Here is a 72,089-nt window from a genome sequence, read left to right as displayed (position 1 = left end):
ATGGAATACGAGAGTAAAGCAACAGACGGGTCACGTAAGCATAAGCAGTCGACACAGCTCATCGACACACGCAACACCAGTACCCTTAGTATAAGTTTGTTTTACATTTAAAATTATCGAAACGAGAGCGCATTCACCGCTCTGATTGGCCTGCTCGAATAAACTAACCAATCAGAGCGCAAAAAACGCCCTCGTTTCGTTTTCGTTCCACGTAAAGCAAAGTTCTTACTAAGGGTACAGATAAGTTACAATAGAGTAACTAGCCTGTTGAAGGAGATTGGGCCTCTGATAGTCTGATTTTTACGTCGGCTTATCTGTTATTCTGAATTACCTATTGGTACCGAAAGCTTTCGTACGTGAAACTGTTAAAAAAACACAATATTTTTTGCCTATGTTTCTATAATTAAGTTCATTTTTTTCCTATCTAATGTACCGTATATAATTTAAAAGGTTCCGTAGAAATCTTCTTTGTGAAAAGTAAACTCTATTACACTGAAGTAAACCATCTTACATCAAACAAAGTGTAGTATGGTATCACAGCATAATTGGCACAAACAAGCTGAAATTATCGCCAAAGTAAGTATGAGTACAAACAACCGACAGTATGTGTGATTTATTTGAGTTAAACAAGAGCAGCCATTGTTATTGAATCGGCGTCAGTTTCCACAATCCTACAATTCCACATGGCTACGTGTCTGTCAGCACCACGCGGAGGAATCATCATTACTCCCCACTTAATTAACGTTGTCAATTTGTGATATTTGCGGAGCACATACTATGCCTGATTGTAAAGGTCGCATGATAGAGAGGGGTGGGAGCGGACGCGAGTGCGGGCGTGGGAGCGATTTGACAGAGTTGTGATAATTGGTGTTTTTAGTTTTATTTTTTGGGGTCGTAGGGAAATCCATAGTATTTAAAAAATGCGCAAGTAACACACAGAGACTAGAAGAACTGATTTATGACAATAGGAGCGTTGTTCTTGCTCCTGAAAATTTATCGAAAAATCGAGGAAACTGCAAAAATGTTGGATATACCCGGTAATTTAACTTTGGCCCTTTATCTGGGCAGTCGTACTTATTGCCAGTCGACAATTAGCCATATAAATAATATGACAGAACGATAAAATAAAATAATAAATAACACACCCGCGTCCGCGTCTCACCATACACAGACCTTAAAAACACAACTTAAATACATTCGCGGATTGTGTACGAGTTCCGCGGCAGTGTTTTGTTTCCCCACTATAACGACACCACTTCATTTGATCCACTGCTTGCATTTAATTTGCATTCTTCACAAACTGCAGTATATTTATTTCATTGAGAATTGATAGTTATACTCTTTTCAATATAAAAATTGTTCCTTTGTTCTCTCGTCCAATGCAGGCTGATTAAATGTCTCAAAGTGTAAATAGTAAATAAAAAATCCTTTACGATCTTGCTTTTTCGGTCGGTAAATAAAAAAGAGATACTTTTATATATGAATAATGGTGTTTTTTAAAATTGTATACAATAAGTAATCAAGTAGTTTTTGTCCTTTTTAAAGCTTAGTCTACCATCTTATCTTATCAGCCACAAAACGTAGGCCCTGCCTTAAATGAATTTCAATTCCAACATCATCATCAACATCAGCCTATAAATAGCCACTGTTGACCAAAGGCCTCTTCTCACAAGGAAAATGTGTGAGCATTAATCACCTTGCTTGCTCAATGAGGGTTGGTCTTGCTCAACTCCAACTGGCTAGATGTTACCTACTTGTAAATCGTCTGACCTAGCCAATTTATCAAAATCTATTAAGTGGTTCAAACGTGAGCGAACGTACCTAACAGACATAAAGAGTAACGTTCACATTTTTTAATAAAAAAAAATCAGCCACTAACATAAGATATCAAAGAAGTTCGGATAAATATCTTGATCCTCGCCTTCACTACAGGGAGGGCCTCGCCGCCCTCTTCCCTCACCTGCCCTCTGACAGCAAGTATCGAGTATCATCTACTTAATTACAACAACTTTGTTCCTAAGCTCCGGCTAAGCACTACTTGAACAGCTACTGCTCGAATTTTACAGTGAAAATAAATTAAATAAGTTTACTTAGTTTGGTCTTTATTTTTACACTTACTTCGGAAACTAGATTTTCTTCTTTTAGGATGAACATAGCACACACTTGGAGACTTACTGATTGGTTAATCAGAATGAACAGTAATTACTGGTAGTTAGTTATATATGTGTTTATTTATTTAATGGAAAACTAACAGCAATCCATGGCAAACAAGTATTGGTAGAATAACGTCAGAAAGCCAATCATAGGTTTTTACGGATAGAAAAAACAATAATTAAAAACTGGTGAAACACAATGCGAATAAAAGCACCTTTTAGATTAAGATACCCTACGCATACATATAAATACAAAACAAAAAGAACTCTATTTATCAATTAATTAAAAACACCTTAGGTAAGCATCCTACGTGCCGTACCGTATCACTCACTCATAAAAAAATCACAGAATTTCACAAACCATACTGAAATTATTGTTTTCATAATATTGTTTGCATATATGCAGTAACATATATCGTATTTCCGAATGGGTTCCCTCAGCATATCTATACATATAATAAAATCGTAGAAAAGTGCTGTCTGTACATTGAAAATAAAAATAAAAAAAATAGCAGGGGTTATTGTTATGTCGATGTCGAACCCAAAAATGTAATTAACTTTTTTTTGTCTGTTTGTCTGTTTGTCTGTGTGTCTATGCGCGCTAATCTCAGAAACGGCTGATCCGAGTTGGATGCGGTTTTCACGAATATATTGTGGTATGCTTCAATTTACATTTAGTGTTTGTTTCATGTCAATCGGTTCATAAATAAAAAAGTTATGTCAAATTAAAGAATCACGTCGAACACTATTCTATGCTTATACCATTAATCTCCGCCACTATTTGACGGATTTGGTTGAAATTTGGTACAGATATAGTTTAGAACCTTAGAAAGGACATAGGATAGTTTTATTTCAAAAATCAAAAAATAAAAATAGAAATAGATCGCGCTCTGGTTTCGTTACATTCATTTGGTTGGGTATCGGCCGAGCGCTTCGGTACTATCGTAGAAAAAGTGTATTATCAGTCGTATGACTATTTGTCTGTAGTGGTCCTGCTGTTTCGTATATTCTAAATTGGTTTCGTTGTATTTGTCAATTAATAAGTTTATTTGTTGGTTATTTGTTGGGTTTTTCTGGTTTTCTGGTTAAATTATTTAACGTAGGTTTAGTTTGATATCGATTATTAGTAGTTACTGTAGTTAGTTTTTTAATAAAATTGTAAGTCTAATTTATTAATTAATTAGATAGATTAGATTTAAGTCGTTTCTTTTAAATTATTTAGTTTAAGCTTGGTTATTATAGCATAGAGGATAGGTTGTAATATAATTTCTTTTTTAAATGTTATAAATTCGTAATTCGTAGCTTTCTTTAGTTTTAAGTTAGTTTTCATCTTAAGTTCGGAAAGATTATAATATTTCTTTAGTTTAAGTCCGTTTTTAAACAATTTTTTCAATGCCCTAAGTGAGTATACATCTATTAAATTCAAACGCAGAGCTCATTATGTTGATTTTTGAAGAGTTCCCTGGAATATCTTCTACGTCTTATTTTTGAAGAGATTCCGCGAGATTGGGAACTATGTGGTTAATAGATAAATAAAATTTTCATACCGAACTGGAAACATTCCGAGTATCAGTAAATAAAAACTTAGTACTTAACTAAACTCCCTAAAAAATCTACATGCTCTACTTTACCAAACGACCTAAAAGCCAATTATTCAATCAGTCACAAATCACTTCAATATAAATAAAACCGTCCACCACCTAAATACAAGAGTCAATTGGAAATATTTATTGCAGTAGCAGCAATTCCAATGAAAGCAACATTTCCAAAGGTCGCAATCCTATGAAGGAACATTTAGAGTTTTCCTAAAGAACTACTGAGTAATAAGAAATAGCTGCGACTGCAATGGTCGTTTCATTGTGCGCAGCTCAAAGGGATGCCTGCAAGCTGTGAATGTTAGGAAGCGTACACACAGATGCGCTGTCGATAATGTATTGGGTGTTTGTGAGATATAGTGTATAACAAATCGTGGTTCTGCAGTTTCTTCTTTTGACATAATATGATAATAAGAGTGTCCAAAATTGGCTCATATCTTATTAAGATTAACTTTTTACTCTGTTTTCCTCCAAGGACTAGTCAAAAAGCATTACGGCATGTTTCATCTATCACATTTTATCAGATCGGTGCTCCGGCTTCGACATATATTATCTTTGTATGTAACTATAACTTTTCTTGAACAGTTGAAAAAAGGTTGAGAAATATTGTATTCTGCACAAGTTCCAACTTACATCAAAAGAAATGTCTTAAAGTAAAATCAAAAAGTAAATAGTGTACAAGGTTCTCAAGGCTCCAGTGCGGCGCGCCGGTCAGAAGGCTTCGTCAATAAGTTTGTATATAAAGTAAATCCCTCGTATTTGTACGATGCAAATATAATAATCTTTTTTGAAAATTCAATAGTCTGGCTCCATGAATATATAGCGAAGGTTATTGGACCCTCGCTACTGCGCGATATTAATTCTCTGCAGGACTTCCTTATTTAAGGAGGCTGTGATTTGATTGACCCGACGTGACCTGATACTGGACTTGTCCTTTCATGTTCCCGGTGTCCCCAATTGGCCAGACCCTGGGCCTTAGATCCTCTGACATTTATTTGTATTGAATATTCAAACATGTCTCGAAATCAATTCTCTATATTAGCAGTGTGTCTTGCAATCTGTGTAACGTGTAAAAGGCTTAATATTGAAAAATTCTAATATGAAATCGATTATAAAACTCACAAGAGATAAGAAATAAAAAAGCAAAGCAACGTCACGCCTATTATCCCCGAAGGGGTAGGCAGAGGTGCTCATTACGACACGTAATGCCACTTTTCACCATTTGTGTTATAAGTCCCATGTAATAAGGGGTGAGCCTATTACCATATCTTGGACACAAATCCAGGCTCCGTGCTACTACTGAGAAATTTTCGAAAAACCGAAAAAAAGCCCAGTAATACTTTGCCCGACCTGGGAATCAAACCCGAGACCCCTTGTCCGGCAGTCGCACTTGCGACCACTCGACCAACGAGGCAGTCGACCAACGAAAAGAAATAAAGTATAAAGTATAATAATAAACTAACTAGTTCACTAGCTCCATTAAACTACTTAATCCCAGATATTGAATCGTGGCCAATATGAATCTATTTTAAGATTTGCATCGACATTAAAGTGAAGATTTAATTTTATAGAAAAATATCGGTTTCCTTCCTCGTTGCTCGTGCTACCTCCCAACTTCCAATAGATCTCATTGTTAATTCAATTCCTCACAGTCGGGGATAGAATATATCTTCAATAATCGAATTTAGACAGACATTTATTAAATTAGAACCGTGTCCCAGAAATGTGATATATTTCAAGCTTATCGCGCTTCGGAAGAATCGATCGGGAAATTAAATATCGGTTACCAGTTACTCTTCTTACTTTTATACATATATATACTTACCTACATTCATACATAATATAAAATCAGTTCATAAAGTTTTTCATTGAAATCTTGTACAGCATAGTTTGTGAAATAGATTTCGCTTTTATTACAGTGGAATTCAAAGTGGATAAAAAATTACACATTTTATTTCGAATCGGATAAAAAACCACGGTTTACCGTAAAAATGGCAAAGTTTTATGTTATACATATATTCCTGTTCAATTAATTTATACCTCATACCTGTTAGTTTTATTACACTGTGTCAGAATTAATAAAGAATATTTTGCATACATTACAATTTATTCAATAAATTTTTGATCATCTCATCAAAATGAAAATGTTGATTTTAATTACAATATTCAACGTCAGGGGAGATGCCTGCAGAATTAAATCATTCAGTGCGGTACACGTTATTCAATTACAGGTTATATGCACTTTTACAGACACGCGTCACGTCACGTCACGTCACGTCACGCGAATGTCACGCCACTCGAGACGAGACTCGAATAACAGAATATAAAATTATTTATGTAAAGAAAAAGCAATCCCCGTGCAAGAATCCTTCAACTCTTAACTCAGCTTTACATTTCTCCCGATATTTGCACGTCAGCGATACGAAATTATTTACCAAAAGGATAAAACATGGAGTACAATGTCAAACAGAATGTATAAGACAAAGAGTACAGGCGCGCACGAAATTAAATGTCTCGTACACACACGCTCAAGGGTGTTATAATGAGTACATTCACACCCAAACGTTATCCGAGTATGATTCTAATGCGCGCCTTTTTTATTGGAATTCTTTTATTAAAATTTATTCTTGGCCCGCATTTGTTTAGGGCTGTGCTGGCGGCTGCGGAACACGTGCTTTGGTTTTTATACTTTATTTATTTAATCACATAAAAGTTGAAAAGGGTTTGTGTTTCAAAGTGTCCGCTGTAAACCTTTTTATAATCGTTTGAAATGAAAATAATTTTCTATCTGTAAATATAATTACGCTTTTGTGTCGTGTTAACAATTAGTGACATTTATTTTTTGTTACCGCCCGCACGGTTACTGTTTTTAGCGTAGATTAATAAAACAATAGGGCTACCCCAAATTACTTTTGCCCACGCATCCTCCGCTTTGTTTCAAACTATTTTGTTATTAATTTTCTTTTAATAATATTATGTCATCATATTCTGGTCATGGTTGGGTAAAATTATTGACTTTATGTTTGCTGCGAAATAATACGATCTATCTAATAAATATTTATGTTCAATTAGAGATTTAATTAAAGTAAATGTTGTAATTAATAATAAAGTGTAATATATGCACAAACATAGACCATTATCTTTCATTCGGCCTTTAAAGGACATAATGTCTCTCACCTCAAACGATTGCAATAATATATTTTGAGCTAAGTGTACTTATCATTCAAGATGAATAATATTAGCTATTACAATCTATTCTATAGTTCTAACATGACAGCTGTCACAGTATATTACAATAAAAGACGTGAGGGACAGCCCTATCGAAATACGCATGTCGTTATAAATTGAAAATAGATATGCAATGATTATTACATCGAGTCGGTGTGCGCAGACCATTTGTTTTAAATGAAACAGAATTTATTTTAATTTTGTATTTTTTCAATTTAAAGTGAAATGGGTCATAGTGGACGGGTAGGTTTATTTTACATGGAATTTAATGGGTATCTGTACCCTTACCTACATTATTTTAATTGGTCGATTTAAAGAATGTATTCCAATGAATACTTGGTGTATTTTGTTTGGAAATAAATTGGATTATAATTGTGTTAAGCCGACTGTAGTTGCTATGTTTGAACAATATTATTGCAGTAATGTGTAAGCTGGTTAGTGCGCCGTGTACTAATCCCAACAACAAGCTAAACCTGCTCGCTCAAATACAAACACGTTTAGCATGCATGCGCTTATGACGAAATTACTTTTATCACACTATTCACTCCTGTGTTGAAATTGAATGTGTTGGAAGCAGGAGAGTTGACAAACATATTTTTACACACAGAATCCGAAATAACAATTTGTATAACATCACCAATGATATTACTATACATATTAAGTGTTTTTTCTACGAGAGTTTTGCACCACAAATCGCCTAAAACAAGGTGAGCAATAAACAAGGGTATCAATGACCGGTCTTCAAACCTGACGGAAACCTGTACCAAAAAAAAACCCAGATACTAAACCTTTTATTTGTGGGAGAAAATCATCCATTGCCTTAGATGAGGCGAGAAAGAATTCCTCTTCCTGCTTTTTGAGCCACTATTCTAACCATGCAGTCATTAATTACATATTATGGAATTTTAGTTCTAACAAGTAAACTATTAATTTTCAAAGGAAATTACACAAAAACTACATCACATTAAACGGGCCGTGTGGGGATTAATTACACGCTCAAACACGTACAAAAAACTGAACATTTTATTTTGAATTCTAAGGATTATCTATCTAGGTAGATATTTCTTTGACGTCGTATTTTTTGCGCACTAATAGCCGTGTCGTGTCCCGGGGGAGGACATCGCTCAATTATTTATCGCTGGCTCAACATCGAGCCTCTAATTAAATGATCTTTATTCAAAAAAAGCTGACAAAGAAAATATAGAAGAATTTAAATTGTTGAATATCCGCCATTTTAAATTTAGAATATTGTATTTTAAATTTAGAATGCGTTTTAAAATTAGAATTTTACCTAATTAAGAAGAACTGAGAATCGTAATTAGTTAAGCCTCGAATAAGGTTTGTATATATTTGAGTTTGAGTTGAGGGATGATGACGGGTATGAAAATTAAAAATCTATTTACTCCGTCAGGTAATAAAACAATATTTGACATGTATTTTTGTTTATGTACTTAATTGTATAAGGTTAGAAGAGGGAGCAAATGCGTAATTTCTATGTATAAAATTTACCTAGAAGTGACATGACGTGACATTCCAAATCGATATATCTTCAAAAGTATTTGTTTCCGTAAGAAAATGAAAAATATGTGTCTAATATTATAATAATCTACAAGACGGACATTGAAATAAAAATTAGGTACTCATCTACCATATTTCGAACAGTTCATTCATATCTCAATTTGCTTACTTCGTTATTTTTTTGTTAGGGAAAAACCATCCTTATTAAGACAATACGGTAATAAAGCTCTTGTATGATATAAATAAAACAAAGTACTGTCCTGTTCATTAGGAAATAAGCTATAATAACAATCGAGGCGGGCAACATTATGCCATTAGGCATAATTAGTGCTCCACACATATACAACATATAATGGTATGTTGGTATAAACAGCTACACAATGGTACTTCGTATTAATATCCATTATTATAGCGAAACATTTTTTGTTAATAAAATATGACGGAGAATTCTTTTGTCTGTCTGTTTTGTTTGGTGAGCCACGAAACTAGAGAGATTAAGGTTAAGAAAGTTATTTTTTGTTATAGGATTAATTTTTATGGTATAAGCCAGTAAATAAGCACATTGATGGTAAACTAATGTCGCCGCCCATGGACAGCTGAAATACCAGAAGCGTTACAAATGCGTTGCCAACCTTTTTGGTGGTTTCGAATTTAAGGGAATCAGGGATTGGGAAGATTGGGGAGGGGGGTAATTGGGCCTCCAGTAACCTCACTCACGCAACGCAAGCATTATTTCACGTCGGTTTTCTGTGAGGCTATCACTCCGGTCGAGCAATTTTTTTTCTAAATATATCATATATCCAAAACCGAAACTCTAACACTAACTACTCTACTCTAAATCCCATGAAACGATTCCTCACCTAGTAATCACAAGCAATACACCGCGGATCTAGTGGCCCCGACCGCATGCCATCAAGCGGAAAGCATAAATCCGCTCCCGTGTAGGAAGCGGCCTACGTAGCCCTGTCGATACGGAATATATTACACCATTACACGCACACATCAAGCTACACAGAACCAGTATAAGCTGACCCATCGATCTACGACAGAATCATACAAAGCGAGGTCATGATAAACTGGTTTTATAAACTTGATGTGTAACTTGTATTTACTAAGTTTTTCACACAAGTCAGTTGAGACCGTCCTATGTGCTGACGCGACACATACTTGTTTAAGAAAATATTGTTTCACGCAATCTTTGCTTATTGTTATTTATCGGCAAACTGTTAGACGAAGCAAAAGTTTTCTTTCTATTGAATTGAAGACATATTGTTTTTGGGAACGTCAAAGATTTGATTCGGTGTTCATTGGATTTTCATGGTGAAAATGTTAGTTTTTCTAAGCGCAGTTCATGACAAATTATTCATCATTTACAATAGTATCTTATACTCTATTCAATGCTATTCCTAGTATGCTATAAATGTTATAAACAAACTACTATAAAACCTATTTACTTATTATTTTACCAACCATTTTATCTGAACAAACAACCGCTACTAACACCATTAAAATAAAACCTACATGCAGTATTCAGTAAGTAGGATACTCTTGTATGGGACATTACGCGACATAAACACAATGAAAACGAATTATTCAAAACGAACCAGCAGTTTCGCAGATTACCGCGTTTAACTAAACAAACACACTCTTCAAGCTTTATGTAATAAAAAATATATTATTAAAATAAAATTCGTCGTCCTTGCACGGCCACATCTGAATAAGACGTTAAGTTAAATGTCATGAAAAGGTTACTTAGAAGAGTAAAAGGAATAAAAATCTAGTAATGTTTGTGGTTCTACAACAAATTGAGCTACACATTTGTAGCAAACCCTAAAATGCCAAAGGTCTTTATCAGAACTACCTCGATAAATAAAATATAAAGTAGTAACACGAAATGTTTCGACATTTGTATTTACCCTTACCTTAGCTCGTTTTGTAGTAACACAGCATTAAAACCGGCACTTTAGCACAAACTCTGACATTTAACTACGTCTCGTTTCCGAAAAATTTCTAGCTAAACTTAGTTCGGAAGCCACACGTGGTGTTACAGTTTTTCATATAAATTCTCTAGAATGTAGAACGAAAACGTAAAATGTCAGAAACGAACACTGAGTAGCTCAGATTACGTTTAGTCGACCGGAAACTTGCAGCAATGCATGCTCTTTCCTCACTACTTTGTTCGTAGGAAGTTCCTGCATAAAGTATTTTCTTAGCATTTTTTAAAAGAAACCTCTTTAAAATGTTTCCTTGTCTCCTCTTTCTGATAACTAAGGTCGTCCTCATGCTTATGTAGTGGTCAATAGCACAACTTGAATTTTATGCAGTCTACTTGTCTGATTTCGAATCCACAATCCTCTTACTTGAGAAGGCTACCTTAACCTACGGGGTACTATAACTATTATAGTCTGAGTTTGATTATCCTTTTGTAAATTGATTTTCCACCCAAACTGCTGTACGATCGTTTTTCATGCTCAAACAAGTCAGTCGACCACATAACCAACATAATGGACATATTTAACAAACAAAAAAAGCTAAATCATATCTGACACTAGCGAGTACCCACTTCCCCGCGAAATGACAAGTTGACACTATAACGTTACACGTGAACCCTTCTAGGGTATACCCACACTCCCGCCTATCACACGTAGGCTATGGAAATGAAGAAAGAAATATGTCAAAGTCAGTTATCCTTAAGCCCGGCCTGCGAAGGTGTGGCCCGGGCCTAATCCTCGCGTTATTTAAGACTTCCAATGTTGGCTGCCAATGTTGGTTATTGGCCATTGGACTGTGTTCATTCGTTCAATGATCATCGAATTACCTTAATGGTCACTGGCGTAAAATACTTTTGTTTTCTAGCAACATCTGCCTATTTTGTTTTTACTGAGGTTAATATAGACAGACATTATAGTATGTCGTTAAATATATCACCGAAACATCAAAATTCGGGTTAAAACTTCTTTTGTCCTATTTCAAAGGGCTGAATCACCATTCAACGTTCTACCAACAATGTTTATTTACTTACCAACAACACCCTTTACACATCACCAACAACCATTACACCCTACAATAAAGACCACACAACCATACTTAGAACAAAAGCAGCAATGGACGCGGCACATTAACAAACATACACCGACGTATCGTTCCGTATGAGTGATACATTTTATATGACCACACTCGCTCACTTATGTGCCATTTACCCGATTGTGCTCGTAAAAGAGGGTACGTTTTTAACAATAAAGAACGTCGCGTATCTGTGGCTCTGTGAGAAATGTTGGACACTGCCATGAATAAAGTTAATGTTAGCTCCTCTTTGGGACATTTCTTTTCATCTATTCTATGGAATGTGTCACCTGGTTCTCACACTTCGATTTGGAAGGAACATTTTCATTTAGTATAACAATGTAGTAGCATATCATTGATAATTACACCTCTTGTGTTTCGGGTGCCCATGGGCGGCAGCGATTGCTTACCATCAGGTGATCAGTCTATTTGGTTACCGGCTATTCTTATAAAAAAATCATTGAAATATTGATGCCATGATTTTAAATTATGTAAATATAAAGTCATAGTTCCATTTCCCACTGAACAAGAAACAAATTGGTTCAAACCCAACAGTATCTTCGTCTATTCTAACCAATCAATAACTTCATGCTTCCACAGCCCCCAACAAAATCCACGCTCCAACTGACACTATCATAGTTTCCGCAACATAATGTCTACGGGGAAAATACCATTTATAACTGTATATCAATAAGCCGTACGAACAAAGCCCAGTAAAGCACGCATCATCTACCAGTAGTACCTAGCGGGAGTAGTGGGCCGGTACTTTAAGTACCGCTCGGTCGACAATACGTCCGCCTCACTAAATGTACCGACACACAATAAATAAACGCTTCGATTCACAACAGATAGATATTGAAAGTCAACCTTTTGTAAAGTGATTCGTATGTTAGAGTGATAAGAATTGTGTAGGTAGGTACCTGCCTACTTAGATATCATTAATCTTTAGTGTAGTTATATTGGCTGGTACTAAAAATATTCTTAGTCAAAGTTCTTAACGATTTCTTCTTAGGTTTTTTTTTGCCATTGAGGGTAAAACATTCTATATCTTCTCTCGCCTTGGACGAGGTGAGAGGGAGTATCAGAGACTTATCGACTAAAAACAACTCTGTTCCTACTCCTGCTTTTTAAGCCGGAGCCCCGGTAAACTCGCTAGGTAGTCCACAGCTCTGGATCAGGCACCAGCCCTAATGGGCCCCATTTGTGGTGGTCTGCTGGCTCATTCAGGCGCGCACGATTTTTTCTTAGGTAAGGATAACTTTTGACTATTTACAAAACTTATTCTGGGATAAAATATTTTAGTTTTATCATCAGACCTTTTACGCACCAGCAACAATTTTGACATTGTTGGCAATGAAAACGAACTGTCCACAATCACACAAGCGATAAGTAGGTACTTAGTCTTAGTCTAAAGCTTTTTCTAGCTCAGATTGTCTAGAGATATAAAAAGTGATCCTCTCATCATCTGCAGAATAGTTAAAATGAGAAAATAAACCTTATCTTTACTTATTTAAGAACTCAATTACAATTGTAAGAACTTCATTAAGCTAGATATGAACAACGCCAGAACAAAAACTATCTCAACATCATTTGAAAAACTACTTAAACTCATTGTAAGTGTCAGAAAAAGTTGGTAATTTTATAGCAAGCAGTTAATACTTGGTTTAAAGTATTTTAAACAAGTTCTCGTGGAGTTAGTACCACTTGGGAAGATGGACGGTACCCATTAGTAGTAATATATCAGTAGAAATAACGATATCTTATGTGGATTTCTTCATTTAGTATTAAGAAGAAAGATAATGAATAGTGAACCAACTTTTTCCAACGTATTATCAAGTCAGTGTAATGCCCTGTTCTGGGCACGCGCCCAAAACCCGCCGACAGCTCAAACTTTAAAGAGAAAAAATGATCTTTAATATTTTGGCAACGTGTCCTGGTTTCGGTAGCAAAAACTGCTAATGGATTTTTCTAATTAAAATTACGTTACCGTTAGTAACCCAGAGTCTGGAATTTAAACGATGCTTAACCTTCGTGTCGTAGACATCACATTAAGTCGTTAGTCCCGACTATCTACCTGACACATTTGTTACAGTAAGTTACCCCCTGACTTACTGTAACAAACGAAATCGCGTTTGGCGTTATGATTGGCTGGCTCCAATGAATCAACCAATCAGAGCGCCGAACACGATCTCTTTTCCATCTCATTAAATGAAATGAAAACTCGTACTAAGCCCTTTGTAACTGTAAAAAGATTGACTTTACAAAAAAGTCAGAAAAAAAACGACTTGATCAATGATCGTGCCAGTGTTTGAACTAGGAATCCTGCTTGCAGCCACTTGCAAACAGATAAAAATATTTAGTGAGACATTTATTTGCTAAACCGACCCATCCTTCTGTGTTTACTGCGAAGATAATGAAACTACTCGGAGCTGCAACACACTAAATAACAACAACACATCTTTGAAGAAAAATCAGCTGAACTCGGGAGTTAGTTGCACATGACCTCAAATAAAATAAATAGTCAGCCATTCTCATAATGGTGAAAGTTTTAAACCGACCAAAACGTATGGCAGTGCGGCGGAGTAATCGCCAAGTTCCTCCACTAACCTCTTTAATTTGTGCGAGCAATTCTACTGAGCGCCGAAGTTTATAGCACACCCTCTTGTAGTGGGGCCATAAAGCCGGCGAGACTTCATCACTTGTTTATATTTAAATATAAAACGTATTTATACTCACGTCGTTAGATGGACGCGGAGGTTTACGTTTACGAGATCGTAATGTGAGGCGGCAAATAAAATGCTTGTAAAATCCGGCCAAAGTACTAAATTATATTAGAGGGAAGGTTTCTTTACAGTAATAAATAAAAAGCTGACGTGTCCAGGCCCTCCCACAAAACATGGGTAGTAACTGCTAAATGGAAATTTTGTGACTTGGTACTTAAACCGCTTTAGAATTTAATTAAATTATCAACGTAACACATTTTGAAATGTTCCTTTTGTATTGTGCCACAACTTTATGTACTCTCAACGTATTATTTTATACCGTAGCATTTTTACCAGAAGACATTTAATTTGGTATTTCTTCTGCACGTTAAACGCCAACTGTTGGCGACTGACGTTAGCAGTGGATTAATCTCCAAGAGTTTTCTATTGACAGTCATAGACTTTATACTTACGACACTGACAATAGGATCGCTAATCCTAGGGCTCGCAAGGAACTAATGCATTCAAGTGCACCTCACGCGGACGCGGGCGCGGGGCGCGGTGCGGGGCGCGGGGTGCCGGCAAAAAGCGTAGAACATAAACTTTGCACTATGCGAAGTAACACAGTCACGGTTCCGTACTTCAATTAATACGACATGTTGTCGCGCGAATTCCTCAACTTACTTTAACTGGTTTAGTTCACTTACATGTGTGTACACTAGCTGCAGGTTCCAAGTTTATAAATCAAATTTCATATTTTTCGCGTGGTTATTTTACGGCAATCATGAAGTAAATAATTATAAATACATACTACTTATTGTAGTGTAGGTAATGGTATTATGTAACACACAATCAGTCAGAGAATAATCACGAACAAAATTTGAACATTGATTTTGCAAATGAACCAGTTTTTTTCAAACTAAACCAAACCATTCCTTTGATTATCAATTACAAAGTTATTTTAAATCCAACGAACAGGCCCAGCTGTCTAATTCCAAACATTCAATAAGATTAAACTAAATATTTAATAGGTTGGAAACTTAAACATTTCAGACTCACTAGTACCCAAACTAAGTTACATTCAATTAGGTTATCCACAATACAATTACTGCTAAATCAGAATAACCGCGAAAGCGTTGCTGTGCAAATACTCAGGAGTTATACAAAGTGGAATAATTGAAGAGTGTGAATGCCTTGAGTATTCATAAAACAGTGAGCACGCTTGAGAATAGACCTCATGCATACATTGCACATTGCACACGTCTTGTGGAAAAAACCTCGCGGTACAAAAGCGTCCATTCAGTGCGGTTTCACGTCTCACTGATTCCTAGCAAGGAGTGCCAAGCAGAACGAATGCAGTGCATTCTTAAGCACCCAATGTTAGTAAGTGGCGGATGGAGGAAGAATTGCGGATTTTTTCCTTACAACTGCACCTCTGTGAGTCCCGGTCTCCCGACGCTACTTGCTTCTACAAATCCGCGTTATGTGCTTGTAACGGCTTTAATTGGACGTATATTTAGCTTAGAGCTACTTGCCACCGTCTGAGGACATAACCATTTAATTTAATGGATTAAACGGATACACTGGACTTGTGTAATGTACAGGTGTTTTGTTTCAGAAGCTAAGAGAAATAGCTGAAAGTTTAGCGCTCATAGCAGATTAATTTACAACAAACATTAACTAGAAATAACTGCACAACTCACACGTTTGCTCGCAGCATGCAGCTTGCAGCTCTCTATCGAAAAGATAAACATATTGAAATTGTTTCAGAAAAGTTGGAAACGCTGATCCGATGCGCGTAACTATGAGAATACAATAACAAGGTTAACTTACACTAAAGGAAGAAACACATTACCGTGGCGTGGTGTGGAATGGTGCGATAGATGCATTTATCATATACATTTACTATGGTTAAAGATACATTTGCATGTCGTGTTACGTAGGTCGGCAAGTTCTTGCAGTCAATTGGTGGCCATGACGCTACGACACGCCACGACTCGGTAGTGTATTTCTGCCTTTACGATGTGAACTTGTGGAGCTCAGTAGCCGCAGTATACTAACTTCATACCATTACTTTTACGTTTTTGGTTTTCTAGCTAGAAGTTAGTTCAACTAAAAATTTCAGTTCACTGGAAGTTTATCGGTTTTCTACAAACTAGAAGAATATCGAACATGATGTCGACATCGTGTCCACAGACCCAACGAGCCAGTGATCCGTATCATTCTGATACAAAATGCACTTTTTGTTTGTTGTCCTTCTTTAACGTCAAAACTGAGTGACAGAGTGACGTGATTCTGTGTACAGATACGGAGGGTCAGTGAGTGACATAGATACATGAGAGGGGTTGCTTTTTCTCGCGATAAACTTGGATTACAAGCCAATGTTAACATAATGCAGAAGAAAATACACCGAACAACATTACACAATGGATCTCATCAATCATAGGTGGCGCTAGTATAATTTATGGCATTATCATTGTGCTGGTAAAAGACACGCGTCAAATTATCACTTTTTCTTTTATACATTATGGAAAAAGTCGCGAAAAAAAACTTAGTTTTATCATTTATTTTCGTACAAAAGCAAAACACGTTCAGACGGTACGTAACATTTCAATATTTTATACAAACGTCTTGTAGAACACAAGTAACATAGCAGTGATAAATAAAACACACAGGAACGTAGGAAATAAGTCTTTATTAAGTGTAACATATGATATATTTTCTCGTATACTAGTCTATGTACAATATTTACAAGGCTTTGTCATCTCTTGCACCGGCCCAGCCGCTTCACGGCCCGCTTGAGACCCGCGTAGTAGTGCATCACTTGTTCCTGCAAATGTACATATTTCTTATTTATACGACTATTATATTAACATAGGAATTGAACATATAGTGAGTATAATAAACATGACTTGGGAAACGTGGTTATGTCAAACAATATAATATAGTTTGTACGTGATTCCATTTTATGTTTCGTGCACAATTTATGCATCGGTCATATGCGCAATGCACCTGTACATTAAATTTAAAATGCTACATAACTACCATTCCTAACTTTATAACAAAAATAACATCAAATGCTCCCACAAAACGCATTTAGCAAAACTATTTGATTAAATCGCGTAGTTATTTTATTTAGAGGCACAACACAAATTGTTTTAGTCCAAACTCGATATATTGGTGTTACAAAAACACGTTGCGGGGATCATGGCGTCGGAATATCCGAATCAAATAAAAAGAATTCAATGATAAATGTATGGACGATATACGCGCTTCCTGTCCAAATATATCCACGTCAGTAAAAAAGTTAAACATTTTATATATTCACCACACACACACGACACATCGTGACTAAAATCTAGAAATTTCTAGAATTTTTCTGTTTGTTCTGACTACACACTAAACTGAGTGAATTGTCTCATAGTAAGAGAATTCTGAGTGTTATTGCTGCAGTGTAGTGTAAAACAAAGTGTTGGTTTGCCACATAACTTTTGAATGTTAAATTCGTTTTGTGGAACACTTAATTTGTTAACATTACGCGACTAAAAGGACCACATAACAACTGAACTTAGTGGCATTAAAAAAATAGATAGAGAAAGTAATTTCATTATAGCAGAATTTCGCTGTCGCAGTTCAGTTTGTCTTTTCTAAATAAGCTATTGATCGCTTATAACAGTCTTATTTGTTAAAATACATTTTTTGCATATTGTTAGAACTACTGTCTACATCATACGCCAATAGTGATAAATAATCACCTTAAGGATGCTTTTCCGCTAGAGATGTGCTATGTAGCTATACTACGAAGATGTAATAGCTAAGCTGTGAAACTATCAAACCGTTTCCACTGATAAAAGGCGATGTAGCTGTACGATGTATCGATAGTAAGAAAGCCATCTATAGCAAACATCCATAGCACGCATCCATAGCACGCATCCTTCCATATAAAAAAAACTTAGCTTAACTGAGTCCGTTTCTACCAGTGCTATGCTATGTGGACCAATGAATATGATCGGTGAAAGTTAAACGTAGCATATCACATATCTGATGGAAAAGCACCCAATAAAACAAATAAAGATAAATAAAAAGCAGTGTTTGCTTACCTGCATAAGGTTGAAGCACATGGCGACGAGCGCCATGCCGAGCATGAGGTACAGCGAGCAGATGATGAAGGAAGGCTCGATACGAGCCGTGTACACTCGCTCGCCGGGGACGAAGTCTCCGAAACCAATGCTGTAGGGGAGACAGTATGTTAGTCCACCTTCAACGAGACCTTTACCATAATCATCGTCATCATCATCAGCCAGAAGATATCCAGTAACAAACAAAGGAACATTGCGAACGACAACTCGTCACCTGCATGTAGACTTGAAAGTATATCTTTTTAAATGTCGTCGCCCATTTACAGAAATCTAAAAACAAAATTCATCAATTTGTTTGTTTGCGAAAAACTCAAAAATTACTGAACTGATACTAATTCAGTTTTCACCACTCAATATAAAACAGTTTACTTCATTTGGGAACCAAGGAAACCCTAATTTACCATTGACTGAAGGTCTTATTATTTTTACATAAGACGCCTTTCACACAAGAAATATAACAAAATAAAAAAGAAAAAACTGAAAATTTCTAGAAGAAATTACTATAATATGTATATTCTTAAAATAAAGCCAGCAATATAATACCTGCTAAGTGAAATAAAGCAGAAGTAGGCTCCATCGAGCTGGTCCCACTTCTCCCACATCCCGAAGATCATGGACCCGAACATTATGTACCTGTGAACATTAGGACCAAATTAATTGCTGACTCATTAGTCTAGCTCTCAACAAGGGCCCTACGACCTACAAATGTCGAACTATTGTCTACAGTCTACATTCTACAGATAATCAATCGAAATCCGTAGTACATAGTCTGGATTGAAGAGTAACACATAATATGTTACCTTTCAATTTGAATCGGTGAACAAAGACGATGAATAAATAAAGAAAATTTGCTTAGAATTTTAATGGAATGTTACGTATGTGAAGGCTTTTGTATGTCGTCGTTCGAAAGCTGCCAATCGCAAGTACCAATGTGACCTTTTTATAAATGGCCACTGCTGACCACGCCTCTTCTCAAATGGAGAAGGTTTAAGCATTAATCACCAGGTATAATTAGATATTATATATCCAGGTTTCCTCACAGTGTTTTCCTTCACTGTATGTCAATGGTGTCTAAATAATCTTAGAAACTACATATAACTCTGGAAAAGTCACATTGTTGCAGTTGGTAGGTTTCGAACCCGCACCCTCAAGCATGAGAAGCGAGCGTCTTAAACCTCTGGCCCACTACGACATTTTAGTAATATCACGTAAATTAAATTTATTAATATAATTGAACGTTAAGTGCTATCAAAAACTAAAAGTTGAACCTTTTACAACTTCAAAAACCGTTAACTTTTATTTAGTTCGATAGCGAGACGAGATTGATAAAGATAAAGTTTTAGATGAAACTTTTAATTGATTATAATTCAATTTTAGAAAACGGGGTTTCGTTTAGATTTAGTTTGTTGTCCACACAATACAAATTGCATGGTAAATATAAGTTTTAATAATACGCTCTTGAATCACACTTGACTGCCTTTTAGATCTGTGGTCACAAGCGAGGTCGAAAGGTTTATTTTCGAAGCCAACTGAAAATGAATTCTCAACTAAAGCTTAAAGGTCGGATTTTGTTTGTAGCGTCACATACTTCGACTTGAGAGGTCATGTACCTTACGATACACCTTTCTATAGACATTCCAGGAAAAATTTACGTGATCTTTATTAAATTTGAATACAATATTCTACTTCACCTTGTCATAAATCATTCATCTCGAGTTAAGGAAAATCATCAATGACAGCTAGGTGTAATATCTTCAAGTAATTAACAATTAATAAACATTGATTTGCAAATATTTCTAATTAATATCAATGGCAATATAATTGTATTTACTTTTAATTCCCAACTCAAACGTCATTTTAAAATTAATAATAAAATCCATTTCGAGTGAAATCTAGCTGATGAAGGTTCAACCTATCAAAACAATATTGAATTAATCCCAGAGATAAATCCTTGAAATATGAATAATTACTAATTGCTATTTAATAACAAACAGAAATACCGTAAAGTCACAACAATTCATTTTAACCATTCTAAAATGAGAAACTAACTAGAAATTAATATTCTTCTTGATCTATTTTTGTAAAATTTAATAGCTTTCAAACATTTCTGAAGAATTCTCTAATAGCTAGCCAGCTAGAATACAACGAAGAAAATATTAAATAAATTTCTCAATGAGAGCAATAAGTACTAAACTTATCAAATAAAGCCGGATTTCCAATATGGCTCCCATTTAATATCACGAAACTGGACGCTTAATAAACACTAACTCTTTTTTCCCGCTCGCTAGTTGGGACAGTGAAATTAATTTATTTTTTATGTTCCCTCGTGCCATTTCCACGGTGAATGGCGAAGAATGTTTCTACTTTATCTCGACGCGGGCACGCTCTGGGGTTTCGGGGAATATAGAGAATATTCGGCACACAGACACATATTCGGTAGCCTACAGACCGCAGGTAACAAATTGTGTCTAGTATGTAAAATATTATAGAAGTGCCTACACAGTTTTTGTCAAAGTATACATTTTATAGTACCTAGTTTATACTGTGAATATTTCAACTGTAGTTGTAATACAGTAGTCTAATCAAGATCTTGTACTTTAAATGTTTAATGCCTTCGCTATAGTAATATTCAACCAAATTATTTATTCATCTCTTAGTGTTTGGAAAGCGATACTAATTGCTATCCTAATTGAACAGTACTGCTACTTACCCGACCATAATGGTGACACAGACGCTGATAGGTACGGTGATGGTCTGGGCATCGAAGGTGACGTAGCTGAAGTCGCTGGAGGGCGGACTCTCCGCGGGCCGCGCGGGCAGCGAGCACCCGCGGCGCGGGTCCACGCGGGGCCCGCGCGGGTCGTACGGCTGCGGCATCGATATACTGCGCATGTAGTCGGGTCTCCTGCAATGAAAGAAGAAAGAAGGAGTAAGACTTTAGGTGATTGTACAAGATTGTATAAAACAAGTACCTACCTATTGTTTCTTAGGAACTTTCAATTTTTTTTTATGGAACACGTCGGTTTTTATCGCCGCCGCCCATGGACACTTGAAACACCAGAGGCGTTACAAGTGCGTTGCCGGCCTTTTCGGGGTTAGGAATTTAAGGGTTGTTAAGGAATCGGGGATTGGGAAGATTCGGAAGAGGGGAATTGGACGACGTGAAACGTCGGTTTTTGGTGAGGCCGTGGTATCACTCCGGTCGAGCCGGCCCATTCGTGCCGAAGTGTGGCTCTACCACACTTGAATAATGACTGACATGAATTAAAGACCTACCGTATCTCATAATAAGTAATGACATGTTCAATAATATAAATAGTTTCAAAATGTCTATAAACTTGTTGTTAATCACATAATTCTATATTTAATTGACCTCTTCTCCCCTCAGCTAACAGATTACAATATAATAATTATAACAGAGTATTTCACGAAGCACTTTCAGTCTTTATTTAATTACACGCCACATTTAATTATACGTTTTATTACTAAACCCGAGTCGTAAAGCTTGTAAAATTAAGTGGCTTACACACAGCTGTAACTTTATTACGGGAGACATCTAATTCATTAAAGACGTCTATCTCATTATGCCTTCAAAGAAATTCTTTAAAATGCTACAGCGGGCGATGGCGGCGGCTGTGACACCGCCTCCTTTGACAATAATTTCGTCTTACGCAAACATTATTATACTACGTGGTTAAACCATTTCCGAATCCGTAATTGTCAAGCATCGTTAGTACCTATTATTTTACCCCGCTTTTATCTTAAAACGTTTTGAAGATTATGTTTAATTCGAACCAAGGAAGATTGTGATTGTCTGTGAAACTCCCACACTTTTTGTTCGCGATAAAAGCATAAAGAGCTGATACGGGAGCCATTAATTAACCTAAATTAATGAACATTGGCAACTGGATAACGTCATTATATACTTTGGAAAAGATTTTTATGCTATTTTCGCTGCAAATTATGAACTTTGTAATTGCTTATCGGGTAAAATTATTCAACAATTTGCAATAAAGTCGTAGTAGATAGTATCATAGTATTGATTGCCGACAAAGTTAATTTGCGCTTAATCAACTATGATAAACAGTATTGCAGTCAGTTGCTGAATAATTATTCGTGTAATCGATGCAAACGTATGTAGGAATTAATTAATATTAACTACAGAGTGCAATAGACAGTCGCCCGGCCATATCTGTAGATTACACGGTATTACATCGGCAGCCGTAGTTCTAGTCGATAGCGAATATTTGGGAGTTTATTGTTAAGCTTTATACTAAAAGGAAAATCCTAGGTACACAATCACTTACGTCTGTCAATCGGATTGTCACATACAATAGCACATTTCTTTACTTAGCGAAGATACTTGGAAATTGAATACAAAATAAGACTTAAGTTTAAGTCTCACTTCAGCCGACGAGACGATGTATTTTATTTTGCGTTTCAAACACTTATTCATAAGAAAGTTGTTTTGTAAAACTTCATTGCGCGGTTTCAGTAAGTAGTGGCCACAAGCGAAGTTGGGTTCTTTAGTCCCGAGAGCATGAAACACTGATTGTGCAGCACAAACTTGCAGGCGGCCAGTTTTATTAGACAAGTTGTGCGGAGTTTGATTCCCACCGCCAGACTTGTGAACAAACACTAGCTATTGAACTGGAAACTTTACTTTTACTAATCTAACTTAGTTTTGAGTGTTGCCAAACTGCAAGAAATAACATAGTTTGCGAGTTCGGCTTACCGTCGGTAATGAGCATGCAAATTGTACAATCTGTGCGCGTTCGCTTCTACATTCCGAATCGGAATCAGCTCGCAGAACCAGATGTGATGATAATTGTAATGCAGGTTTGTAGGTACGTGAGTAGTGATGGACTGGTCTGTTAATCATAAGTCTTTTTTGTATTGTCATGCCTTTTATCCCTCTAGGGGTAGGTAGGCCACTTTTCACCATTTGTGTTATAAGTTCCATGTAATAGAGTGAGGGGTGAGTGTATTGCCTTATACTGGGCGCAATTCCATACTCCGTACTGCTACTGATTTTTTTGCCGGAAAGGCCCTTTTATTCTTTGCCCGACCCGTGAATCGAACTCAAGACGCCTTCCCTGGCAGCGGCACTTGACCAATGAGGCAAGCTAGAGATCGTAGTTCAACAATCCTAGTATTAAATGATAACGAAAGAAGTATGGAATCTAAACAGGTCTTTTCACACGCTAGGCTGTTATTTACAGGAATTTACTTTAAAGCTCTTACCCATTTTTTTGTTTAGATAGTTCAACTAATAATTCAGCTTTAGCATCCATTTAAACTATTTTTCCACACCGAGAAAAAATCGTAGTGTGGGGCAAAGTTTTAAAAAATATAAGAAATCTATGTAACCGACAATGATAACAAAATAAAACACAACAATACAATAAACAGCGTGCTTGTCTCACAAACAGCGCGGTCACAAACTTCCCTACACGACACTTGTAGCAAAGAACACGCAACAACAGTACCAACACCGGTCCAATATAAAAGTCATAGCGTTTATATCTCTACACTACTTCTCACGAGCGATACAACGAGAATTGTATGTCGAATGAAGTTAGATAGTTACTCCATTTGTTCCCTGTTATATGTTAGTACAAGGAAGGAAGGACATTGCTTTTGATTATAACATCCCTAATGTTGCGGGTTTGCCGTCATACCCCTAAGAAAACTACTTAATTACAATATTTGTGGCTTAGTAGTATTTAGAAGATTTTCCTCAACTCAGTAACATTATCAATATAAAAAATACCTATAATAACTATTGTGAGACATACTAAATTAACTAAAAATCATAGTTTTCTCAAGTTAATTAATGGAGAAAAACTAGTTTCAGGTCACAGAGGAACCGTTCCTCATAAGCAGCGTGCGCTGACGTGGCGACGTCGCGCAGCCTACTAGTAGACTTTACATGTGTAAACCGTGATTATATTTAAAAAGTACCGAGTCTATAATTTAAAAGTTACTCCCCAAAAAGTGCCTTACTAATGATGAAATTTTTACCGAAATGCAACCATCTGTTTCCGAGCCTTTTTAACACAAACAAACAAACAAACAGACAATCAAATCTCTCTTTACAACACAAGTACAGTATACAACAGAAGATATTCCAGTTGTAAGATAGTAAACTATGTTGATAGACAGCCAGTAAATTCAGCAGTGCTCTGTATTGGCACGTATAGTATGTCTCTGGGCTCGACTGGCCAGTGACGTCCTCAAATAGCCGGCTATCGTAAACACGGCGCCGTGCACATGCACTCCATTACTGCTGCAGATATAATGCATCTGGAGCTTTGCATTGAAATGCAGGAGAAATCAAAAGTATTGATGTTTTATGGATTGTTGACTGATTTAGGATATGGATGCGATGTAGCGTATAGTGGATACAATTCCTCTATGTATGTATGCATTTGTATGAAATGTGTATGCCTAGTTACGTTTACTAATTATTACGTTTTTTTATGTTTGCACCATTGGCGCAATGATAGGACGTGTGCTTTGTAACAATATTATGTTGTAAATTCCACACATAAAAACAATTATTTCCGTGTCTTTTTACTAATTTTGTTCTTGAATTTTATTATAACTTTCGTGATACATACTAATTATTCTAATTAATTATTATGATATCGGGTTACTCACGTAACTGTTTGCCGAGGAACTCGACAGTTACGTGTGTACTGATAACATAATAATTAATTTTGTTCTTGACTTTGGATATGTATTGTGTGTGTAGTTATTTTCAAAATCTTAGCCTTTATCTTAAAGATTTCTACATGTCTGTTATAACTTACCTAGGATACCCTCGAGGCGGCGGGTACCTCCCCGGAGGGAGCACGTACTCCGGCGTGACGTCAGACTCTGGGTACCGCGACCTCCACGCCTGCGGCCGCTCTATACTCTCCGCTTCACTCAACTCATACTGCAAAATAAAAAGATAAGTTAATTTAACCATTATCTATGGGAACTTAACCACAATCCCCAAGCCGTCAGCCAAGTGTGCTGATTATGGCAATCTCTCCTTACGAAAGATTTCCACAATCAGCGCATCGAGTCCACAGCTCACACAGAGAAGTTGTGGACTTCCTAACGGATTACCGGGACTCCGGTTCTAAGAGCAAGAATAGGAATGAGGTGTTTTTAATCAGTAAGAGTCTGACACTTCGTCTCACCCTAGGCGAGAGAAGACACTGGATGATTTTCCTCCCTCAAAAAAATGTTACAAGAAAATCTCGAGGAACTCCTTAAAAACTTGTTAAGAACACCAATAACACGTCAATTGTAGTGATAGTGACCTATGAAACAATAATTTTATTTTTGTAAATAGGCTACAAAAGAGCATTTTTACACGTCAAAATTATTTTATAAAAATAACAGATGAGGCTTAAAACTGTGTTTCAAACCAATAACAAAAGATGAATCTAAGTCCATTTGACATTAACTTTATAAAATATCCATACTGAATATTCCAAACACTTTGCTAATATAAAAAAAACACACAGCTCATAATGAACAACAGTACTACCGACTACACAAACGGTACTAGGCATTCTTACACGTGTCCAACCACTTAACGGAGACAAGGGTATCTACCGTCATTTCATTATCTATTTATCCTTCTCTAATCTAAATGTCAACGGTGATGATTAGTTAGCTAGTCGCTTCCTAACCGTCATAGCACTTGACAGGCCTATTTTTAGCCCTCCCTGATTGGTCAGTCCATCGCTGCCCGTTGCCATGGTAACCGCTAACAATACTAGACAAGGAGATATGATATAGATTAGCAAAGATTGACTTGAGGTTAACGTACGCGCGGTTTTATGACACAATATTTGCAGTTATTTTTGGTTTGGTGTTTGTTTTTACAGAAAGATTGGGTAAGGAATAGCTATAGATATTTTTGGTTTATAATAATAAAACTCAATTTATAATTAGCATCAAGATACATCATGAAATCCAAAGACTGCACAGTTGGCGCGGAGACTAGGCAACTGGCTGGTCGCGGATTCAATTCCCGCACGAAACAAATTTTTGTATGATCCACAGATTGTTGTTGTGGGTCTGGCTGTCATGCGTGTATGTGAAATTGTATGTTTGTAAACACACGCAGGTCTTGGTACTTGATATGTAAAACAAATATCCTACCAACAAAAACAAAAAAATCAAAAACTGAAGACCCAGTGCTAGTAGGTATGCCAGACCCAAGAATCAAATTAAACCCATATTCAGAAGTCGCCTTTAATAATTTTACTTCTTCAGTACCACAGCAGATATATAATAAATGAGCTAAACACGGATCCCATGTATATGTGTGTGTGTCTGTGATCCTTCACCACATCCACACATAAATATTTACACCAGTATACACATCGTTCAACACTTTCTTCCCAGCTAGTGACAGAACATTTCTATCTGTCACGGTGCAGTCAAACAGGCGAGTCTAACTCATAGTAAATAGACTCGCCCACGCACCGCACTGACCGAGCAACCGTCTCGAAACTGATAAATTGATGTGCTTTTAGTAAATTCTATGTTGTTGTATAAACATTATATTATTATAAAGATCTGTGTTACTGAATATATAATTATCGTCAAGTTTTAAGAAGTGTCGTGTTATTGACAAACGTATATTTTTTTCAAACGTATAGCGATTGATTTGGGCGAACGCTTTCAATTTGAGCGATTCTCTCGATCTCAGTGGCACTCGATCTAAAATATCTCAAGGAATATTCAAGACAGATTCTAGATTGCATTTTCTTCTCTCCCTTATTCTTAAATACTAGATAATAAATATTCTTAAGGTATATATTTCGCGAAATTGAATAAAAAATTCACCACACAAATTAAACAATATTAATGCCTTGCTCTGCTGACATCAATTGACATTCAGATCAGACATCAATAGCAACTAACAAATAGATGAAGATATACCTGCAGCCGTAACCTGGCAGCTCTTCTCCTGGTGAATCCTGGACAGCCCCTGCAGAGGCAGACCAACGCGTAGATGCACTTGAACCATCGCGCCAACAGCTCACCTGGAAGTGTACCTCTCCATAGATATAAAATATTCATCACCTTTTAACCCGTGAGAGAAGCAGAGGTCTACATATTAAACGCGACAAGCACTTTCCATAAGTTATGAGTTCCATGTATTAGGGTCTACAGGCGAAAGCTATTGCCATTCTAGACTTTATAATATTACTGAGAATTTTCCAAAGTTAAGGAAGCCTTTTTGTTTACAAAATTGAACCCTTGCTTAGCACTCGTGATACAAAACAATACAATTATAAACAAAGACATAATGTAAAGCTTTGAAGAGCACTTATGAAGAATCTAAACCTAAGAAAATTTTGGTCCTTTGATCCTAACAATAAGTATACATAAGGACCAAGCTTTTCTTCTAATGTAATTATACATCTACGACATAAAGGCACTCTACTTAAAGGTTTGAAAAGCCTATACTGAACTGACTCTTAAAAGGTTTAGTAGAATTAAAACCATTATCTAAAGAAAGGTGATCTTAAAAACCCGTCTGAATGGGGGTCATCTGAAAGGCCTAGACAATCTAACTCGAAATCCAATTACCTATAGATAACCAACTCCATTGTTTCCAGATTAAAAAATTCTTTAACTTGATTAGGTTATTTATCTAGTGTAATTGTTTTCAACCTGTGTCTATTACTCCGATTTAAATCTAAGTGGTTTTGAAATAAGAAACAAAATTAATTGTCCTAACGAACCGACTCAATCAAATTATGCCGTTCTTTGTTTTTCAATGGAAGACGAAATTGGATTGAAATTAAAATAATAAGTGCTTATTTGCAATGTTGGTGCTACCGTAATGGTTTACGGCATTTTGTACCCTATTTACACTAAAAGGACAAAGGTGAAATTCCCTAAGACTTGTGCTACGCGAGTAGCTTAAGTGACTGAATGGAGTCCCTTAAATACTACTAAACCTATTACTTCAATAGATTTTCATCTTTAATACTGAAGAATAAAATTTAAAATCCATTGAATAAAGATGGATCGAAGTATACTGATGTAGTGACGGCGCGTCGATTCGCAGCTTATTATTGGCTAATAAGGACCATCTTTAATGGTTGAAATCAATCCAAAGTTCGGAAGAGAACAAATCTTAGAGCACGAGTTCGACATTTGAATGGATATATATAATGACAATTAGTACCTATTTTCTTGAAAAATACTTCGCTCTATTGAAATCAGATGAATAAAACTCATGAGTAATGAGCAACGAAAAACGATCAAAAATCAACAAGTGAGAAAATAAGAAAGCCAAGCTTAATCCGCGTAGTTACACAATCGATTACTCTAGAAAACATTTCCTTGATTTCCTTTAAAAGCAAAATCCACAGTAACCATAATATATTACCGAAGCGTTTGAGAGACCCGAGACTTCTAAGAAAAAAGGTCCACTTGGTTGACGTTGAAACAAAATGAACAGTCAGCTGATAGAAATAAAACGTTACAGCGAGCTGTCCGAATGTACACGAGAATTTACAACTACAGCTGTTTGTTAAACATAACGTTTTGTTTGATGTGTTTATAGAAATGACAACTTCCTTCCGAAGTTTGAGTAAACAAGTACTGCTTTGTGATCAAATGAGAAACGAAGCATTTCTATTATTCCTATGATTTCTTTGGAAACGTCGCCACGTGAGACGTGATTGCTCTGTTGTTCTCTACGGTAAGATCACGTGGATTTTATAATAAAATAACCGAATTTTTCCTCCACAAGTTAGCTAGCAACAGAAGTATAAGGTCGACTTTCGGTGTTATGTTTCTTAAATTGATTGTCACGGTTTCTGAAAATGGCCAGTGTCCTATTAGACTCGTCTTCTATTTCATGGGGTGATTCAAAATTAGTAGCTGTTACATTTAATGAATGCGCCTAGACCCACAGTACCTACTTTAACAACAGACTCCCTACTCTATCTCTTCGACGTCACGCCTTTTATCCCCGAAGGAGTAGGCAGAGGTGCACATTATGGTACGTAATACCGCTATACAATGTACACCCACTTTTCACCATTTTTGTTATAATTTCTATGTAATAGGGGATGAGCTCTCTCCGTGCTACTACTGAGAAATTATGAAAAACCGTAAAAAGCCCAGTAATACTTGGCCCGACCCGGGAATCGAACCCGAGACCCCTTGTCCGGCAGTCGCACTTACGACCACTTGACCAACGAGGCGGTATCTCATATCATTAGTCTTTTTTCTATAACCCTTTCAATAACATTCTCCATACCATCTCCAACCATCAATCCACCTAAGATCTTCATACCGCTAACATCTAAATTCATCACTCCACCGCGCCGCCATGTTCACACCTTCGTTTAATAAATTCACTCCCCTCTGGTCCCATTCCCATCACGCTTCACATCCATCCATCTACATACAATCACCTTCATCCATCTTTTGTGGTATTCCAGGAAAGGAGACTGGTCCCATGAAGGTTTCCAATTTAATTATAATATAGTTACTTTAAAGTTACAATTGTAATGTTAAGAATGGGATTGTTGGAAATATGTTACGTAACTACATATATGTATATGTATATGTAGGTAGGTACTCCTCAGTTTCAAGGAAGTTAGGAAACTTATTTGAAGACTGTCTGTTTTGTTTGAAATATTTCGTATAACAAGTTTTGTGATGCTTTGAAATGTGAATCTTGAAAATGTGAGCATGAATTTCACGACAGTTACAAACCAAAGTAACTTTGATTGCACGGTTAACGCGGAGGCTGGGCAACTGGCTGCCGTGCAATGTGTAGCGGAATCACGTTCGAATCCCGCATTATTATTCCCCGGGATTTACTAATTGTTGTACATTTGTAAACTTACCCATGACACAAGAGAAAATGTAAGGCAAAGTTTTTATAAAACAAAAGAAAAAGAAAAAGAAAGGAAAGTATATTGTTAGCGTCCGAATACCTTAGATTTCTACTAATTTCTCACTTTTTTTTATCTAATGAGCTATCTTACTTAGCAAGGATCCGCCCAAGCAATTATGAAACCCTAACGATGACCCTCATTACCTCCCGATTGCTCCACCTCATTGATTGGCTTCAATAATGGCTGCCGAGCGAATTCGTCAGCGTTTTTATACGTTTGCGAAAATGCCGCCATATTTTACATTTATTAATATCTATTAGTCAAATCTGACGCGACGATCACTTCTGATTACACTCGTTAAAGATTGGTAATTTGATTTCGGTACGTTTATGTGATTTGTTTTTTTTTTAATTAATAATATCATTAGTAGCCCTCTGCGTTACGTCGTCGCAACATCATTTTCCATACATTTTTTATTACCTTCTTATGCGTTAAAAATGCGTCTTATGAGTTGATATTCCAGACCATAATCTACTCTTACTGCAAATTTCATTCCGATCCCTTCAGCCATTTTGACGTGATTAAGTAACAAATATACACACAAACATTCAAACATTAATTACACCGTTGCGACGACGCGGCGCAACACAGCGTAACGGGCAAAATGGGGCCTCACTCTTAGGAAATGGTTAACATATGCCTGCGTATTCTATATTATGTACCTGTATGCCTATCCAAAAGCCTAAACTAAACTATAACATGTTTAACCAAGAATAATATAGTAGGTACTACTCAGCCATTACTATTGTGAAGGGTAGAACCATCCATCAAGTGAACGGAACATACTGACATATAGACGAAAGTGGTTGAGTATCAATGCGACTACGGTTACGGTGACAGTAAAGGATAGGAAACATAAACATTGTATGATAATGTGGGGAAATATAGTAACAGATATTATATTGTTGCAAATCTTACCAACATTGGTCAGATAGAGCAGGAACAGCGGCATCCCGAGCAGCGCGTACAGGATCGTCACCACCTTGCCCCAGTCAGTCTTTGGAGACAGGTGCCCGTAACCTGGCGGAATCCACATGTTCGTAGATATAGGACTAACATTAAGTCATCCACTACAAAAAAAAGCAAGTGACATACGACAATAACCTCAAACGGGTTGTTTTAAGTGCATTCCATATTAAAATATTGGCATTTAGAACTTATTTCACAATGTCTGGATAGCCAGCTATGTATCAGATCTTTGAATTGTGCACAATCTGACACATAAGAAGGTGATGAAACAGGCGCTTAGATTAATGTAACTAAAGCTTCACGCTATCCTCAATTTAATTAGGAAAAGTACGGTATGCATTAACACAAAACAGTAAAAACTTAGAAATCTGTTCATGTGGACTAGATTACTAATTACAACAACATAAAATGACTTATTTATAATCTTACCTATAGTAGTAATAACAGTGAGGGAATACAAGAACGCGGACGAGAAGCTCCACTGCCGCGAGGACCTGCCGCCGTCCCACCCCTTGTGGACAGCCATCACTATCTTGGTCTGATAGTTGCGCAGCTCTCTGCCAATCCTGCACAAACAAACACACAATTGAAATAAAGGAAGAAATCATAATTATTATTATCGAAGGAAAGCACATACACGGTCGTAAGTGCGACTGCCGGACAAGGGGTCAGGTTCGATTCCCAGGTCGAGCAAAGTATTACTGGGCTATTTTCAGTTTTTCGAAAATTTCTCAGTAGTAGCACCTTTACATGGGACTTAAAAGACAAATGGTGAAATCTGGGTATACACTCTTCCGGGATAAAAGGCATGACGTTGTTTAGTTTCGAAAGCACCTACGTTTTTGCTGTAAATTATCACTACTCAAAAAAGAAAGCAACTACTGTATTCATAAAACATAGTGGGTGTATTATACCCACCTCTCCTTGACCGCGGTCTCGTTGAAGAGGTTGAGGTCGAGGGTGACGTTCTGCCACAGGTACTGCGTCAGGTTGGTGCGCTCCCGAGACATCTGCTTGTCCACCTTCCACTCACTGCCGCCCTCTATCGCTTGGAACATGAATGCACCTGTAGACAGACACTTTGCATAAGTTTGGCCATTTTATGATATTATTACCTTTTTTTTCAGGGGGAAAATATATCAGAGAGAGGGAGCGAGAGGGAGTGTCAGACTCTTACTGACTAAAAATCGCCCCGTTCCTACTCCTGCGTGTCGAGCCAGAGCCCCGGTAAATCCGCTAGGTAGTCCGCAGCTCCGTGGAAGAACTAAAAGATGGCTTCCTCGTTAAGGGGGATTATCTCGCCATCCGTTTCTCAAGATTAAAGATAGTAAACTTGCTACTATTCATATCTCAGAAGGCGATATCAGAACCTGATCCAAGTTAGCCATTAATTCATTCAAATATTTAATAAAAGTCACTTGATAAGAACGAATGCATTATAATAATAATTCTCCCACGTTCACCCAGAAGATTCATCGCTAAGTTGATTCAAAAATAAGCTCTCCCATACATCTGCTGCAAGCTAACATTCTCTACAGTTTTAAAATTACAATTTTCACCTTTGTTGCTGTGAATCGGTTAAAATGTTATTCCCAGTGAGCTCACTAGCTACTAGCTACGGCTGATCATTTATCATTTTCAAACTATAGAACAAAGAGAATAATATGGAAGTCTGCGGCAACGGCTAGATATTATTGGTTCGATAAATCAAAATCATAATGGCACTGTTTGGAATGTGCTTAATGAATATCGGTTTTAAAAGGCGTTAATCAAGCTTAGACTGTGTCCTAACTAGATTTGACTGAACCTCTTTTATATATGGACCTCACAGACTACTCTCCATAATCTACCTACTAGTAAGTAGAACAGTGATACCACTGTTCGATTCGGGTCACATTACAACAGAGTTAAAATTTTAAAATAAACTAATCAAATAAATTATTACAAGGTTATACACAAGACGACCATCTCCCACATTCCTGAACCCTTGATGCGCCTTTGATGATAATCACAAAGACATGAAAAGACTGGCATACAAAACATAATCATGATTTTAATTGAAAACGTCTTCATTTTTAAGAAGATCGGTTTGTCATGGCTCTTACATCACTTTTATCTCATGCCAAACATTGCCTTATTATCAATTTATCATGGGGCCGAGCCACGAAGACAGATTCCTTTTAATTTACCGAGGACGACGGCCGAACATAAATTACGGAGCATCATAATGTCGTCAAGAAAAACACGAATTTAATTTTTGAAGAGTTTCTTTGAACAGTTAGGGCGTGTGCACACTGTCTGGAGTGAATGGATTGATCGCGCACTGAAGTATCGTTCAATCGCTGCTACGAGTACTGTTTGACATTTCATCCATTTCACGTTAATCTATTAAATCAACATCCTTTGTTGCTTTCTCAGTACATATCGTTTGTTGGAAGAGAATTTTTTCAACTTTACATAAAAATGTTCTTATTTTTTACCTTTAATGAGAATTTTTGGTAGCTAGAGCTAGACCCGCTGGTAACGTGACCTAGATTTCAATAGAAAGTTTAATTTTCTGCCATGAACACATTGTGCATTGTTAAATAAACTTTGGACAGCTACAAACATGCACAAACATGATATCACGCCGCACTGGCACCAACTTGTGACACAAAACGTAAAGTACACCATTGTACGTGATTATCTACCTACAATATAAAAAATCTAAACTAAATAGTTCTGCCTACAAAGAAGTAGAGAACACTTATAAAACGTTTCCAGGATTCCCGACTCAGTTTACAGATTTAGACCTCTTTGTCTGTATACTGGTATAATTAAGAACCTTTTCAGCGAGGGCTATTCGTACTAGGCGCATAGAACCTCCCTTTCAGTGGAGAGCTTTTGAATACGAAGGTAAATAGAAGGTATGATTAAATACCTAGCTGTTATTAAGTCCGTTCAATGGTATCTTACACAAAGGATCCATAAACCACATCGTTGTAAGAACAAACTAATTTAATATTAAGAATTTAATTTTAAGCATACTTCTCCGAACAATCTTAGGCTTTTGAAACTTGCAATCGATACAGAAAAGACTTTTTAAGCCAGATTGTGGAGTCTTTGAAATTTCTTCGCTCATCGCATATCCAATATTCTTTGGTTGTGTGCAGCAGCCTAATGCGATAACGCAGAGCCGCAGCCTCCCGTTGTTCATCAAAATGACAAAGGAAATACCCGACAGAGATGTTGTAAAAGTTAAAAGTGCTCGCTGAAGTGTAAAGTTCAGGCTTTCAAGGCATCTAATGACGTGGCGCGACAACCATAATTCTATTATTGTGGAACAATCGATATCCCTTTGATTTGGGCGTAAAGTGCGATAGGATTTGTGGAGCAGAGTAATTATTGACTGTGTAATCAATCGACTGTCCTGTCTCAATATAGAAGTTTGAAGTTCTAATTCTAAACTGAATGAAGTATAATCGACGCATTTATTTCAATTAAATAACCAAAAGGCACCTTTAAACTTCTTGAACACTGTTATGTGTATTTACCTACATTATATTTGATAAGTTTTATAATCATATTGTTCAGTTATGTATGCGCAGTAGGCTCGTAATTACATTGACGTCTAAGCTCTTTTACAACGTTCAGCTTTTTAAAGGTTTCTCGTGAATAGGGCGATGTTCTCAAAGTATGTCAGTAGGTACCTTCTCGCGACTTCCAAGAAATAACAAGCTTTGGTAATTGCTGAAAAATATTGATTTAGTGTTCAAGCTGAAATGTTTGTTGTGAGTAAACTGAAAGTTTAGGAAAATGTTTATTCTGTTTATTCAGACGTTTAAGAGACGAAGGTAAACACTTCTTATTTGTGAAAAAGCTAAAACTTCAGAAAATTGTCTCAAAAGTTGGTCGAAAAACATTTTCACAATTGCGTAAACAGCGTAGTCAGATGGAACATAAACTTAATTTCGCAGTAACGAATTAAAACTCCGGCCTAACATTCATATAAAAGTAAATTTAGTAATGGAATGCCGCAAGGCACCATAATCGGACCCATAACAAAAAGAGTGTAATAAAAATGTAACCACAATGCTATAACAACATCAGAAGTATGCCTAGCAAACCATAAAAAAGCTTCCCTCGATTCATCATATTTTATGGCATTTGGCAACAATCGTGGTCGTACAATCGTTTGTGGGGAACCAAAAAGGTCGTCACTGAATTATCGATTGCCAAACACTTTCTAACAACTGTTGCGGTTTCGATTCCATTCAATGCCTTTGTCGCGGTTTCCATATTATATTTATAGAGTTCCGATTTAGAGTTGGATGACCTAAATGGCTGCGGATTAATTGAATTAATTTAATGCCTGTTTGCCGTTTTAGTGGCATTAGTATTTATTGCATTCATAATGTACACAGGTTTTAGAAATTAATACAGTATTTAGTCACAATTATGGACCCTGTTGGGCACAGCAAAATATAAAATTCGTAGGAGAAGTGTGTTATAGACATGTGAATAATTTAGGTAGCTAATCTCTAAACTAAACTTTTTTTAGGCAGAATTCCCAACATCCATTTTCTCCATTTTTCATACTAAAAACAAAGTAATGCGACAGAAATACGTCATGTCACCTCACTATCATCAAATTTGACTTAAACTTAAATAAACATGGGAGACATTTCGGTATAATTACGACCTCCTACCCCGATCCGCCCCGGTATGTACCTGAACAACTCAAACTGATTACTGCCTTTGACGTCCCCCGGAGCAGGTCCTTTGACTGCGACATTACGGCATTGATTGCAACGTTAGTGCGACTCGAAATAGAATCGATGAAGTCAGCAATCCTTTAAGATTTAGAAACTAAAGGGACATTACATGCCGACATAGAAGTAATGGTTTTATATACAGTCTGAACAGTTATTTTCTTTATATGCATACGAATATAAAGATAAATTCAATACAGAGAAAGTGATCATTGTTTGACTATTGAGCAATTAAAAATATTTGTTATGGTAAAAATCGGTAAACGAGCAAATGGATCACCTAATGGTCAGCAATCGCCGCCGCTCAGGGAGAAACAAAACAGAGGCGTTACAAGTGCGTTGCCTTTTGGAGAATTTGGGTTGGGTTGGGTTGAATTTTGAGAAAACAGATTGGGATTAGGCAAGCTTAGGCCATTGATAACCTCACTTTCATAATATCACAACAAAACAACGAAAGCGTTATTAATTTCACGTCGGCTTTCCATGAGGCCGTGGTATCTCCGTTCGAGGTGGCCCATTTGTGCCAAAGCATGGCTCTCCCACACTCAAAACACGATAAAAATTAGTGTTAATAGCTACAGTAGAAAGGTACTGAGTTAATCTTTATTTTCTAATCTGCATACCAAATAACTGTTCAAACCTGTACATGGTTCCGCCTTCTTGCATGAAATCAAAAATTCCTTATAACTCGATCATATTAAAACCATTAATTAGCCGCCTTCGCAGAGATGAATCATCAAACGCGACCTCATTCTGTAGTTACAACCTTTAATTAAAACTGGTGTTGACTCTCCGAAGGTCTGGAAATGGCTTTGTAAATTCATGGATTATGTATAATCAAAAACCAAGTAATTGGCTCAAATAATTCGGCTTGGATGACCAACTTTTATGCAAATGTTTGTAAAGGTTGAGTTTAGCGCAAAATTGGTATTTGTAATATCGTGTAGGCGTGTACTGCGGTTTCTTTGCGAAAATTTGCTGCATTTTGAAATGACCCGGATTGAGCATTGAGCTAGCGAAACTTAATTATAAGATGATGGATTATGGATGCCAGGAAAAGTATATCACTACTGTTGTTGGATTCCGCTTGATGCCAATGCAATGTTTCATGTTTGTACAAGAATATCCGATATCGCTTGGTGGGATTACAATATAACAAAGTAGCAGTAACTTATCAATGCCAGTATCTATCTACATCTTGATGCGCGGAACTGAATGGTGTAGACTATCCCTAATTTATTTCTCATTCCTGTTACTATCTGGTTCCCAGACCATTATATTTTCCGGAGCTGCAGACTACCTAGCGGGTTTACCGGGGCTCCGGCTCGAAAAGCAGGAGTAGGAACGGGGTGGTTTTTAGTCAGTAAGAGTCTAACACTCCCTCCCGCCTCGCCCAAGGCGGGAGAAGTCATTGGATGATTTTCCCCCCTCAAAAAAAAAATACCATTATATTTTAACCCTACTCTAATAATAATTTATCATAATCTTACCAGCAATGGTATAAGCGACCACAAGCACGATGACGCCCACATTGCTGAAGAGGAACGCGAGTAGACCGCGCACGTAGTCGCGGATGCGGGACGCGAGCCTGCGCTTGCGCCGGGGCATCATGCACCGCGCATCGTGAGGCCCCGCCCCCTCGCCTCGCACCAGCTCATTGGTCCCGCTTTATGTCATCTGAAGTGGATCTGAAACAATAGCATATTATTTCATCAATAAAACTCTGAAAGTACATGGGCTCAATCTGGAAAAAATTGGTTATTCCAAAGATGGTGATGATGTTTATGTGAATAATAAGTATCAATAAGGTCGCGCTGTTTCCAACTTCCAATACATTCATCATAATCATAATTATAAACCATAAGACGTCCACTGCTGAACATAGGCTACCCCAATGTGCTCCAGATAAGCCGGTTGGAAGCAACCTGCATCCAGCGACGAATCAAATCGGGTAAGTTAGTCTACCTGTCCTCCCTTAAACTTTACTTATGTTTAAACAAGAAAAAGGAACAGTCCAAACTACGAAAGACAGAAACAATAAAATTTTATTTAACAAAACAAACTCCAAACTTAATATACAGCGCTATCAATTGCATCTCGATACGATACTCGTACGTAACGTATCTAAGCCTGCACTCCCCAATGTATCGTCGAAGTCTTGTTAGAGTATCTGCACGTATGGCCTCGACCGCAAGTCCTTCAAACTGGCGGATGCGCCGCCAACTTGCGAACATGACCGCACTGCATGATACAATCACACTAAATTAAGTTTACCGGTTTCAAACACTACGTGTATCACCGGCCGCTCCCTTGAGTGCGGATGTAGCTTGACTGTGTTAATCTGAGTTGAGTATTATTAGGTTACATCATGTGACAATGTTCTATGATCATCTACTAATGATTGATCAGAGGTGTACCATCTGTGTTTTCCCCGAAGGGATCGGCACACATTACGGCACGACAGTGTCATACTGTACAATGTGTACGGGTGAACATTGTACAGTGTACAATGTTCGTCAGTGGGTGAACAATGTTCACCATTTGTGATATAAGTCACATGTAATAGGGGCTAACCTATTGCCGTATACTGGGCACAATTCCAGACTCCGTGCTACTACTGAGAAATTTACACAGACACTACTTGTACGGTAGTCGTACTTGCAACCACTCGACCAACAAGGCACTTGCAACCACTTGGTAGATAAAACCTATTCTCATTGTTGTTAATTCTAGACGGTAAAAACATATTTTGCACAAAATTTCTGATACATTAATAGCTTCTATTTTCTAAATACCACTTGCTAATAGAACTAATATAACATGGTCGCCATCACAGTATCATCTATGTAATTACCATTGCTTTAAGCAGCAGCATTTATATTAATTAGTCACTCTCCAATACCACACAATAATACAAATGATTGTAACCAGTTCGATTCCCCCGCAGGGAGCCACAACATGGCGCCGGTAACAATGGTTGATACTAAAGCCCCGCTACGCTGTGGCACCGCCGCCCTCCAACAAGTGGGCCGTTTGCTTGCCATCTCAATTATACACACAAACCAACAGATTGAATTTAATCAGATAATGAATATCTACTCTAATAGTGATACAGATAGGGTTGGCATAAACCATTTTCCTGATATGGACAAGGTTTATCAAGAATCTGGAAGGAATCCTTAGCCCTCCATCATAAAGTAGGCAAACATGATGATGCAATTTTAACGATTTGTGAAATTTTCGAATACAAAATAATCCAAAGGATATTTTGATCTGAAAGCCCTAGTTACAGATCGATATCACCCATAGTATTGTGTGTCTATTAATTGCGATAGGAGATACTGTAGTGCAGCATTGTACATAGATAGCTATTATCAGAGACGTACCTAGCGCCGTATCTGCCGGCATTATTATACGGGGCCCCGGGCTACGACGGACCCAACGTGCTTAAGTAAAAAATAGAAACTTCCCAATTTTTATTTTTCTTTCAGAAATTACAAAAGTCCAAATAATCAATTTTACCCGCGTAAAGCATGCGTTTAAAAGTTGGCAGCAACTTTAGGAAAATTAACGTCATCATAAGGACCCCCAAACATGGACTCGCTGTTAATGCATCGGTAAGTCCCTTCTTTGAAGCTTGAGAGACAGGATGGGAAAAGTCACTAGATGATGTTGTCCCCATCAAAAAAAAAGAGAGAAAACCGGGTCCCCTCAAAGATTTTTTTATACGGGACCCTACCAAGAAATACAATGCCATTGGTAGTTTAGATGCATTCATAGATATTCCTTTAAGACTATTGAAAACTGTCACAAGACAAAGTACACAAACTTCATCTAGTCTATTTACTTACTTATGTGTATGGAGTTAAAGCTGTTTTTCCTGTAACTGTAAAATACACTAGAAAGTTGTACAGTTGTAAACTTCTAGACTAAATCAATGGAGCACTCACTCATTCTTGCACTCCCAACATCTTTTACCAATAGTAGGTACTTTCAAACCGTCATATTTACCTACAAAACCTCTGTGACTAGTACATTTTGACAGGAAACTCACAAATCAATGCAAATACTAGCTACTACTGGCGACTGCTCACAAATCAACCAGTTATTATAAAAGGATATATAAATATGTCAGTTTTCCACTCACACATATATTTTCACATTTCGTGTTGACATTTGTTTCCGAGCTAATCTCGGAATTATGAACTGTATCAGATGTACATCACATAAATCACTGCAGTTGTGTGAGTTGTAAATAATGTAGTATTGCTTTTATTTTAATCGTGTATCAACTCGAATAGGATTACAATTGCTCCCATTTTCAGACTGTGGATTACCTGAATATCAGATGATATGACTGTGAATATGAATTACATAACGTCACACGTTTCATTCACTGTGAGCTCATTATCATCATCGTCATATCACCCACAAGACGTCCACTGCTGAAAATAAGCCTTCTCCAGTGACTTCCAGATCGGCTGATTGGAAACAACCTACGTCCAGCGGCTCAGGTCGTCACTCCACCTTGTGGGTAGACCTACGTACGTGACGTCTACTCGAGAACCTTTCTGTCCCATTTGCTGTCGGTTCTTCAAACTATGTGCCTCTATACTACGTTTTGTATTTTTATATCAACAAAATACACATAATATGTACCAGTTTTCAGGAACCAAACTAATTGATTGACAAAACGAAAACGTCTAACGTCAGCTGACTACATGTTCCATAACTGTTAATAATAATAATAACATCTACTTCACACATATTCCTGACAGATAAGATAAATCAAATCATACATTACAAGACAAGACGAGACATATATTATAAACTAACAAGCCATTCAATGCGAGTCACATTCAATAACATTAACCATTCCTTTACACAGGTGCAGAGATGAACGCGAAGCTGGATCAATGTGTTTGTAGCGAAGACGCGCAAACAAACAGACAACAAGCAATATCTTCCTCATACATACCACGTCACAAGATATATTAAATATCTAAGCTATAAGTCCCATCTATTTAGAATTAACTATTTAGTTAACCAACACAAAGTCAATATGTTAACGGAATACAAACTGCGGCGTGGATGGGAAACCTCGATTGACTAGGGATGGGAATATCGATATTCTGATTACTATCGATATTACCTTAATACGGTGTAGTCGTGTTTATGTTAATACCAATATTATGTTTGGAAACGTGGAAGGTTCGTGGTTAAGTTGGTATAGAGGCGGAGCTCTGATAATATTACGGGATAGATAAAATTTCTCGTATATTAAAAGGTCTTATAAGTGACAAAGTTTTATGTTAAAAAAATCAAATACAATTTAAACTAACAGACTCGTAATATGAAAGATAACTACCAAACTAAATCACTGTAGATTTAGAAGCATCAGCTCGTTTCCATCCACTGCTAAATATACACTTCAATAGCACACCACTGAGCGCAATCTTCAGCTATCCGCACCCAACTACTGGAGAGCACCCTCCACTACGTTCGCCGAGTCACGATCTCCACTCAAGAACACGTCTACCCAAACGGTCATTGGTTCTGTCAGCGACAGATTCATTTAACAGATATAACCGTAAATTATTCAATAACAATTGCAACCTCAATTCCTGCAGGAACACCCGATAAATAATAACTTAAACACCGTTCCACTGAAACGTTATCCATTAAATATTTTACGTAAAGTAAATGAAGTGAACGAAAATGAATAACTGAGATGAACATCAGACCGCCGGCCGATGGCCGCCGGCCACAATGACTGCTCCAGTTCAGTGTGACCGCAGCTTTACAATTTAAAGCAGCCATTTTGAAAAATGGCCGCTGTTTTATTCCACCCAGTTAACTTGTGCAACTTGTGATGACAAATTGCTATAAGCCACATGTTCCCGTGTCCATATTGTCGCGGAAACAGTTGTGTTAAGTTGTGTTTTAATTGCTATTTTTATTCATGACACAGAGCAATGGGAGAGAAATTAACTTGAGTTTTATTTATTGGTTTCTGTATGAAAAGGGTTGAATAGTAAATACTGTTTTATATAATTGTTGTTGTGATTTTCTGTGATCTACACGAATTTAGGTGTGGAAATATTTTAATGTCATATTCATTAGGTAAAAATAAATACGTATTTTTATAGTTACGCTTACACGCCAAAAAATATCATGTATACATAGTAGCATTCAACTAACAATCTGCCTTCTATTTCAATAATTAAGACAACATTGATCTACTATGTCACAACACGCACTTCACAAGCAAATGTGTTCATGTCGCTGCTCCATAAACATTAATATTTTCATAAATACTAAATATTTACGACTGTTCCAACGACCAGGCCACGAATCAAAACTAACAATTTAAATAAACTTAAATAAATACTTCAATGCAATGTTATAGTAGATATTTATTTTTATCGATATATTTTAACAACATCACTACTCATTCATAAGACATTTCTCGTTGTAGTAAGGTAACGAGGTAAAACATGAATAGATGGAAATATAAACTCTGTTCTGTAATTCTCCATTGAAGGAATATTAATTTAATATTTTAGCATAGGAATGCAAGCAAACCAAGTTAAAATATCATTGTTAAGTATTTATTATTGCAATTGCAACCTCTCTAAAGATCGCGTGATTTCTTTAGGTTTTGATTCAAAGTCAAAGTCAAAATTATTTATTTCAAATAGATCAGAAAAGTATTTTTTAACAGTAAAGCAAATGTAATAATATTAAAAAGGTCTATCGGGCAGTCCTCTAGTTGCTCTTTCCAAAGTGTAGATTCGAATGGAGAAGAACGAGCAAGTAACTCCTTAGGTAACTCTTTTCCAATCAGATTCACAATACAATTTTTGGTTACATTCTTCGATTTCTTTGGGAATCTATTTCTATTTAAAACGCGTGCCGTGTATACGTGCAAAAAAATAATATTAATAGCTCGTGCGCTATTAATACTCGTATGTCACCAAAAACCAACCACGTTTGTCAAACTACAACACGCCGGTCATGCATCACACGAACGGATTTCACAATCGGAAGACACAAGTCAACGCGGACAAAATGATTGTTCCACATTGTATGGCGCGCGAGGCACACACAGTTTGATATCCAACAGAAATAACGTTTATTATTCTCTAACGTTTATTTAGCACTTAACTTCATCAGATAAAATATATAATTAACATGTAAAACACACCTGGTGAGCGGTAATGCGAGGTTAACCTACAACAAGAGTGTTACTAAGCCAATTACGAGTGCTGAGTGGTGCCTCGGGAGCCGTTGCAGTCTGATATATTCTATTACTTTGTTTGCTAAACCCCGGTCTGGTCTTCGTCTAATTGCGAATAAGCACTTTCTAAAAACGATGTACAACTTGTTAGTCCATTATCAATCTTTAAATTTTCATTAATGTTCAGTTTATATAAAAGTATATAAGGTCGTGAGGATACAAAGCAGGCGCATTTGAATTTATTACGTCTGCCGTGTAGTGATTATCATATAAAGTGATTTGGTACGTGGTAACGTTATTATTATGGACTAGCTTTTGCCCGCGACTTCGTTCGCGTGGAATAGTGACTTCCGGCAAATTTTTGGTTTTAACCACATAGTTCCCATAGCTATAGGCTGATGATGATGATGATGAGTTCCCGATCTCGCGGGATCTTTTCAAAAATGAGATGTGGAAGATATTCCAGGGAACTCTTCAAAAATCAACATAATGAGCTCTGCGTTTGATTTTAATAGATGTATACTCACTTAGGGCATTGAAAAAATAGTTAAAAACGGACTTTAACTAAAGAAATATTATAATCTTTCCGAACTTAAGATGAAAACTAACTTAAAACTAAAGAAAGCTACGAATTACGAATTTATAACAATTAAAAAAGAAATTATATTACAACCTATCCTCTATGCTATAATAACCAAGCTTAAACTAAATAATTTAAAAGAAACGACTTAAATCTAATCTAATTAATTTATAAATTAGACTTACAATTTTATTAAAAAAACTAACTACAGTAACTACTAATAATCGATATCAAACTAAACCTACGTTAAATAGTTTAACCAGAAAACCAGGAAAACCCAATAAATAAGCTTATTAATTGACAAATACAACGAAACCAATTTAGAATATACGAAACAGCAGGACCACTACAGACAAATAATCATACGACTGATAATACACATTTTCCACGATAGTACCGAAGCGCTCGGCCGATACCCAACCAAATAATTGTAACAAAACCATAGCGCAATCTATTTCGATCCCAACGCCATCTATCGAGGATAAAGACAACTTGGATTATTTATTTATACTCCGTTCGGGCATTTTCTTTGTACTAAAAGTTTAATTATATTGATATAATTTTTTTCATACCTTTTTACTATTTGTTAACTTTTTTCGATGAATTAAAACAATAACATGAACCGAAGTCGTGTAACGATCGACATAGAATTATCTATACTCCGTTAGAGCGTTTTCTTTGTACTAAAAGTTGTATTATGTTATATTTTTCATTGCTTTTTACTATTTTGTAAAAACAAATTTCCAATGAATTAAAACAATAACATGAACTGAACAATTGTAATTACACCATTGCGCGATCAACGCCATCTATCTACGGAGTATAGGAACAGCCCGACATTGTTCAATTCCGTACTATAAGTACGAAATTGAACAATAGATGGCGCTGTATGTCCGGAATAAATATTTTATTTTTATTTTATTTTTATTTTATTTTTATTTTATTTTTATTTTATTTTATTTTTATTTTATTTTATTTTTATTTTATTTTTATTTTATTTTTATTTTATTTTTATTTTATTTTATTTTTATTTTATTTTTATTTTATTTTTATTTTATTTTTATTTTTATTTTATTTTTATTTTATTTTTATTTTATTTTTATTTTATTTTTATTTTATTTTTATTTTATTTTTATTTTTATTTTTATTTTTATTTTTATTTTTATTTTTATTTTTATTTTTATTTTTATTTTTATTTTTATTTTTATTTTATTTTTATTTTTATTTTATTTTTATTTTATTTTATTTTTATTTTTATTTTATTTTTATTTTATTTTTATTTTAATTTTATTTTACATTTATTTTATTTTTATTTTATTTTTATTTTATTTTATTTTATTTTATTTTATTTTATTTTATTTTATTTTTATTTTATTTTTATTTTATTTTTTGATTTTTGAAATAAAAATATATCTATGTCCTTTCTAAGGTTCTAAACTATATCTGTACCAAATTTCAACCAAATCCGTCAAATAGTTGCGGAGATTAATGGTATAAGCATAGAATGTTCGACGTGATTCTTTAATTTGACATAACTTTTTTATTTATGAACCGATTGACATGAAACAAACACTAAATGTAAATTTAAGCATCCCACAATATATTCGTGAAAACCGCATCCAACTCGGATCAGCCGTTTCTGAGATTAGCGCGCACAGACGAACAGACAAACAGACAAACAGACAAACAGACAAACAGACAAACAGACAAACAGACAAAAAAAAAGTTAATTACATTTTTGGGTTCGACATCGACATAACAATAACCCCTGCTATTTTTTTTATTTTTATTTTCAATGTACAGACAGCACTTTTCTACGATTTTATTATATGTATAGATATAGATGTACAGACAGCACTTTTCTACGATTTTATTATATGTATAGATGTTGACGAGATGTTCCGAGATACCTGCGAGCCGAGGGTCGGGCGGAAGGACCACGAGGATCGTGAGGGATGCGATGGATACAAAAAAGGGTCCGCGTTATACTTATAATTTAACGTACAGACTAACTGAAGAAAAGATTCATTTGTACTACAAAATGAGCGAGGGTTTAAGCCGAAAAACCCCCACCGTTCGTACCATTTTTTTCATTATTTAACGTGGACTTACCTTTTTAATCCCATGATTGAAACCCAGTAGAGCGGAGAACTGTCTCCATGTTTTATAACGATATGAAAACAAACATCGCATTTCTCATTTAAAGCATTTTCAAATAGAAAATCCAATAAAACTCTGCGTTAATTTCAACACAAGGTCTTCCTCTAACCAATGAAGTCAAACAGCTCATCATTTCTCAAATCCTGTAGGCCTAATAATATTAAATATTATGACACAAGATTTATTTCAAAGCTTAAAACCCACCATTCGAATATTTAAAATGATAAATCTAACATAGCGATAATAAATGATCTGCAAATGTTTTCATTGATCTCTTTCATCTAATCCGGGATTAAAATAACGTACGTCTAGAATTAATCATGGCGCCTCCTCAGTTTTCCTGAAACAGTGTAATTATACCTACATATATAATATACTGTGAAGTAAGACAGGTGATATCTTGTGTTACAAACCGTGGCTGGTTCGTATTCAAGTCACGAGTCCTTTGATCCGCAGGCAACGAGAAATAAACGAGGGAATGCATCGTGTTTTTTGGAAGAAAATTGGATCTAAACATACATGAAAATATACGTCTATCCTTTTATACATGTTACTGTTATCTATCTCGCTTCGCAGTTTGTCTTGCGATCACTACATAAGCCAAAGCATTTCTTTCTACCAATTTATTTACTCCCACATTTTTCTTCAGTATTAATAGTCTACTTAATTTTCATTCCTACAAAGCAGGTGTATTTTTTGTACTATTTCGAGCAAACTAGACTAAACGTTCCACAGAAATAAACAATTATTTAGATACCTAGAGGTAATGATGCAAATACTGAATAATATTCCGTGTAGAGCCTACAATGTTCATGTAATCTAGTCTTTAGCTGTAGTTAATAGTGGCTTAGCAACAATGCATTGGACCATGTACGTACGTGTACAGTCGGAACATCTGTACAACTGTGTATCCTGCAGCATGTTTACATTAGCAGCACCAGCTGATCACAATGACGGACGTGGTGACACTACAACCAGTAATAATAGACCTGTACCAGAATTATTGGCACACAATACAGGTGAAACAAACACCGCTACTACACACCAACACGCGACCGTCACAAAAACAAAACACTATTTTCAAACACATACATTGCGTGAATCATACGACGTTTCTTTGTTTTTCTTTAACTAAACGAGTAATGGATTGTAAAATTGATGAGGCAACGTCTTTCTCCGCGATACGTCATAGCTAAAAAAATGTAACGACCGTGCACCGACCTCGCTTGCGTCGGTACTAAGGATTAAGACATTCAACTCGCTTCTTTTTTCCTCAAAATTAATTGAAACCGGTGTAGAAAGATGTTTAGAACTGTGCGCATATTTATGCGGATGAGTTTGCATTAGCTACTGATTATTTTTCTGCAAAATGATTGATGATCAGAACCGTTGTTTTAGAAACGTCATTATCAAGGTCGGTGGAAGAACGAGGAAGCTGGGAAGCCTAAAACATTTGCATTTTAAGAATAGGGGTGATGACGGGGTATGGAAATTAAAAATCTATTATTTAGTCCGTCAGTTACGTAATAGAAAAATAGTGGACACGTAGTTTTTTACTTTGTCATATAAGGTAACAATACTTAAATAAAACGAATCCAAGTTTAGGAGTGGGAGCAAATACGTCATTTCTATGTATAAAATGTAATTAGAAGTGACGTCACGAGATATTTCAAATCAATATATTAATATCTTCTAAAATATTTATTTGCGTTAGAAAATAAAAAATACGTGTGAAATGTTTTAGAATAATCTACTAGATGAACATTAAAATAAAAAAATAGTAATCTATAGCGTAATAGAGTATTACGCTATAACAACGTAAAAAGTAATCAAAACCGAAGCGATGGACCGCGTCGCTCGCTACAAGCAAAAATGTTTTATTAAACGTAGTTAAAGTCGAAAGATTGACAGATTTTATAAAAGTCAGGCCCCAAAGGGCTCTCCCGACTCAACAATATACTTTAGTAGCCCAGCGCGCCATATTTGTTGAGCCTTAAATATAATTTATATTCACAACTCTAGAAAATGATAAATACTTAAATCCCTTGCTGGCTAGGAGTGGGAAATTTAATAAACTTTAATATAAATCAACTTTTGTGTTAGTTAAGGTAAAGTTAGTTAATCATGTTTGTTAATTATTTCGTTTTATTATTCATTATCTCGTGTGACTACGGTATATCGGTTGAACTAGAATAATATCTTTATTATAACTTTCGTGAGACACACGTGTAGTAGCTGCGCGACAATCGCCGCATCGTGTCGTGTTTCGCCGAATACTGCTTATCTATACATATAATAAAATCGTAGAAAAGTGCTGTCTGTACATTGAAAATAAAAATAAAAAAAATAGCAGGGGTTATTGTTATGTCGATGTCAAACCCAAAAATGTAATTAACTTTTTTTTTGTCTGTTTGTCTGTTTGTCTGTTCGTCTGTGCGCGCTAATCTCAGAAACGGCTGATCCGAGTTGGATGCGGTTTTCACGAATATATTGTGGGATGCTTAAATTTACATTTAGTGTTTGTTTCATGTCAATCGGTTCATAAATAAAAAAGTTATGTCAAATTAAAGAATCACGTCGAACATTCTATGCTTATACCATTAATCTCCGCAACTATTTGACGGATTTGGTTGAAATTTGGTACAGATATAGTTTAGAACCTAAGAAAGGACATAGATATATTTTTATTTCGAAATCAAAAAATAAAAATAAGAAATAAATTATTTATAAATAATTCTATGTCGATCGTTACACGACTTCGCTTCATGTTATTGTTTTAATTTATCGAAAAAAAGTAAATAAATAGTAAAAAGGTATGAAAAAAATAATATCAATATAATAAAACATTTAGTACAAAGAAAATGCTCTAACGGAGTATAGATAATTCCATGTCGATCGTTACACGACTTCGGTTCATGTTATTGTTTTAATTCATCGAAAAAAGTAAATAAATAGTAAAAAGGTATGAAAAAAATAATATCAATATAATTAAACTTTTAGTACAAAGAAAATGCCCGAACGGAGTATAAATAAATACATAATCCAAGTTGTCTTTATCCTCGATAGATGGCGTTGGGATCGAAATAGATCGCGCTATGGTTTCGTTACATTCATTTGGTTGGGTATCGGCCGAGCGCTTCGGTACTATCGTAGAAATAGTGTATTATCAGTCGTATGATTATTTGTCTGTAGTGGTCCTGCTGTTTCGTATATTCTAAATTGGTTTCGTAATTCGTTGTATTTGTCAATTAATAAGTTTATTTGTTGGGTTTTCTTGGTTTTTTGGTTAAACTATTTAACGTAGGTTTAGTTTGATATCGATTATTAGTAGTTACTGTAGTTAGTTTTTTTAATAAAATTGTAAGTCTAATTTATAAATTAAATAATATGAAAATGAAAAAACCCTAAAACAAGAAAGTCATCGTAAAATTGTAGCAGTCGGGACCCATTCTAAATATGAAGACTCAGTGTTTTCTAGGATGGGTCCCGACTGCTTCAATTTTACGATGACTTTCTTGTTTTAGGGTTTTTTCATTTTCATATTATGAAGAAACGCAGTCGGGTTTTTTAGTTTTTTAAATTACCTTATTTTATTTTATTTTCTTTTAGTTTTATTATTTTAATATTTTGGTTATTAAAGGTATCTATAGGATATCTAGTGGCACTCTCAGTTAAAATGAAACAAACGGAAGCTGAAATCCATCGAGTTGTTTAGGCTAGAGATTGAGCAATATTCGAATTTGGCGCCAAAAATCCGCCATTTTATTTTTTTATTATTTTGATATATCCAGTGTCACTCTCACTGTAAATACGAATCTAACGACACCACTCAAGCTGAAATCCATCAAGTCGTTCAGGCTAGAGAGTGAGCAATATTCGAATTTGGCGCCAAAAATCCGCCATTTTGTTTTTTTTACTATTTTGATATATCCAGTGTCACTCTCACAGGAAAGACGAATCCAACGACACCTCTCAAGCCAAAATCCATTAAGCCGTTTAGGCTGTAGAGCGTGCCAAACAATTATACATACATACATACATACATACATACATACATACCTACATACATACATACATACATACATACATACATACTCTCGAAAAACATAACCCTCCTTCTGGCGCAGTCGGGTAATTAGATTAGATTAGATTTAAGTCGTTTCTTTTAAATTATTTAGTTTAAGCTTGGTTATTATAGCATAGAGGATAGGTTGTAATATAGTTTCTTTTTTAATTGTTATAAATTCGTAATTCGTAGCTTTCTTTAGTTTTAAGTTAGTTTAAGTCCGTTTTTAAACTATTTTTTCAATGCCCTATGTTGGTGACAAAACATATGAAAGAGGATACATATCGTGAGACGACAGAGGCTTGCGGGGAGCGGGGGATGAGGCGCAGCGAGTTGCCCCGCGCGCGCAGTGACACATTGACTCATGGGACACGGAAGGAAGCGCGCGTTCTTATTATCTTATTCTTATTATATGAACCTATATACTATTATACATACAGTCCGCTATTTTATTTCGCCAACAAAGTGGTCCTCTCTCCGTGAAGAAGGATTTTAAGGACGTCTTGAGGCTTTTTTGGAGAATATTCCGTGTCAAGAAATCAAGAATTCATGTGCGTCGGTCGGCGGCCATTACGTCAATTTTCGAATTTCGAGAAGGTCAAGGAAAAAAGGAAAAACATGTGAAGGACGAATAATCCGTCAAGTCACTGTGGATAAAGAATAAGACATTTTGTGAGTTCGTTCCTATTTATTCCTCTTATTCCATCTTCTCTTTGCTATTAAAATTCATATTCTCCTTTCTCAATTTAATGTCCATTTTGCTAAAACTTGAGTCGGTGCTTTGTGCATTCTTCATACTATTCATTCAAATGCATGCATCATGTCTGAACTTAAGACTTTAATTAAAAAACGCTCTGCTATAAAATCTAAAATTACTATTTTTGGCAATCATATAAAATTAATTGAAACTTCTAAACCCTTAACGGAGTTACAAATCATAGATATACAGTGCCGTTTACGAAAAATTGAGCCCTTGTACGAGGAATTCGACACCTTACAGACTGAAATCGAGATCCTATCTGACGAGCCACCAGTCGAGGAGGTTCCCGCGGAGCGTGTGCAGTTTGACAACGACTACTACTCGCTTGTGGCCCGAGCCAAGAGCCTGCTTGCTGCCGGGAGGAAGGACAGCGAATCTGTGGCGGAGTTCAGCGACGCAGAATCAGGTGGGCGAGTAAGAAATTTGGTTAGGCTACCTAAAATTGACTTACCACATTTCAGCGGTGGCTATCAGGACTGGCTCGAATTTAAAGACACATTCCTTTCTCTTATACACAACAGTGATCGCATAGATAATATTAATAAATTTCATTATTTACGGGCTTCTCTTCAAGGAAATGCCGCTCTGATTATTAAAAACATCGACTTTAAAGGTGATAACTATAAAATTGCATGGGAGTTATTGTGTGAGCGATTTGATAATACCCGCTTACTAGTAAATAACCACTTACAGGCTTTGTTTAATATAGAACCTATTCGATCGGAATCAAGTAAGTCGATTCAAAATCTTATTGATGTAACTAACAAGAACATTAGGGCTCTCGCATCATTGAATGAACCGATTTGGGACACGATTATAATTTATATGATGTCAAATAAACTTGATAGTGTGACGGGTAGAGAGTGGGAAGAACATAGAAATACATTGACTTCGTCCCCAACCCTATCACAGTTCATAACATTTTTAAGTCAAAGAGCCAATATCTTAGAAACTTTAGAAGAAAATAGTAAAAATAATAAATTAAAATTAGAACCTGTAAAAGCAAAAAGTTTAGTAATAAATAATAATAATAGCACTAATAATAAAAATAAAAATTATAAACGTAAATCATGTCCATTGTGTGATGATGAGGCACATCAGCTGTTCAATTGCGAATCGTTTAGAAGTCTTCCTGTAGAATCTCGGATTTCAAAGGTAAAAGAGTATAAGGTGTGCTTAAACTGTTTGCGCTTTGGTCACGTAGCAAAGAAATGTTTTTTATCACACTGCAAATATTGCAATGAAAAGCACAACACTCTTTTACACTTGGAAAAATCTGAGCAATCTGCTTCTCGCGATTCGTCATCTACGTCTTCAAAAGACATTGTATTGAAGACTGATGTCGTACCGGTTACTACTCCGACGCGTGTTTTCCTTTCCACAGCGTTGGTGAGGGTGGTTGACGGCAAAGGCAACAAACACACCGCCAGGGTGATCTTGGACAACGGTAGTGGAATAAATATCGTTTCCGAAGCTTTCTGCAGTAAGCTGGGTTTGCCGAGGCAGAACGTGAGCTCCACGGTATTAGGTTTTAATAATCATGTATCCCATAGTACACAGTCTTGCAATCTCACAATTGAGTCAATGCATACTAGCTATAGGACTAACATTGATTGTTATGTGTTTACCAACGTCACCACAGCAGTACCGATCACATACATTGACACACGACATATTCAAATTCCAGCTGGCTTATGTTTATCTGACCCCACTTATACCTTCTAAGGTCGATATTTTTATCGGGGCAGATATCTTTTGGGATATTCTAGGTAACAAAAGGATTAGCCTAGGCAAGCATCAACCTATGTTACGTAGTTCGGAGCTAGGATGGATAGTCACTGGTCACATCTCGAGCCCGAAAGGTACATTCAGTCAATGTCTTTTTACTCAAGGACAACTTGATATTGATCTCACTCGTTTTTGGGAAGTAGATAGTGTTTCTCTTGAGCATTCTCAATCCGCGGAGGAACGTGCGTGTGAGAACAGTTTTGCCGTTAACACGACTCGAAATAACGATGGTCGCTTTGTCGTCACCATTCCTCTCAAGCAAGATCCACAGGTCTTAGGCGATTCTTTTGAGATGGCGAAGCGACGGTTTTTATCGCTTGAACGAAAATTTGAACGAGAACCAATATTCAAGGAGAAATATTTGAACTTCATGAAAGAATACGAGCAATTAGGCCACATGACTGAAAATAAAGTTCTTTTTCCATACAGTGACAATGCCAACTACTACCTTCCTCATCATGGCGTACTTCGGGAGTCAAGTACAACGACAAAGTTGCGTACTGTCTTCGACGCTTCTGCCGTCACCACTTCAGGAATTTCCTTCAATGAAATTCAGATGGTCGGTCCTACAGTCCAAGACGATCTCTTATCGATTCTCCTCAGATTCCGCCAGCATAAAATCGTAGTATCGGCAGACATTGAAAAAATGTTTAGATGTATTGACATTGTACCTAGTCAACGCTCATTACAGCAAATTGTATTTAGGTTTGATCCTTCGCATCGTTTAAAAACTTATACACTAAATACAGTTTGTCAAGGAACCGCTTCAGCGCCATACCTTGCGACAAAATGTCTGACTAGCCTGGCATCCACAGTCAGCGATAATAGCGTCAAATATAGTATAGCTCACGACTTCTATTGTGACGATTTATTAAGTGGGGCTAGTACTGTAAGCGAAGCTATAGATTTATGTAAAGGAATTACTGCCACCTTAAACTCGGCAAAATTTAATATTCGCAAGTGGAAATCGAATAACACATTAGTTATTAAAGAGCTATTTTCAGGTCAAATTATTGATTCAAATACAGTTTTAGATCTATCTGATAACAACATAAACACATCATCAAAAACATTAGGTTTGTATTGGCTTTGTCAGCAGGATACCTTATCTTTTTCAATTAATATTGAACTTCATAAGAAGGTTACCAAGCGCCATATTCTTTCTATTATAAGTCAAATCTTTGACCCATTAGGCCTTGTTGGGCCATGCGTTGTCGAAGCTAAGTTAATTATGCAGAAATTATGGGTCAATAAATGCTCTTGGGACGAAGAAGTGCCGTCAGATATTTTACATCTCTGGTCTTCTTTTGCTAACACATTATCCTGTCTTAATAAGTTAAAAATACCTCGTTGGGTTCTTAGTGATCTTTGTGTAAAGATTGAAATCCATATATTCACAGATGCTTCTCAAAGTGCGTATGGGGCATGCGTCTATATTAGGTCTGTGTGTAACTCAGGGATTGTGCGTGTTCAGCTCTTAGTCTCGAAAAACAAGGTTGCGCCGATTAAACCCACAACTATCCCACGTCTTGAGCTATGTGGGGCCTTATTAGGTGCAAGACTGTGTACGAAAGTGCAAAAATCACTTAAATTAAACATTACCATGTGTCGCTTTTGGTGCGATTCCACGATTGTACTGGGGTGGTTGTCCACCCTTCACATCAACTTAATCTATTCGTACGTAATCGTGTTAATGAAATCAAGGAGAGCACCGGTGGTCACACGTGGAGCTACGTGCCGTCCAAGGAAAACCCGGCAGATCTCGTTTCTCGCGGGGTGAGGGCTGATGTAATCAGCGACGCCTCGTTATGGTGGTCCGGTCCATCGTTTCTACTCAAATCAGAGCATAGTTGGCCACAAATGCCTAATGAGACCCAGAAACGGGACCTACCGGATCTCCAACCTTGTCTTATTATAAATAATAATGTTAACAAAAACGATGACGATAAACTATTTACAAAACTTATACTTAAATATTCACAATTTACACGTTTACAAAGAGTCATAGCCTATATATACAGATTTATTCATAACTGCAAAACTAAAACAAACAGATTCCGCGATCATCTTTCTTGTGAAGAATTGCAACGGTCATTTAATTTTATTATACATATTGCTCAGTTAGAAATGTTTCCTAATGAATATCTTATCTTAAAATCAGGCCATTCATTACCGAAGAAAAATAAATTAATATCATTGACCCCATTCATCGATTCAAATGATATCTTGAGAGTAGGCGGTAGACTTGATAACTCACCTTATAGCTATGACACAAAGCATCCTATTTTATTATGTGGAAAACATCATTTAACGAAAATTATATTTCATATGCATCACTTGAAACTTCTACATGCTGGACCTCAGTTATTGCTGTCCAGTATTCGTCAAACTTATTGGCCTTTGGGAGGAAGGAATCTGTCTAAATCTATAACAAAGGGTTGCATAAAATGTTTCAGATTTAAAGCCAGCAATGTCCAGCCCATTATGGGGCAGTTACCTGAATCCAGAACTACACTGGAATTCCCTTTTTTACATTGTTCGGTGGATTATGCCGGCCCGATCATGATAGCTAACCGCAAAGGTCGAGGTTGCCAACTAATAAAATCTTACTTGTCCATTTTTGTCTGCTTAGCTACAAAGGCCGTTCATCTAGAACTTGTCACAGATCTGACTAAAGAGGGATACATGGCCGCTCTAAATCGGTTTGTGGCTCATCGAGGGAAGCCTCAAAGTATAACCTCAGATAACGGGACTAATTTTGTAGGTACATGTAACGAGTTACACCGTTTCTTACAGGACTCAAGTTCCCAAATCAGTTCCGTTATCTGAGGTTATACTTTGAGGCTTCCTCGACGAGCCACAAACCGATTTAGAGCAGCCATGTATCCCTCTTTAGTCAGATCTGTGACAAGTTCTAGATGAACGGCCTTTGTAGCTAAGCAGACAAAAATGGACAAGTAAGATTTTATTAGTTGGCAACATGAAATGCGCCTCATCCCCCGCTCCCCGCAAGCCTCTGTCGTCTCACGATATGTATCCTCTTTCATATGTTTTGTCACCAACATACTCCCCGGGTTGAAGTAGGTAGGAAGGCTGCTGGTTCAACAATCAGGTTCTGGAAGGGGACAAATGTTATTAAACGCCCTTCGAATAATGGTTCCTCCTTTGATCCTTATATCGGCGACTCGAGCGACTTGATCCTGAGTTCCTGGGAAAACGGCCACACAGCGACCCAGGGCCCAACGTAGGGGAGGAAGCGCTTTGTCCTTTATAAGGACTAAAGAACCCAATTTGAGTTCGCCAGATGCAGTAGGCCACTTTGTCTTTTGCTGTAGAGTGGTGACATACTCGTTGGAGAATCGTTTCCAAAAATGTTGCTTGACAAACTCGATTCGTTTGTATCTCTCAAGACTTGTTATCCTTTCTGTCAACTGTGAATGTGGAACTGACACAAGTGATCGTCCTATTAGGAAGTGTGCGGGTGTCAAAGGTGTGAAGTCTGTAGGATCAGAGTTTAAAGCAGTTATAGGACGTGAATTAAGAATGGCTTCCACCTGAGTCAGACAAGTGTGCATTTCTTCATACGTGAAATGGGTAAGTTGGAGTAGCCTACGAAGATGATATTTAGTGGAACGGACTGCAGATTCAGCCATACCATTGAAATGGGGTGTGTAACTCGGAATGAAGAGGAACTCTATACCCTCTTGAGCGAATGCGGAACTGATTTGGGAACTTGAGTCCTGTAAGAAACGGTGTAACTCGTTACATGTACCTACAAAATTAGTCCCGTTATCTGAGGTTATACTTTGAGGCTTCCCTCGATGAGCCACAAACCGATTTAGAGCAGCCATGTATCCCTCTTTAGTCAGATCTGTGACAAGTTCTAGATGAACGGCCTTTGTAGCTAAGCAGACAAAAATGGACAAGTAAGATTTTATTAGTTGGCAACCTCGACCTTTGCGGTTAGCTATCATGATCGGGCCGGCATAATCCACCGAACAATGTAAAAAAGGGAATTCCAGTGTAGTTCTGGATTCAGGTAACTGCCCCATAATGGGCTGGACATTGCTGGCTTTAAATCTGAAACATTTTATGCAACCCTTTGTTATAGATTTAGACAGATTCCTTCCTCCCAAAGGCCAATAAGTTTGACGAATACTGGACAGCAATAACTGAGGTCCAGCATGTAGAAGTTTCAAGTGATGCATATGAAATATAATTTTCGTTAAATGATGTTTTCCACATAATAAAATAGGATGCTTTGTGTCATAGCTATAAGGTGAGTTATCAAGTCTACCGCCTACTCTCAAGATATCATTTGAATCGATGAATGGGGTCAATGATATTAATTTATTTTTCTTCGGTAATGAATGGCCTGATTTTAAGATAAGATATTCATTAGGAAACATTTCTAACTGAGCAATATGTATAATAAAATTAAATGACCGTTGCAATTCTTCACAAGAAAGATGATCGCGGAATCTGTTTGTTTTAGTTTTGCAGTTATGAATAAATCTGTATATATAGGCTATGACTCTTTGTAAACGTGTAAATTGTGAATATTTAAGTATAAGTTTTGTAAATAGTTTATCGTCATCGTTTTTGTTAACATTATTATTTATAATAAGACAAGGTTGGAGATCCGGTAGGTCCCGTTTCTGGGTCTCATTAGGCATTTGTGGCCAACTATGCTCTGATTTGAGTAGAAACGATGGACCGGACCACCATAACGAGGCGTCGCTGATTACATCAGCCCTCACCCCGCGAGAAACGAGATCTGCCGGGTTTTCCTTGGACGGCACGTAGCTCCACGTGTGACCACCGGTGCTCTCCTTGATTTCATTAACACGATTACGTACGAATAGATTAAGTTGATGTGAAGGGGTGGACAACCACCCCAGTACAATCGTGGAATCGCACCAAAAGCGACACATGGTAATGTTTAATTTAAGTGATTTTTGCACTTTCGTACACAGTCTTGCACCTAATAAGGCCCCACATAGCTCAAGACGTGGGATAGTTGTGGGTTTAATCGGCGCAACCTTGTTTTTCGAGACTAAGAGCTGAACACGCACAATCCCTGAGTTACACACAGACCTAATATAGACGCATGCCCCATACGCACTTTGAGAAGCATCTGTGAATATATGGATTTCAATCTTTACACAAAGATCACTAAGAACCCAACGAGGTATTTTTAACTTATTAAGACAGGATAATGTGTTAGCAAAAGAAGACCAGAGATGTAAAATATCTGACGGCACTTCTTCGTCCCAAGAGCATTTATTGACCCATAATTTCTGCATAATTAACTTAGCTTCGACAACGCATGGCCCAACAAGGCCTAATGGGTCAAAGATTTGACTTATAATAGAAAGAATATGGCGCTTGGTAACCTTCTTATGAAGTTCAATATTAATTGAAAAAGATAAGGTATCCTGCTGACAAAGCCAATACAAACCTAATGTTTTTGATGATGTGTTTATGTTGTTATCAGATAGATCTAAAACTGTATTTGAATCAATAATTTGACCTGAAAATAGCTCTTTAATAACTAATGTGTTATTCGATTTCCACTTGCGAATATTAAATTTTGCCGAGTTTAAGGTGGCAGTAATTCCTTTACATAAATCTATAGCTTCGCTTACAGTACTAGCCCCACTTAATAAATCGTCACAATAGAAGTCGTGAGCTATACTATATTTGACGCTATTATCGCTGACTGTGGATGCCAGGCTAGTCAGACATTTTGTCGCAAGGTATGGCGCTGAAGCGGTTCCTTGACAAACTGTATTTAGTGTATAAGTTTTTAAACGATGCGAAGGATCAAACCTAAATACAATTTGCTGTAATGAGCGTTGACTAGGTACAATGTCAATACATCTAAACATTTTTTCAATGTCTGCCGATACTACGATTTTATGCTGGCGGAATCTGAGGAGAATCGATAAGAGATCGTCTTGGACTGTAGGACCGACCATCTGAATTTCATTGAAGGAAATTCCTGAAGTGGTGACGGCAGAAGCGTCGAAGACAGTACGCAACTTTGTCGTTGTACTTGACTCCCGAAGTACGCCATGATGAGGAAGGTAGTAGTTGGCATTGTCACTGTATGGAAAAAGAACTTTATTTTCAGTCATGTGGCCTAATTGCTCGTATTCTTTCATGAAGTTCAAATATTTCTCCTTGAATATTGGTTCTCGTTCAAATTTTCGTTCAAGCGATAAAAACCGTCGCTTCGCCATCTCAAAAGAATCGCCTAAGACCTGTGGATCTTGCTTGAGAGGAATGGTGACGACAAAGCGACCATCGTTATTTCGAGTCGTGTTAACGGCAAAACTGTTCTCACACGCACGTTCCTCCGCGGATTGAGAATGCTCAAGAGAAACACTATCTACTTCCCAAAAACGAGTGAGATCAATATCAAGTTGTCCTTGAGTAAAAAGACATTGACTGAATGTACCTTTCGGGCTCGAGATGTGACCAGTGACTATCCATCCTAGCTCCGAACTACGTAACATAGGTTGATGCTTGCCTAGGCTAATTCTTTTGTTACCTAGAATATCCCAAAAGATATCTGCCCCGATAAGAATATCAACCTTAGAAGGTATATTATAAGTGGGGTCAGATAAACATAAGCCAGCTGGAATTTGAATATGTCGTGTGTCAATGTATGTGATCGGTACTGCTGTGGTTACGTTGGTAAACACATAACAATCAATGTTAGTCCTATAGCTAGTATTCATTGACTCAATTGTGAGATTGCAAGACTGTGTACTATGGGATACATGATTATTAAAACCTGATACCGTGGAGCTCACGTTCTGCCTCGGCAAACCCAGCTTACTGCAGAAAGCTTCGGAAACGATATTTATTCCACTACCGTTGTCCAAGATCACCCTGGCGGTGTGTTTGTTGCCTTTGCCGTCAACCACCCTCACCAACGCTGTGGAAAGGAAAACACGCGTCGGAGTAGTAACCGGTACGACATCAGTCTTCAATACAATGTCTTTTGAAGACGTAGATGACGAATCGCGAGAAGCAGATTGCTCAGATTTTTCCAAGTGTAAAAGAGTGTTGTGCTTTTCATTGCAATATTTGCAGTGTGATAAAAAACATTTCTTTGCTACGTGACCAAAGCGCAAACAGTTTAAGCACACCTTATACTCTTTTACCTTTGAAATCCGAGATTCTACAGGAAGACTTCTAAACGATTCGCAATTGAACAGCTGATGTGCCTCATCATCACACAATGGACATGATTTACGTTTATAATTTTTATTTTTATTATTAGTGCTATTATTATTATTTATTACTAAACTTTTTGCTTTTACAGGTTCTAATTTTAATTTATTATTTTTACTATTTTCTTCTAAAGTTTCTAAGATATTGGCTCTTTGACTTAAAAATGTTATGAACTGTGATAGGGTTGGGGACGAAGTCAATGTATTTCTATGTTCTTCCCACTCTCTACCCGTCACACTATCAAGTTTATTTGACATCATATAAATTATAATCGTGTCCCAAATCGGTTCATTCAATGATGCGAGAGCCCTAATGTTCTTGTTAGTTACATCAATAAGATTTTGAATCGACTTACTTGATTCCGATCGAATAGGTTCTATATTAAACAAAGCCTGTAAGTGGTTATTTACTAGTAAGCGGGTATTATCAAATCGCTCACACAATAACTCCCATGCAATTTTATAGTTATCACCTTTAAAGTCGATGTTTTTAATAATCAGAGCGGCATTTCCTTGAAGAGAAGCCCGTAAATAATGAAATTTATTAATATTATCTATGCGATCACTGTTGTGTATAAGAGAAAGGAATGTGTCTTTAAATTCGAGCCAGTCCTGATAGCCACCGCTGAAATGTGGTAAGTCAATTTTAGGTAGCCTAACCAAATTTCTTACTCGCCCACCTGATTCTGCGTCGCTGAACTCCGCCACAGATTCGCTGTCCTTCCTCCCGGCAGCAAGCAGGCTCTTGGCTCGGGCCACAAGCGAGTAGTAGTCGTTGTCAAACTGCACACGCTCCGCGGGAACCTCCTCGACTGGTGGCTCGTCAGATAGGATCTCGATTTCAGTCTGTAAGGTGTCGAATTCCTCGTACAAGGGCTCAATTTTTCGTAAACGGCACTGTATATCTATGATTTGTAACTCCGTTAAGGGTTTAGAAGTTTCAATTAATTTTATATGATTGCCAAAAATAGTAATTTTAGATTTTATAGCAGAGCGTTTTTTAATTAAAGTCTTAAGTTCAGACATGATGCATGCATTTGAATGAATAGTATGAAGAATGCACAAAGCACCGACTCAAGTTTTAGCAAAATGGACATTAAATTGAGAAAGGAGAATATGAATTTTAATAGCAAAGAGAAGATGGAATAAGAGGAATAAATAGGAACGAACTCACAAAATGTCTTATTCTTTATCCACAGTGACTTGACGGATTATTCGTCCTTCACATGTTTTTCCTTTAAGTGAGTATACATCTATTAAATTCAAACGCAGAGCTCATTATGTTGATTTTTGAAGAGTTCCCTGGAATATCTTCCACATCTCATTTTTGAAGAGATCCCGCGAGATCGGGAACTATGTGGTTAAAACCAAAAATTTGCCGGAAGTCACTATTCCACGCGAACGAAGTCGCGGGCAAAAGCTAGTACATAAATATGAGCATCTAGCATGGCTTGAAACTTGTCGAGTTTCTCGTCAAACAGTTACGTGAGTAAGCCGATAACATAATAATTCATTTAGATAATTAATAATAATATTTACTAATCTCTTAAATAATGGTCATATGTATATACCACCTCTATGTGTAAGTTAACAAGTTCCTTACATTTGTCACATAAGGCATTATCACATCCCACTAAAACTGTCCAAGTAATAAATCAATTTTAGTTTTAGTTCTTTTAGTTTCTAAACTCTATGAACATTTGTCACAGCACTTTAGCTCATAAGTAGTAGTACCTAAAGTAATAAATTACAACTCCCTATTTTTAACCGACTTCGCAAAAAGGGAGGTTCTTAAGTCGACATTTTCGAGCTTAAAATGTATCGTTGTTAACACCAGTCTAGACGATTTCAATTTGAAGCAATACTCGTAGGCTTCTGAATAAAACCTCTCAAGATGAAGAACTTTATTTTAGGCTCTCTTCAGCTTTTAAAGTTCAAGACACTTCGCTTGGTACTTAGCTAACTAATATTTAATTTGACGTGGGCTAACTCAGCCGGAGTAATACCATGGCCTTTAAATAAACCAGGCCTGAAAGAACGCTTGCGTTTTTTAGCCGTGTGGGTGAGGTTACTGGAGCCCAATCCTCCTCAAATTCTCAAACACTAAATTTCTGGCAACGCACTTGTAACTCCTTAGGTGATCTATCAGCCTATAAGTGTCCACTGCTGACCAAAGCCTCTTCTCGTACGGAAAAGCTTTGAGTATTAATCACCACGCTTGCTCAAGCCTGGTTGGCGATTTCAAACTTATAATTAGTAATTATAAGCCTAGGTTTCCTCACGATGTTTTCCTTCACCGTTCGTCAGTGGCGTCTAAATAAACTTAGAAAGTAACAAAAAGTCTCATTGGTACTTGCCGTACTCTCATGCATGAGAAGCGGGAGTCTTAAACCTCCAGACCACCAGGACATCAGGTGATCTATGGGCTTCGCTAATTGCAAACCAGCAGGTGAGCCGTAAAAAAATATTCAAGAAACTCCTGACGATACACCTAACACCAGTGACCTGATTCCTCTACCAACAATGTAAATAAGGACCCATCCTGGCGAGGCAATATGGAAGCAAAAACTCGGCCAGTACATAACATGGTAATCCTTATTTATAAAGGTCTGCAACCTTTTTGCTGTTGCTGTAAACGCTCTAAGACTTGCCTTATTAAAAACACAAATTCCTTGTATCTCTCCCCCAGGGTTTAATGTACGTACATAGACAAGCTTTTCCAGGTAGGAAAGCAGAGGAATATTTATTCAAATTCCAACATACGACCCAAATAGATTTTCGTAAGAAAATATTTACAAATGAATGATGTAATTTTCTATATCCCAATATTCGTTCATTGTCTACATGAGAAATGGCCTGGGACTATAAATCTACTGTTCGTAATAAGGTTTTCCAGCCCGTTATATCATTTAAGGCAGAAAAAAGATTTTCCATTGCTACAAGCTGTACCGAAATTGGATCAGTCCATCCAATTTTCCCTTTAAAGTGTGAAAAGTCCCAAAATTTCTGAAGCTGACAAAAAATATTTCAGTATAAAATGGGAATAAAATAGCAGGTAGCCAGAAAACCATTAGGAAGCAATTTGGTTCGCGTAGTCTCGGCGCTGTATAAAAAATTGATTCGTACAACGACGCAAAGCATTGGTCGGAGCCGCAGCTCGCAGCTCGTTACTACTGTGGCTGTGGTTCTATTTCCATGTTTCAGTTATTGCAGAATATTTGAGAATTTCTATATGCTGCTAACAGTCAACAACGCATTCGGAAATCCATACAGAAAATCAAACATAGATTAATTGAAGGCACGAACTCGCGAAATGTTGTTCATTTCCTCACGAAAATCTGCTAAGAATTTAGTAAAATTAGCTCGAGAGGTTGACAATCGACTCCACCGCCTCCTGGTAAACTTGTGCTTATCAACCGCAGCGATCAGTCAAAGTAAACACAATCTCGACGTTCTTTAATTCCGTTCCCGTCGGTGAGACATCGTTTATCTTGCTCTCACGTATTTTATTAACACCCTTAACATTAACAATTTGCGTTAAAAATGATACAATATTTTTCGCTTTTCGTACCTAAGGACGGCAGGCGCCTCGAAGGAGCAGTTAGTGAACGAGTCCCAAGAAATATGTATAACGCTAAACGTATCTATCATTAGAGCCACGCAACTGGTGTCACATAAACGTTATGATTTAACTTTATATCGCTCGTAAATTCATATAATTAGAGGTTTTGCTTGAAAATGTTTCTCGTAATGGAATACTTGAGGATGTTTCGCGAAATTTTGAATAAAGAAGCCATTTTGCGAAAGACTTTATAAATGGAAGTTGCGCGAAACTTCCGTACTCATTATAATGTGCTGTTTGACAATTAATTTAATGTTGTAATTAGCGATTAGGGAACAAAGTTAGGTGTTCAGTTGACAGTTAGCAGAATCATTATGGATTTTGTAATTAAAGTACTTAGACATTAGTTGGTTCTTTGCTGTCAGTCTCAACTTTCTTTTTGTGACTAATTTAGCAACAAGAATCTGAAGCCTCAATACAATCAGTCGATACAATAGAGAATGAAGTAACTGCAACAATCAATAACAATGTAAAGCCTCGATTGTAAATTGTAGAACATTACGACTTGGCATAACAATATAAATGAAACTATAATGGAACAATTAACTAGTCTGCTACTAAATTACCAATAACATTGTATAGAATTATTTGAAACGGGCAATTTGAAGCAAAGATGCGGGCTTCGACATTATTGTAAATTACTGAATTGTTAGATTTTGAATTTTATACTAAAGTAATACAGTTGAAAATTAGGATATCTTGAAATGTTGTTACTTGCAAATAATAGCCTTGTAATGCTTGTAGTTATTGGTCCTTTGTCTAAAAATATGTGACGTTATTCGAGCTTTGGTTTCTGACAGAAGCACGTTCGCTTCCCGCTTGCTGCATCTGTTTTATGCATGAGCATCGAATACATTGAAGAATTGTTTGAAAAGTATGATGATTTTTTTGTTTGCAATATGTGTCTTAGATATTTTTTTGCGAAACTGCTTTAAATAAAGCTCTTTTAACAAGGCTTTATTATGGCTGAGATCAGAAAAACGCAGACAAGGAAAATATCTGTATAAAAACTGCTCTGTCAACCAAGGATCGACTCCTAGTTTAGCCAATGGAAAACTTTTTCAATTTTCGGAATTCTGGCTATACTGACTCGTCTGTGCACTAATCTGTTCCGACAACCGTAGAAAGTAGGGTGCGTCAGTACCCTCCCAGTAATCCATTGAAAATTTCTTTCTATTCGAGGAAAAGATTGCGATGTTCATAACACCGAATACAAAAACATAAAATCCTTTTGAAGTAAAAATAGAATCAAAAAACTTCGCCTACTCTAAGTCAAAACAAAACAGAACAGAACTTTTTAAAAAATGGAAATTAATTTTAAAACAAAAAACATCCAACAAAATAAATTGGCGAGTTACAGCGAAAAGGTAGCTACGCTAGTTCCAACCGAACATTAATAAAATTAGAAAAGTAGCCTAGAAATAATAATTAATGAATCTTTTTAATGAGGCCCGCGTAACGACTCCGCCCTGTCAATCCAAGTGACAACTGGGGCTTTATTGTTCACAGACCACAGATAATAAATCACAACTTGGAGCTGTCAAAAATGTAAGGACGAACTTTGACGTTTGAGAGGCAAAGGTATTTATAGCGGTGAGCCTGTGGAACTTGGCGCACATATTAACTTGACTGGCTTAACGTCGGAACTGTATTAGCAAACTAGCTGGTAAGGTACAACTGTTTAATTGCGTACACACAAGTTCAGCGGCTTTGGAATTATTGGAGTTGTAGCAACATTGGCACGGCGCGCTCGCTAACTCCCGGACGGCGGGAACCTATGCATATGCACGAGGTATCTGTGCTCTACAACGAGCTCAAGTTGCCGACCACTTAGATGAGTGGGCTCTTCAGTTACTACAAGATCGACACGGTACACCATCTGGTTAGTATAAGCTATCATAAATTCATGTTACACCAAAGATACAGTTTTAATAACTGCCATTTAATATGCAAGGTTGCACGGTTGCTGTGTAATGGGTCCAATTCCCGCACGGAACAACTCTTTGTATGTACAAAAAATGTGTTTCGTGGGTTTCATATTCCCGCATGGAACAACTCTGTTTGTATGATACACAAAATTAGTGCAGAGTAACGGGTCTGCAGACCTTTTCTAAAAGAAAATTAACTATAAATGTTTGTTAACGCACCCACGACAACAGGAGAAAGCCCTAGTGTGGAGGACATATTTTTAGAAAAAGAAAAAGGATATAGCAACACCTTTTTTATCATCTCTCTTGTAGTCAATTTTCATCATCGAACTAATCGAACCTATTCAAATAGAACATAATCTCAATCGATCCACACAAGGTCGTCACGTTCGTCTCGTTCGCTTTGAAACGCCAACAAACACGCTGAAGCTACAGTTATTACGTACATATTGTAAAATTAAATCATTGAGCTTTGATGTAAACGTCACATGCGCCCACGCACGCCGTTAACGTTTGATACGATTTTGACGTCAGTCCACGAGATCTGCGATCAATAAACGCGTGATTTTTTTGCAAACATTTTCCGTAACTCATCTTGTCATGTAGATGAAAGTATTGTGCGTGATCTCCGTTTTATTTTATCTCAAAAATTGCTTGAAATTTTCGCTTATCGCTTTGCTTTTAACCGTCCCCATTCTAAGCGACTTCACTCCAGATTTTATTGAGCTCCTCGAACACTCTGTTCGTTTCCGCTTAAAGCATAATTGATCAATTCACTTTGCAACCATTCTTGCTTGTCGGTTTGGTTCATGACTGAAATATTACTGGAAACAATGCTTGAGTGATCCGTAAGAACTATGATTTAATTTATTTAATGGTATAAATTGTTTTTTCTATTTTATTATGAAAACACGGTTACAATGAATGCTTTCTAGTTAACTATTTTCGCTTTTTCCAAGTCACAATAAGAAAGAGAGTCCTTCTGTCTCCTCCTCATCAATATCGCCTCTTCCACAATCGCTGTCCGCTCGCACAGTGGCCGCGCCCGACTATATCCATAGTAACAATGACGTGTGCGTATTGCCTACGTTGCACGTTGTAATAAAACATGAATGTGGCGAAACCAAGGATTTATTCCCGACCCATTATTTACGGGACTTTTGGCAATAACGGCTCGCGCCACTTAGGACCCGCGCCTTCTAATGTGAACGGAATGGAAAGCCAACTATCGTTAGATTTTATTATATTTTTCCTTTAGTGTTGTATGATCGGTTGATGAATTAGTTGCTCGTTTCAAAGAGGTTTGGTTGAAAGATCGAGGCCAGGTGTTGCTGCTACGTCTTAGCGATGATGGAACAAAAGGTGGGCAGTATACGTACACCTACCACCTACATCAAGCCACCCTAGTCTGTCAAATTGCTGTAACGATTTTCAACTTTATTTCTTTGTGGTAATGTCGAAAATCCTGAAAGCTACGTCTACACTTTTGATCTTGAAACTTTTCAGTAATAGATACTAAAAGGAATAGGCATTTAAATTACGTACATACTTAATGAGTATATTTTAACACATTTAAATATCCAATTATTTATAATTTGTAAGTGTAAAAGGTTAGTGTTACGGCGTCGTAAAGCGCCCGAGGTGTGAACAACTTTGACCCTTGCGGTGACCGCTTCTATTGTTTTAAAATCCTCATTAGGTATATTAGTTAAGTAAAACTAAATGAGATTCAACTAACGTACAATTTATTTTCATAATGTCAATGAACCTGTATATACTTTCTTTTGTTTCGTGAATTAAAACCTTTTCACTGACGTAAACGTAAGTTCGAATAATTATTTTAGTTTCTAGAATTCTCTGATCATCACAAACATAGTTCGAAAAAGAATAGACAATGTCATCCCATATTTTAGACAAACGCACAGACGTGATCCGAAAATCGGCTCGACATTGTCAATCAACTCACAGATCAAAGCAATCCATTTCATATCTTTTCAAAATCAATTATGTGGGTAGATTCGTTTTTTTCTACCTACCGACGGAACTAGCACATTTGCGAAATAGAAAAAATATTATACCTAACTATAGATTTAATAAAAGCAACTGAAATATTATGTATTTGTAATGTTAAATGCAAGCAAAAAATAAAACAACAGAAACACATCACTCTTCCATTCGATCCTTATCATTTACAGCCAAAACAACAGCTAAACAAAATATAACCCACACGCCCCCTCGTATAATAAATCTACAAAAATCACACTGTAGAGAGAAAGCGTAATTTACATCCTCAATTTCCCACTTATCATAAAAACACACGCATAAATATAAAAAGTCCAGTAACAAGCACTTTGCTATCGGCAAGCTCGCACGGATTGCCATACTTCCGCCATTTTGACATAATCATTTATGATTTATTTGACACATTGATACTTTGGCGCTATCTGACGGCCTGTGACGACAGCGTGGGCGCTAGTGATGTATTCAAAACTTACTAATATTTTTTTTTTCATTAATAAATCATAACTAAATTTTATTAAAAATATTACTAATGTTTGGTTTGTTCCAGTTATATAAAAAAAATATTTTATAAAAAATGTTTTCAGTGATTTATGTAACTAAAATAATATTTATATAAATTGTTCAATAGTCCAGTGATTTTTTTTAGTTCAATAATAAAATTTGACTTTCGTATTTACAATTGAAAAGAATTTAATTTGTTTTTTCATAAAATGTACTGGATAATAAAAAGTAACTACGGGTATTAAAAACTTCGAAAAACGACTTTTATGGAATATCGATAGGTAACTACTCGATACTTCCGATAGCCATACCATAACGTCATGCCTTTTAATCCCTGAAAGGGTAGGCAGAAGTGCACATAACAATAAAATTATTCAATGCCCACACTTTCACCACCTACTTATGATGAGATTCTCATCAAATCTGATGTAATAAGCTGTTCAGACTGCAACTTTTTATTTTGCATTTTATGATAAAAAAATATGAGAATACTAAATAAAATAAAACTTTATTATTTTCTAACTGTCGTGTTCAACCTAATCTATGCACCCATACATAGAAGATAAATCAATTGATCAAATAAAAAAAGATCCTCTCCATTTCCTTTTTCAGGTTTCATAACAAAAAAAAACTTTTCGTGGAAACTTATTTTCGTAATTCAATAAAAGTTACCTAGATGGCATGGAAGAAAAAGCAAATAAAAGTTTTGATTACCTTTCGGCTTCTTACCACAGCTGTCGGAGCCGGTGAGATTAGGAGTGATCAATGAATGAGTCTGCTCCTGCCAATACTTATAACGTTATCAATAAAATAAACTCACCTACACTCGCAACTTTATTGTTACGCTTTCCACTTTTATTCTCCAACACACGATACAAGTTTCCATCACAAAATAAATATTCTTTTTACTACCTGTTATGTTCCAATTTTAAAACTTTGTTTATATTTTGCACACCACTAAAATTTAGTCGATTTCACAACACACTTTATCAATTTATAACATTATTTTAATCGATAAAAAACTGTTCTCTCCAAAATAAATGCCATTTTATTTATGTTGTTCCAAAATTTATAGTCGCACTGTTAATATTTATGGGAATTTTAATTTCTAAAATAATATTTACGGTTTGTGTGCACGATTCGTGCCAGTAACAGGTAAAACTGTAGGAATGTTCTATTGATATGTAGCTCACACGCCGACTAACTAATAAACCGCCTGTATCGGGGTTGGTTTATACTCTGACAAAGACAATAAAATAGAATCGACTTTACAGAACACACTCTGTATTCAAACTTACTGCCATGGCGTTTGAGGCTTCCCAAGTTTTTCATGTGCGACCCGTGATATAATATAAGCTTACGGAAAATATCAAATTACTGGGAATCCAATGAAAAGATGCCAACTTTATGGCAATCTAGCACACGAAAAGTAAATCTTACCTTTAGTCAGTAAACCACTCACTTCAGCTTTCTTAGATTTGACGAAATCTTTCTATTACAGAGTAATTGCTACCTACTTAATCAGATTTTATTTTTTAATTTTGATCTTTCCTTGCCTTATTGGTCGAGTGGTCGCAAGTGCAACTGCAGTCTCAGGTTCGATTCTCGGGCAAACTATTACTAGGCTTTTTCCGGTTTTCGATAATTTCTCATTAGTAACACGCAGTCTGGAATTGTATCTAGTATATGACTATAAGCTTATCCTCTATTACATGGAAGTTATAACACAAATGTTGATCTTGATCCTTCGTTTGTGGTAATTCTTGGAACCCTCGAAAGTCGCTAGTAAGATCCGTATTTCGTGTTACTTCTTTCTATATTATTGTGACTTTTGTATTCTTTGACATTGTAGCCAGCAGATAAAAACAGAAATATTATATAATAGAATTTGCTGCTACAAAAAAAATTATGATTTCTTAACATTTATAATTATATTTGTCACTCGTCTATAGCTGTCTCTTGCTTTACCTACGTGTGTTTGTGAAGATCAAACACACTATCTAAGACTCCTATGTCTACCACACTGTATATACTACAATAGTGATATTTGCAGATTATCATAAACACAGAAAAAATCAGTAGTCGTAGGCATAGAACTATCCGATCCCAGCTCAATAATCTTTGGCCTGTCTGGTCTAATATTAGGTGCGCGTGCGACGGCGGTCGTTGCGTATCAGTTTTAGTTTTTATTGTACGCCGCGCAGCGCGCCGCCGTCCGGTGTATTTCGGGAATACTCGGCTTTACGGTCGGGAGACCGCGCTGGCGAAATGTACTGGGCTCATAGGGATTGTGATATAGCTGCTGACTTCATGATGATACTATAAGAGTTCCAACACAGTTGGTTTTGGAACGAGAATATCGTTAAACTGGATAACCATTTAATCCTCGCGAGATAGAGTTGTGTGCAGTCCAAATTGAAATAAATCAGTATCGTGTTCTAGGGTCTAGTAAAATGGAATTATTTTTATTTAAATAACTGTATAATAATCAAGATTAAATAGGTAACATTTAATTATTATCCGAAAAGATTAAACTATGTAATTCAAAGGTGGATCCACCTGTTGTCTTTCCTCTCTTGATGAAGGGTCCCAGAATACACAGTTCATCCGTGGTCATGGCGCTTGCAATAGTGCCAAAATATCGGAAATTCATAGAAAACAATAAGCATGGTAAATAATCCCGTCGAGATCTAATGATAAGGGTCCCAGTGACGCTCGAAACTAATCAGTCATCCCCCAATTAGTACACTTGATGAAGCTGATCTAATATTATTTAATTAGAATAGAATATAAAATGACTAGCACATTGTTAATTATTGATGTCTAGTATAAACAATGGAACGAGTTACTCAAGTTCTCAGAATAGTTCAACCGCTTTCTTCCTGAGGATGTCGTAAAACATCGAATGAAGGAAGTCCGGCCGTCTGTGGCCGTCTGCGGTGGCTCATCTCTATTATTTTACACAATACGCGTCTGGTCGCAAATACTTTTAATTTTTTTTTTGTATGACATCATAGCGGCTTTGTCTAGCGCAGTGCATTTGATATTTCACCTTTTCGACAATATTTACTTGAGTGTATTTTTTTTATAAATTAGATGTTTTTCATAATACATATCTGATTTATTTGACTCTAAACAAAACGACCTGTATTTTTAATAGCAATTAAACTGTTGTTAACCCTTTAACGCCTGTGTTGCCTAACCATATTTTTCGTGTCCCTGCCGCTCACGTTAATTGCTGCGACAGAGAACATTCATGATTTTTTTGTTCTTTCACACCATTACTTCTCCTTATTTAGTATAGATATATTTTTGTTTTTATTTATAACCGCGCGCTTGGGGATATACGGTAATTGATATTTAACTGGATGGTTAAACATATAAATCTACTGATTTGTGAAATAGACATGTGATAGTTTTACTGTATACTAAACACTACATTATTTTACAAAATGATTCGGAAATTAATACCTTTGATACAGTACCTAATAACAAATTAATTCTATGAACAGTTCAGCAATAGCATTCCTATTAAATATTCAGAATCAATTGCATTTGAACACAATTCTAAAATGAATACGATTTGTACCAGTATGTAGTAATATGAACTCGAACTGCAACTAACATGAAATTCTAATCACAACATTAATTTGCCAAAACAGTTTAATATATCGGGAAATGATTGTGATTAGTGGAATATTTCATATCATGCCCCAACTTTATATTTAGAACTATCAATTTTAGGAAACATCGGATGCAAACTCTGTTTTGGACAAAATTAAATTTAATTAATGTTTTATATTAATATTTGGTTGGTTGCTCAATTTTCGCTATTCACTTTTGTTAATTATAATTTGCATGTGCATTCTATCTGTAGGATGTAGATATAAGTAACTGCCCAGTGCCTAGACCTGCTGTACATTGTATTTTATATAACAACATACCTCAACAAAGGTTAACATCTTTGAAAGGAGGAAAAGGTATTCTAGTATAATTTCCTTATCCAATTAATTAGGAAGGAACTAAAAGCAACAAAACATAAAGAACAATAATAATTAGTGAACACTTTGGTATTGCGACTATTTCGAAAACCAGAAATCTCATTTATTTTGTTCGAACCA

General features: G+C 36.4%; 1 protein-coding gene across 3 annotated transcripts; it reads right to left on the bottom strand.

Annotated features, from left to right (window-relative positions):
• Window positions 1–16,935: 16,935 nt before the first annotated feature.
• Window positions 16,936–69,189, bottom strand: LOC118274709 (potassium channel subfamily K member 15). Of its 3 annotated transcripts, none has more exons than XM_035592378.2 (11): window positions 68,683–69,189; window positions 37,548–37,745; window positions 32,225–32,372; window positions 31,736–31,872; window positions 31,256–31,357; window positions 27,351–27,454; window positions 25,214–25,341; window positions 21,109–21,303; window positions 18,942–19,031; window positions 18,360–18,489; window positions 16,936–17,089 (listed from the first exon to the last, which is right to left on the bottom strand). In XM_035592378.2, exons 2-11 carry the CDS (start codon window positions 37,666–37,668, stop codon window positions 17,021–17,023), a joined length of 1,224 nt encoding a protein of 407 aa, XP_035448271.1. In that variant the 5' UTR covers window positions 37,669–37,745; window positions 68,683–69,189; the 3' UTR covers window positions 16,936–17,020. The 3 variants fall into 3 exon arrangements, with proteins under 3 accessions (XP_035448271.1, XP_035448270.1, XP_035448273.1); XM_035592377.2 differs by having other exon boundaries at window positions 68,789–69,189; XM_035592380.2 differs by having other exon boundaries at window positions 68,793–69,189.
• Between the last annotated feature and the right edge of the window lie 2,900 nt (window positions 69,190–72,089).

The sequence above is a fragment of the Spodoptera frugiperda genome, chromosome 11, assembly GCF_023101765.2.
Source record: "Spodoptera frugiperda isolate SF20-4 chromosome 11, AGI-APGP_CSIRO_Sfru_2.0, whole genome shotgun sequence".
Taxonomy (NCBI): domain Eukaryota; kingdom Metazoa; phylum Arthropoda; class Insecta; order Lepidoptera; family Noctuidae; genus Spodoptera; species Spodoptera frugiperda.
Note: the sequence above shows the minus strand (reverse complement) of the source record. Positions and strands in the feature narration are given on the sequence as shown.

Bases quoted from the DNA above. Each gene is read 5' to 3' on its own strand.
- LOC118274709 (XM_035592378.2), bottom strand. From the start codon at position 37,668: ATGATGCCCCGGCGCAAGCGCAGGCTCGCGTCCCGCATCCGCGACTAC. The intron at 27,455-31,255 runs GTAAGATTTGCA...GTACACTTCCAG, and splicing joins GCTCTATCTGACCAATGTTG to GTGAGCTGTTGGCGCGATGG. The intron at 18,490-18,941 runs GTATTATATTGC...TCTCCCCTACAG, and splicing joins TGCTTTATTTCACTTAGCAG to CATTGGTTTCGGAGACTTCG.